The 72,089-nt window shown below is 42.2% G+C and overlaps 2 long non-coding RNA genes and 2 pseudogenes across 2 annotated transcripts in view; 1 reads left to right on the forward strand and 3 right to left on the reverse strand.

Moving 5' to 3' along the window:
- Positions 1-1,467: 1,467 nt before the first annotated feature.
- On the reverse strand, positions 1,468-1,716 carry LOC118653735 (annotated as a pseudogene).
- Positions 1,717-11,802: 10,086 nt separating this feature from the next.
- Positions 11,803-35,592, reverse strand: LOC118653896. Its single transcript, XR_004966915.1, has 3 exons — positions 35,560-35,592; positions 27,640-27,741; positions 11,803-11,921 (listed from the first exon to the last, which is right to left on the reverse strand). It is a non-coding gene; the product is annotated as an uncharacterized LOC118653896 (long non-coding RNA).
- A 13,834-nt stretch (positions 35,593-49,426) lies between these two features.
- LOC118653295 lies at positions 49,427-49,872 on the forward strand (annotated as a pseudogene).
- A 17,384-nt stretch (positions 49,873-67,256) lies between these two features.
- LOC118653296 overlaps positions 67,257-72,089 on the reverse strand; it is a 7,221-nt gene continuing 2,388 nt past the window's right edge. The window contains exons 2-3 of the long non-coding RNA XR_004966834.1: positions 68,269-68,361; positions 67,257-67,352 (exon numbers count right to left, since the gene is read on the reverse strand). This is a non-coding gene — a long non-coding RNA (uncharacterized LOC118653296). The remainder of the gene's footprint in view (positions 67,353-68,268; positions 68,362-72,089) is intronic.

The following is a 72,089-nucleotide window of genomic DNA, read 5'->3' on the forward strand; positions in this document are numbered from 1 at the left end:
AATGTGCAGCCAAGGTTGAGAACCACTGCCTTATTCCCTTTACCCAAATTCGCCTATTGTTAACACTTGTCCCCATTTGATTATTTGCGTGCTCTATCCATCCATCCATCTTTCTAGTTTGTTTTTCTAAATCATTTGGGTTAGTTACACATAGAATTACCATTTACCCCTAGATACTCAAGTTTCTATTTTCTAAGAAGAAAGATGTTCTATAAAAAATAATTGCAAGGAAATATTTGGTAGGGATTCTATCCACATTGACACAATTGACTTGGGGGAGTTTAAGGCTTAATATAGGACCATTATACATTTTGTCATTGTCTAAAGACATAGAGACAATAGTGCTGATGCCAGAATTTTACACCAGTTTGGAAAAGACTGGAGGGGTTGAGGCATGACCAGCCCTTCTGTGCTTCTTGTGCATATAGTTGGTCTCTAATGACAACAGCTGTTGCCTACCAGGCCTGTCAGTGTTTCTAATCATGATGTTTAGGCTTCTGAAGAATATGATACTTTTTTTCCTCCAACAGAGCTATGTGCTTCTCAGAGGTGCTGCTGAATATTTGACCATTATTTCTCATTTATAGGTATTGACAGTACAAGTCTGCAAAGCATTCTAGAAACAACTTTTCCACTTCGCATAGACTTGCCTTATCAGTGGATCCTATAGCTTCTGGGGATGAAGAAGCAAGAAAAATAACACTTCCTGAGCATCTGCTAAGCACCAGGCTCAGGGCTTCACAGGTTATTCACTTAATCTTCACACCCACACTATGGGGGTCTCTCTTCTTATTCTTATTCTGCAGATATCAAGACAAAGGCTCAGAGAAGTTAAATAATGGTTCCAATGCTATTAACTTGTGGATCTGGAAAACTGACCATAGGAATCGTAGTGTGTGGGCTTTCTATTATAACACGAAAATGCAGTATCATAATCATAATATAGGCCAGTATTTCTCACGTGAGGAATTGCATCAGGATCTCCTGGGGTTAAGGTTGCCTGTTAAAAGTGAAGCTCCAAGATCCTCAGCAGACTTGAGTGACTCAGAACCTCTGTAGAGCCCTGGAGTCTGAATTTTAATGAGTGTCAGGGATGACTCCAATTCCTGTTAAAACTGGGGAAAACCTGATATAAGAAACAAACGAAAAAGCTGAGATACTAAGAACATACTTTTAGAGCTAATGGTTTCTCTATTTACAATTTTTTTCTATTTTTTTATTTTAAAAACTGAAATGAATTTTAACACAGAAAATGAAGACAGCATTTTGCAAATTTATGGCTCAGAGGGATATCTCTATTTGAGGAAATCAGCGTGCTACACTTTGAGAGATGAAATGTTACAGAGTGTACTCCAAAATTTTAAAATTAAATTAAAAAAACAACAATGGTTGCCAAGGTAATGCAGGTCAGGGATCAAAGGTGAAGGGTCACTCATTATTAAGAAGAAATCCAAAAAGCTAGCTGCATCATGATCTCTCATTAGTGTTCCAATGGAGCCTCTTTGGGGCGGGGGGTGGTAAACTTGAACATTTCGGCAGACATTCAAGGGCTTTTTCAGTGAAAAGATTTTTACATGACTACTATTGCTATTCCCATGAACATCTTCTAGAGGAGGCAGTGTTGAAAGCATAGTAGATGCTAGTTCCGCAGAACGTGCTTTGGGAAACACTCTTCTGGCCTGTTTTTGGCAGCCATTTTCCCTCTGTGCATCACATCCTCCTCCTCTGGTGACCTGACCACTGAGTGCATACCTCCTACTGCCACCTTCAGGTTTCTCTATTTTTTATAGCTCGAGATGCTAGCTACCTAAGCTACTCAGATTCTCAGGGCCAGTTTACTCATTTCTAAAATGGAAACCAGTTTCGGTCTCACATTGTTGTACTGAACAGTGCTGCATGGAAAACATTTCATAAATTGGAAATGGCTCTGTGATAGATTTTAAAAATGGCCAGCCCTGGCCGGTGTGGCTCAGTTAGTTAGAGCCTCACCTGTATACCCAAGGGTCATGGGTTCGATGCCTGGTCAGAGCACATACCTGGGTTTTGGGTTCAGTCCTTGGTCAGAGCATGTGCAGGAAGCAACCAATGGATCTCTCTCTCTCTCTCTCTCTCTCTCTCTCTCTCTCTCTCCCCCTCCCTCCCTTCCTCTCTCTAAGATCAGTAACAAAAAGGAAAACAACCAAAAATGCTCCTCCATCCACTACTCCCCACCCTTGCAATATTGATATTGCAGGTCTTCCCATCAGGATGTGGGTAGTACTTTCCTCCATTCCTTGCATCTGGGCCATGTGACTTGCTTTGGCCAATGGGGCAATAGCCAACATGGCCCAGGCAGAAGCTTAAAACAGCCCTTGCATATTGGGGGGGTCTGCCCTATTGCTATGCTTGGGATCCTAAGACAACCATGTGATTAAGTCTCAACTAGCCTTCTGGAAGACCAGACACCATATGAAGAACCACAGTCAGCCAGCTACCAGACAACAGCCAGCCAACTGCCAGCCACATAAGTGAGACTGTTCTGAAGACTCATGAAGGAAACCAGCAGAAATCAGTAGAGCCAGCCTAGAGCAGAAGAACTGCCTAGGCAGCCCACCAAATTGTGAGCTAAATTTTAAATGACCACCGGTTTTGGAAAGGTTTGTTTTTATGTAGCAAAAGCTAACTGATACAGGCTCTATGCACATGCTACTGGTTGTGTTGTTTAGTGTTTTGAGCATGGCTTCTGTGGTTTTCTAAGATGCTACTCAAGAAGGGCAGACCACAGATGAACACACATTATTGTGCAAACTTCCAGTCAAGTACTTTCATCACCTGGGTACAATGTCCACCAGAATTCATTGCAGTTTTTAAAATAAAAATAGACTGGAGTTGGCAAGGGGCTGAGATTAAAGAAACCCTCCCGATCCCCACCTCTCATTGTTTCCAGAAAGGCAGTTCAGCAGCCTTGTGCAGATGAACATACGACCTAAATCTTCTCCAAGCTGATTGTCAATAATAATCTTCTGGCTCCACAAATGCATGTCTAATCCACTGCAGACCTTCCCATGTGCACTCTTTCAATGTCCTGCTGCTGGCACCAAGATAAATGGCTTCATCAAAGGCAGTCATGGAGGCTTGCAACCTGTTGAGGCAGAAAAGCTTCCTGGGGGATCAGAAACATCCTAATGCCCAAATCAAGCACCCTCACTGCCATATGAAGCGTTACTGCGCACAATACATGAAATAAAACTGCAATGGTGAACAGGGCAGGATTGTGCTACCCAGGCTCACCCCAGGAGCCTTTACACTGTGATTAAATTCCTTTGATAGGCATTTTCAAAGCGTGCTGTTCCTCTTGCTAAACATGTTTGGCAAAAGAAGACTCATCATCTGAAACATTATCTGAGGAGCCCTCATTTAGTGGCACATGATATGAGGGTTCTCTATCAAATCCATATTCTCCAACCTGAAAAGTGAGTATAAAACCAAATTTTTTTTTAATCCTTACCCGTGGATGTTTTTTCCATTGATTTTTAGAGAATGGAAGAGAGAGGGAGAGACAGACAGAAACACTCATGTGAGAGAGACACATCGATTGGTTGCCTCCCTGATGCCCCTGACCAGGGCCGGGAGCCTGCAATTGAGGTACTCGAGGTACATGCTCTTGACTGGAATCGAACCCGGGACCCTTCGGTTCGCAGGCTGACACTCTATTCACTGAGCCAAACTGGCTAGGGCTAAAACCGAGAATTTTTTAAAACTTCCTTTTCTTGCCCCCAAGAGATTTCAAGACTGTGCAATGAATGAATACAGCCATTTTACCATTCATTTGACATACAGCAAATTGCAATTCGCTCTAGGAGTGACTATTTGCAGGGCTGTTGCACTATATTCAAATCACATTCTTCTTCTGCACCCCTCCACACACACACATGTTATGAAGTGGTGATGGTGGTGCTATTATTGGTGGAGGATGACCACATCACCCATTTTCTTAAATCTGTCTCCAAGCTGTAACGAATCAGGGGCACACCTCCGAATGCTACTGGCTAACCCAAAGTAAGTCTCAGGCACCTTCTTATTATTACACACGGGCTCAAATGTAGTCATTCAAACTGAAGAATTTCAAATGTCTTTTTGAAAGCCAAACAGACTGTCTGGATATAATTTACAATGTTAAGCCTCATTCAAGAAATCAAAATTAGACCATTTAAGAGCACCATTAACTCAATTAATATGAGTTCTAGAGCCAGGATCTTACTGGAAATGTTCTCATACTAGATCAACTGCCACTGAACTGTAGTTAACCAACAATAAGCTTTTATTTGGCCCAGAGATAATAAAAACTAAATGATGTGGTGCTAGGAATGTTTAGGTGCTGGATACAGTCCTTGGTTGAGAGTGGCCCAGGCACCAAATAATGGAGGAACTGACTCAAGAAAAAAAAATTTTTACTGTGATTTCTTTATTCCCCATACTGGGGATTGAGCCTGCAACCCCAGTAGAGAATAAAGAAAAAGGAAACCATCAAATGGAGAGGGGGGGGGAGAGAGGGAGAGAGAGAGAGAGAGAGAGAGAAATAATTGAAGACATAAGCATGGATGAGCTCACCCAAGGACATTTATAGAATAACTATAGAACATTGCCAAGGACACAAATAACTTCAAGGACCACTAATATTAAAGGTACAGGCTGGCCCTGGCCTGTGTGGTTTTGTTGGTTGAAGCGTCATCCCATGCACCGAAGGGTTCGATTCCCGGTCAGGGCACATGCCCGGATTGCAGGTTCCATTCCCAATTGGGGTGCGTATGGGAGGCAATCAATCAATGTTTCTGTCTCTCTCCCTCTCCCTTCATTTTTCTCTCTCAAATCAATAAAAGCATATCCTCGGGTGAGGATTTTTAAAAAAAAATACAGTTTGGGCAGGAGACTGAGAAGGAGTGGCCAGAAAAACAGGAGGAAAAACTGGAGATGTCTATATCAGCAAACCAAAGGAAAAGAGTCTTTTAACACAAAGAGGATACCAAGAGAGCAAGTAAGACATGAAGGGAAGGGACTTAATGGGATTTAACAATAAGAAAAATTATTGGTGCCTGACCAGCATGGCTCAGTGGTTGAGCATTGACCTATGAACCAGGAGGTCACGGTTCGATTCTCAGTCATGGCACATGCCCGGGTTGCGGGCTTGATCCCCAGTGAGGCAACCGATCAATGATTCTCTCTCATCATTGATGTTTCTATCTCTCTCTCTCTCCCTTCCTCTCTAAAATAAAATTTTAGAATAATATATATTATAGAGAAAAATATATATTATAGAGAAAAATATATTTAAAAAAATAAAAAATAAATTATTGGTGACTTTGGCCAGGGCAGTTTTCATGGTGTGATGAGGACGGATGTGAGGCCACAGTGGGTCAAGGAGTTCATAGCAGGTAGTGAGTGGAGAATGGTGTGGAAGAAACATGAAGAGCCAGGTGAGGGCATGCCCCAGCTTCCAACCTGCTACTCTGCGAGTGAGAGATGGATCACCTCCAGCTGACAGACCCACAAGGAACAGGGACAGGAGTTGCAAATGGTCCAATAGAAATGGTGCAGTATGAGTGGAGAGGAAAGAAAACTGGAAGGATTCATACATCATAGCGGACAGGGACCAGAGAAAACTGGCATGGAGGGTTGGGCTGGCTACAAAGTTTTCAACAGAATTTACTCCAGTTTTCTTCTGGCGGCTGGGAGGGGTTTAGAGCCAGCTGCCCTGGCACCTAGACATCTAGCAGATGAGGTCTGTTACCTGCATTTAGTTTGAAGCGCATGAAATTGCTACTATTCCCTATATTTTAAAAAAGATTTTTAAATTGATTTTTTAGAGAGAGAGGAAGGGAGAGAAACATCGATGTGAGAGTGGAACATCGGTCAGCTGCCTCCTGCATGACTCCCCTTACCCCCCACCCCCCACTGGGGATGGAGCCCACAACCTGGGAATGTGCCCTGACCTGGCAACCTTTCAGTGCACAGGGTGATGCCCAACCGAGTCACACTGGCCAGGGCTCGTCACTGTTTTTGTCCTACAAAAATGGCAATGTCATATGGTTCAACCTAAGAGTATCTGCATACTAAGGGAATGCTTTTCTCTTAACAGTGTTCTGGGATTAAGGGGCGACCACTTTCTGCTAATTTAAGATCTCAATAGATGAAGCCCCAAGTGGAGATGGTAGCCCCGGTGTCCTTCATTACCACAGCAGGGAGCGCTCATCACTAGCATCATACCAGGTTCTGGTACCCATGGTGTTAAACAGCAGGCTCACGGGAGAGGAATGCATGCTAAGGTCCCAAGGACAGACATCAAGTTGGAGCCCAGAGGTGAGAGAATGAATGATCCAGCTGGGGCTGTTGGGACCAAAACAAAAGGGCTGTATGCGACTTGAGAACAGAGATGGGGAACGAATGAGTGCAGGTCTGAGTAGGAGCAAAGAAACAGGTGACAGGAAGCTGCAGAGAAGGAGATCAAAAGAAGAAAAGCAAAAGAGAAACAAAGGTAAAACCTCAGCAAGTGCCTCTTATCAGAAACAGCATCTTCTTTTCCCTAGGAAAGGAAGTGCTGCCTCCCCCAAAACCAATTATAGTGGCAGGAGAGGGAAGGCATGGCACACAATCAGGAGAGAAAAATGACTGTAAAGCACTTTGCAAAAAGAAAGAGTTATATAAAGTCCCAATAATAATAAATCACCTTGCCTGAGGTATGAAAACCTTAAAATAACCTGCAAAATCAAAACGTGGAGGAGAAGCAGAAGGCCTTGATGAGCTTCCAGAAGGTTTGTACGCTTGCTTTAACTTCCTCCCCCTCAACATTGCCAGCCACATTCTTTAAGAGCAGACCTCAGTCAAGTGCTCAGATGGAAGTGGGGCCTAGCCTCTGTTTAAACCTGCCTCCCCCAACCCCCTCCCTCAGAGGAATGCACACACATGGGGAATTTCTTCCCTGAATCTGGCATCTGCCTTCTTGAATACCGATGCACCTGTTTTGTGACGGCTTCCTTTTCTTCTTTTTGTTCTATAAAAAGAGAGAGATTGAAAAAAAAGAATCTTCATTCCTGGGAAAAAAAAAAAGAAAGAAAGAAAAATAGGTCTTTCTGGATTCTCAGTATTGGAGCTCTGTTCTTTATATATCTACTTGTTCCATTGTTAAATAAACCCACATATTTAAGGCTGACACATTCTCTTAACTAATGCCTTGTCAGGCCCATGTGCCTGGCTAAAAAAAGGACCTTGGTGACTGCTGTTTCCATTTTTTCCCAAAAAGAAATAATTTGATTATTTTTATCCTGTTTCTCTCTACCACTCAGAAGAAAATGCTTATCTTTTCACAGAAACCACTTTTAAATTAGCTGAATGCTCAAGCATGGACACGACAGAAAGTTTTCTTTAAAAATATGTATGTCACACACATATACTCACTACTCTGTGAAAATTAGCTTTCCATTTGGTGTAGATGCTCTTCTGCAGTGAAAGTGTTTCCTGTTCAACCTCTTACAAGATCATTGCATCCCTACATCTTACTTTATTCAGATCTGACTATCCCCCAGAAAATGGACAATTTAATAAAAGAGGATGATATGAATCACCCAGGGACAATTTGCATTATCTGTAGATAATTCATTATGGACATATTTCTAGTGAGATCCTGAAATCAGCAGGGCTCCTTAATCAGAGATTTTCAAATTTGGTCTGTAATAACTGAAGACTTGACCCATAAATCAGCAAATAGACCAGCAGGCTTGCCACATGCTTCACATTTCTTCTTGGGAGAAAAAGACAGTTATCCTGAGGCCACAGAAGAAGGGAAAAATGGACATGAAAAGACGCGGGGACTTTATAGCAAAGTATAACAAATTGCAGCATTATCTTAAAAGTGAGCTCGTGAAAAGAAGACAATGAAAACATTTGAAATCAAGTTAGGTGTTGTATACAGAGAGAGACGTTTTAAATGTTTACAGGAACAATTTTGTCAACCAGCCCTGCCTCCCGTTTCTAATAAGATTGTCCTGAACTTGAACATTCCTTTCATGTTACCAGTTTTACAAATTAAATTTCTAATATGGAAGACATGGGTAATGAGGCCAATTGTAAGAATGAAAAGATCTAGTCATAGACTTGGAACAGAAGGTGAAAGGATTAGGTTAGCCAAAGAACATATATGCATAACCCATAGGTACAGACAACAGTGTGGTGTTAGCCAGAGGGAAGGGGAGGGAAGGACTGGGTGGAGGTGGGCAAGGGGGACAGATAAGGACATCTGTAACATTCAAATACAGTTTTTTAAAAAGAACTATGTTATTGCTAGTATATCCTATTTTAAAGTTCACCATATGTATTATTTAATAAAGATCACTAGGTTTTTCTTGTGGTATTTCTTGTGGTAATTTCTTGGGAATTTCATGTGGTTTTTATGAATTTAGTATATAAACTTAGATAACTGATTCCATTTACTTTTTATTTGTAAAGAAAGAAAAGTATTGCCCTAGCTGGTTTGGCTCAGTGGATAGAGCATCGGCCTGAAGGGTCCCAGGTTCGATTCTGGTCAGGGGCACATGCCTGGATTGCTGTCTCCTTTTTCTCATTCAAGGTTTGTTTTCCTTTTCCCAGTTTAAAATAGTCATGCAGGCATACACTGTTTTAAATATCACTCTGTTTTAGCTTCCTGAAAATCCTTTCTCACTCTTTCTTATTTACTTATTGGTTTGTGCGTTATCTGTCTTTCCTACCAGTCTAAGGTCCATGACAGTGAGGATCTTGTTTGTTTTGTTCACAGCTGTATCCCAGAGACCTAAAACAATACCTGATACATAGTAAGTGATCACTAAATATAGTTTTTTTTAATTATTGAGGTATAATTGACATATATTAGTTTCAGGTGTATGACATAATGATTCAATATTTGTATATATTGTGAAATGATCACGACAATAAGTCTAGTTAACATCTGTCACCACACATAGTTATAATGTTTTTCTTGTCAAATACAGTTTTAGATGACTAGAGTAATGGATTAATGAATGAATAAATGGAGCACTGGACCAAAGCTTGGGTTCCAAATAAACTATACCACTTGCTACCTGTGAGACCTGGGGCAAGTTCACTGGCATCTTTGATGGAGCTTGCTAGACTGGCGAAAGAGGTAACTGGGGTTTTAGCCTCCCTGAGTGCAGTGAGGCCTTTAAACCTTCTTCTCCTGGGTCCTTGTCTCATTCTGCAGCACACATGGTAAAAGCTTAACCATGGGGTAAGGTGGCTGTTTCATGCATGTCTCGGCCTATGTAACCAATGTTGTGGTTGGACCAGCCCTTGTGGTTGGACCAGTTCTTGCTATGATTACCAGATACCCTTCAGCAATAATCATCAGGAAACTTTGAAACAAATCAAGGTTTATTACTCACAGGACCTGGAAATTACACAGCACACACACCTGGGGCTACACAGAAAGGTTGTGGGGAAGAGGGGGCCATCTGTTTTAATTGGGGGGGCAGGGACCTAGTGTTTCAAGGGCTCACTCTTTATTGGTGAGTTTAAAACATAAGAGCAGACATTTAAAGTTCTCTCTCTCTCTCTCTCTCTCTCTCTCTCCTTCTCTTCCTTTCCCTTTCCCTCCTTCTTCTCCCACCAAAGGAGCCTCGTGGTGGATATGGGGGCCTGGCCAGTGCTCTCTGGCTTCCTGGCTCTTCTAGTTGCGAGGCTGGCCATGTGTTTATTTGAGATAGCTCTCTTGGAGTGGGTGCCTCTTTGAAATGGATGCCTTGACAATCAAAGCTTAAGTCAGGCACTTGCATTACAAAAAAGAAAAGAAAAACAGCTGCCAGGGCTTACAGGACAGTGACCAATCATTCTTGCGCAGGACTGCGGGTGTCCTGGCACAGGAGACTTTCGTGCTGAAACTAGGTTAGTCCTAGGCAAAGCAGGACAGTTGTCACCCTCCTATGGGGCATGGTGGAACACCTCCAACAATGCAGCTTGGAGCACCAGGGAGGAACCTCAGGAGAAAAGCAGCATTGGAGTGGCAAGAGGGGTTTAGTAGGAGCCAGACAGGGTGTGAAGCTAAATGGAAATGTCCTTGGACAGGCTTTAATCTTGGGCAGCTTTATTGTTACTATTGGTATTATTATTTTACCTTTTCATTTGGAAAAAGTTTCAACCAGAGTTATCAGCAAGAAGAGTACTAAGAAATTCCATTTTTAAACCAGGATTGAACAATTGTTGACATTTTGCCATATGTACTTTATTCTCTCTTGTCTCATTTTTCTTCTGGACCATTTGACAGTGGACTACATGTTTATGCTTCTTAAGCCCTTAATATTTCAGTGTGTATATCCTAAGAACAAGGATATTCTCTTACATGGCCATAACACAATTCTCAAATTTAGGAAATTTAACATTAATGCAATACTTTGATTCAATCAGCAGTGTCTATTCCAAACAAGTCAATTGTCCCAATAGTGTCCTGTGTAGTAAAAAAAAGAAAGAAAGAAAGAAAGAAAGAAAGCTTCCGTTTCAGCATCCAGTCAGCAACATATTATTCAGACATGCATCATGTGTGATTAAGGGGGGAAAAAAACCCTATGAAGCGAATGAGTTAATTATCAATACAAAATCCAGGATACTGGTCACCTGAGGGTTCAGGGACAGGATCTCCAGGGAGCTTCTAAAGTAGTGGTAATGTTCTATTTCTGAAGTTGGGTAGTAGGTCTCTGAGTGTGCATTTTATTATTCTTTAATTTTTGTGTGTACATTTTATACCCTTGTGTGTATAATTTATGTGTATAACATTTCATAATAATTTTTCAAATTAATGGGCATAACCATATATAAATCTTATATGTAACTCCTGTACTACTATATAGTAGTTATACAATACATAACAACAAACATTTTTATAGGATGAGGTAAAAGAAAAGAAATATTCTTTTAATATGGTTCCAAAAAAACACCCTTCAGCTATCTATATATATAAAAGGCTAATATGCAAAGTGTCCCCTCGGCAGTTCAACCGGGAAACCAGGAGTTCAATTGCTCGCTATGACATCTGCTGACCACCAGGGGGTGGTGCAGAATGAAGGAAGGCCCTGGCAAGCAGCTGAAGGGAAGGTCCTGGCCAGCAGCTGGAAGGCTCTGATTGGCCCTGATCACTGGCCAGGCCAAGGGACCCTACCCGTGCATGAATTTTGTGCACCGTGCCTCTAGTTGAATTATGAAAGTTTCCCTGCATGTTTGAACACTTAGCTTTTAATGTCTTGCTAATCATGAGAGTTTCATGTTAGCTAATTTTTCAAGACAAATATACACTTAGTGTGATGCATATTGTTAATGATAGTGGGTTTCTATTAATTTTTCAAGCAGTCTTCTTTAATAATTTCAATGTTTTGTATAACTTCTTGTTATATTTCATAAGATTGTCACTATATTTACTTCATACTATAGCTGGTGAAGACCTAGTTCTAAGTGTAGGAGTGTCAGCTCCTCCATTTACTTGTATTAGGCTTGTGTTGCATAATTAGTATTTTTATCCATTTGAGGATTCTTTGTAAGAATCTCTTGAAGCCCTTATCAGTGTCTCAAGAGTTCATTTAAACTTCTTAATATAATCTGTAAATATTTTCAACTAGGCTTACAAAAACTATAATTGTTTCTATTACCTACTGCTGTATAACTACCCAAACCGTAGGAGCTTAAAATAATTTAGTAGTATTATTAAATATTAAAATTTTGTGAATCAGGAATTTTGACAAGGCACAGTGGGAAAAGCTCATCTTTGCTTCATGAGATTTGGGTCCTCACCTGGGATAACTTGATTGTCTGGGAGTTGGAACAGTAGGGCCAGCCAGGTATTTCTCTCTCCATACAGTCTCTCCATTTGGCTAGCTTGGGCTTCCTCACAGCTTGGTTATCCAAAGGTTCTAAAAATATAATGCAGAAGCTGTTAGTCATTTTTTTGGCTAGATCCATAATTGGCATAGTGTCACTTCCACCACGATATTGGTGAAATAAGTCACTAAGGCCAGCCTACATTCAAGTAGCAGGACAATTAGATTCCACCTCTCAGGAATAGAGAATATTTTGCAGTCATATTTAGTCTTCCATAGAAATATATCACCCAAAGGGGGCCATTACAAACCCTGTAGAACTCCAAATCTTTCCCCAAAGGTGGGATGTGGAGGTCTCATACTGACCCAGGAAAGAAACCAGTGTTGGTTACTTATTATATAATAACAAGCAAAGCTTGTTTCCTTTATTTCTTTTTTTTTTTTTTTGACAAAAAATACAATTAGAAATTCTTGCATCCCTGTGAGACACCCACTCCTTTCTAAGTATAGGCAGGCATTATAGATGCTTGAAAGAGACAATGATCAAGCTGAACTGAAAGATGCAAATTGGTGATTTGCTATGGCTCCACAACCCATGCAGCTGGGTTGCAGAAATTTGAACATTTAAAGTAAATGCTTTCAATTGGCTTCCAAATGCCAGTCTCTTGTTTTCATCACTCAGTGGCCTGGCTTAGAGTGCTGGCCTGGCTGCTAGGTGCAGCTTTAGCAGTCCTGCTGCACACTCTGACAGGTGGATGGGTTACTTTCATGGAGCCAGAGGCCCCACAGCTGCTAACAGTAATTATACTTGTCAGCAATGCATTACCCTCAGGAAACTCCTGCTGCTTCATTAGGGCTAATTGCCAATAGGCAGTGCAATTTCCTAGAAGAGGAGGGGACATAAACCCGCAGGGAGTTGACAGAACAGCTGTGTGAGTTCAGAGAAGCCAGATGTGGCCATGTGCCATTAAAGTGTAGCTGAGGGCTGCTGAATTCATTCAACCCAGTCCTGGGAACAGAAGAACATAAAGAATTTGGTGAAGTAGGCCAAACTCCTCTCCATCTTATGCTCCTATCAGCTTTTGTGAAAAAATATGAATACACTTTGCTGGACTTCCAACTAAAAAAATAATCCTCTATTCTGAAAATATATTTCTTAACCTATATAGGACTTGCATTTAAAGAATTTCCCTATAGCGAGCTCCTTTCATTTATCCAGTCAGGAAATATAAACCTACTATATGTCTGGATCTGTGCCTGGTGGGAGCCAGGTCATATAAAGGCAGTGGTTCTCAACCGTGGTTGCACATTAGAATCACCTGGGAATCTTTTTAAAATCCTGATTTCTGGGCCGCATCCTCCGGAAAGTCTGTTTCTTTGTTACTAATGTTGTGGCCCCACCCCACCCCATAACAAAGAAACAGAATTTCCGGAGGATGAGGCCCAGAAATCAGGATTTTAAAAGATTCCCAGGTGATTCTAATGTGCAGCCACGGTTGAGAACCACTGATATAAAGAGTCTTGTGAGTCAAAGTAAGGACTTTGGCTTTTAATATGAAATGAAAACCACTGAAGCAGAGAATTACCCTGATCTTACATTTCAAAGCATCAGTGTGTTTACTATGTTGACAACAGACTAAAAGGGAGCGAAGGTAGAAGCAAGAACACCCATAGGGAGGCCACTGCAATAAGCCAGGTGAGAAATGATGGGGGCTCAACCAAGGTGGTCATGGGGAGGTGATGGGAAGTGAGAGGAGTATGTATATATTTGGAAGGTAGAATCAGCAGAATTTCCTGATGGACTGAATGTAGAGTATAAAAGAGAGGAATAGGGATGACTCCAAGGTTTGGGGCCTAAGTAACTTTCCAATGGATCAAGTTGCCATCAACTAAGATGAAAAAAGCCAGGAGCAATAGAATGGGAGGAAATCAGGAGTCCTGTTTGGAAGGGTGACTTTAAGATGTTATTTGCCATCCAAATGGAGATGTCAAATAAGCAGTTAGATGTATGTGCCCAGAGTAAACAGGAGTTGAAGAGAGTCCTAAACTACAGATAAATTTTGGAGTCATTGATATATGGATAGTATTTAAAGTATTTAAAACCCACATGAGCTCATCAAGGGAGTGAATGTAGATAGAGGACAGAAAATGATGGGGCACTTCACTGCTGAGAGAGCAGAGAGAAGAGGAGAGTGAGAAGGAACAGCCAGGAGCTAGGAGGAAGCTCAAGAATTCAGACTCTTTGGCCTGGCAGGCGTAGCTCAGTGGTTGGGTATTGACCTATGAACCAGGAGGTCATGGTTCGATTCCAGGTCAGGCCACATGCCCAGGTTGTGGGCTCAATCCCCAGTTGGGGTGTGCAGGAGGCAGCAGATCAATGATTCTCTCTCATCATTGATGTTTCTATCTCTCCCTCTCCCTTCCTCTCTGAAATCAATAAAACATTTTTTTAAAAAAAAATTCAGAGTCTCAGAAGCCACATGAAGGATGTGTGATTAATGGATGATGGGTACTCAACTCTGTCTCATAATGCTGACAGGTAGGGTAGCATGAGAACTGAGAGTTGACCATTGGATTGGTGTACAAGAAACTGTCAATATTTACAATTACATTTTAGCAGTTCTCTCTCAATCTTCAATATCAGTAAAAATAATTTTACCATATTGATTTGGGAAAAGGTATGCTTTTCCCTTACAGAGTAATCTAGTTTTAATATTCTTTTAAAAATAATAAATAATGAGAGTAGAAAGCAAAAGCCCCTTTTAATTAGGGTGGGGGTTAAGGTATAGTAGAGATGAGAGATGTGTTAGATAAGTTAGTTGAATAAGAATGGCCCACTTGCCCAGCTTCTGATATAAATTTGATAATAGCTCCTTATAATAAACTTCTTGCTATAGCCTCTACCTCTTCACATTTACAGAATGTCTCTCTTAGCACTTCCCCGATACTCCCAGTTTGTCTCAGAACCTTCAAGGCCTTCTCAATCCAAAGTTGAAATACTGCTTCTGGGTGAAATGTATAGCAGAGTGGCTACGAGCTTGGATTCTCAAACTACACTGCCTGGGTTCAAATCTTAGCTCTACCTCTGTATTAGCTGGCTGTCACTAGGTTATGCTGCCTAACGAACAAATGTGAATTACAACAATGAATCCGTATTCCCCCTTCATTTAACGTGGGTGGCTATAGATAAACCGCTTTGACTATGCTCCCAACTCTGGGTTATGGTAGGATCTAGTTTATGTGTCTTCTTGACTAAAGGAGCAATCTTGACCTGAGAAATGCCTGTTTTATTGGAAGACAAAAAAGACTAAGACATACTCTGCAAACACTCTTACGGCTTCTGCTTAGATGTCATGTCCATTCATATCCCTCTGGCTAAAGTTAGTCACATGGTATGGTTTCTGCTGTCAATTCCTCCCTTTCCTGTATGTACCAGTATGTGCTGCTCCACCCATCAAAAATCAGGGCTTACTTCCTGCCGTAGACCAATTCCAGCATGTCATAATTTCAAGAGTTTCATCAAAAGGTTGATGAGACTTGGGGACTCAACAGGGTTGAGTCACACATGTAGTCATCTGTTGGGAATGGCTAAAGGCATTTCCCCAAACCTGACCAGGAAACTTATTGTGGCTGCCAGACAGTTAAAGGGCATCTTAATCTACATGTTATTGCCTCCTACTGGCCAAATACCTGAACAGCCATAGGCTAATTCCCCAAACTGACAATGCTTCTGTACCCTTTGAAGCCTTACCCTTTGAAGTGTATTATCTCCACCTTGCCTTAGGACAAATTGTGTTAATAAAAGCAAGGGTCCTAGACAAGGAGGAACACACTCTTCAGTTCCTTTAGCTGAAGGTCTTCTGACCCCCAATGCCTTTCAAAATTATATCTCGTCTCTGGATTCTTTATTAGTCTCTGGATTCCTATGTCATCTACGCGCAGCCCCTTTTCCAGATTCCTGAACCCTTCTTGATGCTGGGACATGAACCCCAGCAACTTCCAATCCTCTTTCATCTGCACTGGCCTTGTGAACTTGCCTTAATCAACAGAATGTGTCAGGCCTTTCAAGCCCAGGTCTTAAGAAGGCTGGCAGCTTCCACCTCCTCTGTCTTAGGAGGCAGCTGGCATGCTGAAAGGAATCCCAGATGGACTACAAAATGAATAGAATCCATGGGAAGGGAATTCCTGAGGACATTCCAGCCTTAGCTAGGTCCCAGTTGATGTGGCTAGAAGACCCCCAAGTTAAACCAGCAGAATAACCTCCCACTGAGCCCCAGCAAAACCATAGAATCATGAGAAATAATAAAGTGATGTTTTAAGCCAATAACTTTTGGGGTAGCGAGTTTTGCAACAATGGATACATGAAGTGTATTGGTCAAGCCTCAAATAAGTGTAGCAGGGAAGTACCCTTCTCCCACGAGAGGTAATTCAATATTTTTGAGCAATGGTACAATTTATTTTAATTTAATTTAATTGTTTAAAGTATTACAAATAGTAGCACATATGTCTCCTTTTTTTCCCCATTGGCCTTCCCCCGGCCTCCCCCACCTCCCGGCACATGCTCTCACTCCCCGCCCCCCAGTGTCTTGTGTCCATTGGTTATGCTTATATGCATGCATACAGTCCTTCGGTTGATCTCTTACCTCCCCCCCAACCCACCCCAGCCTTCCCGCTGCAGTTTGACAGTCTGTTCGATGTTTCTCTGCTTCTGTATCTATTTTTGTTCATAAGTTTATAATGTTCTTTATATTCCATAAATGAGTGAGATCATGTGGTATTTTTCTTTCACTGGCTAATTTCACCCCAGAGCCTGCAGAGCTTATTCAAACTAACCAATTCTTTTATTGACCAGGTCCATCCACGCTGTTGCAAATGGTAAGAATTCCTTCTTTTTTATAGCAGTGTAACATTCCATTGTGTAGATGTACCATAGTTTTCTAATCCACTCATCTGCTGATGGGCATTTAGGCTATTGCCAAATCTTAGCTATTGAGCAATGGTACAATTTAGCGCACTCTTTCAGATACACTGTGAACTACTTCAGTGCTCTGTGTCGCTCCTGCTTATCTGTAAATGCCAATGATTTTAAATTGTAACCATCTCATTAGATTGTTGTGCGGGTTAAGTAAGTAAACAGGGTTAAAGAAATAAATGCATGTGATGCATTCAGACTTGGAACAAAATGTTAGCTATGTTTTGTTCCATCCCTAATAGGTCTGTTTCTTGCTGCTATTGCCTTAGTGGCGCCCATCAACTGCCATTTGGAAGCTGTGACCCTTGCCCTAGTCCAGATCTCTGCAGGCCACAGCTATTTCTCAAGGAAGGCCAATACCACTGACAGTAGCTGACTATTTAACTCTAACCACGTTTTACATTCACATACTTAGTTATTATCCCCAAAGCACATTTTTGTGTGTGAGAAATTAGTTCTTTTTAAAAAATATATATTTTTATTGATTTCAGAGAGGAAGGGAGAGGGAGAGAGAGATAAAAACATCAATGGTGACAGAGAATCATTGATTGGCTGCCTCCTGCATGCCCCACACTGGGGATCGAGCCCCAACCCAGGCATGTGCCCTGACTTGGAATCGAACCGTGACCTTCTGGTTCATAGGATGACACTCAACCACTGAGCCACGCCGGCCGGGCACCAGAGCACCTTTTGTCAGGACAGATCTCTAGCCTGGACCACACACTGTTATCAGGAAAAAACTCTCATCTACCCACATGTAGGGCCTAGCAGTGGACCCCTATCAGCTATCCAGGCTTCTTCTCTTGTGGTGAGTCCCTTTGGGGCTTTTAATGTCTGTCCCACTGACAAACCTTCATCGGGACCATTTCAAACCATTAAAGAAGTGTGCTAGAGGTCACAGTTTCTTTTCTCCCAAGAGGTTCTTTGGCCCCTAGGAACCCATCTACCCCAGAAACAGCTCTGTGTTTCAATTTTTTACTATAAGAATGTGTGATTTATAACTAGGAAACAATAAATCAAAGGAGAAAACCTGTGGGCTTTCTTTTAAAAATCTCCAAGTGATGATTTTTTCAAACTTAACTTTTTTGTTTTTATATTTTTATTGATTTCAGAGAGAAAGGGAGAGGGAGAGAGAGACAGAAACATCAATGATGAGAGGGAATCATTGATCGGCTGCCTCCTGCATGCCCCACACTGGGGATGGAGCCCACAACCCAGGCATGAGCCCTTGACTGAAACCGAACCAGGGACCCCCGAGTCCACAGGCCAACGGTCTATCCACTGAGCAAAACTGGCCAGGGCAAAGTTGGGGGTTTTTTTTGTTTTTTTTTTTGTTTTAAATCAAATTCCCTGTAATTCATGACATGTTAAGTTGACATTGGAGTCCCAACTTACTGAATTAGAAGAAAGCCCATTTTTTTTGCCAAGTATTTTTAAGAATCTTTAGAAAATGCTTATCAGCATCTTTGAATCCATCTTCATAGTCCCTGTATTTTACCTGAAGAACAAATCTTCCCTTCGCATGCTTAGGCCCTGAGCAGAACAGAGCCACAGGTTCCCATCCTCTGTGCAAACTTGCTCTTAACTATAGCAAGCTGTTTGCAAATGCAGGCTTTATTATCATTCAGGCACTACATAGTGAAGCCCATAGATCAGAGCCCAAACTATCTGAAAAGATAGTTTGTAACTCACAGATCCCAAGAATAGGGGACATGCCTCACCATGCAGGGTCACACTGAGAAGAAGCAGGCTTGATCAGGAGGCAGAGGGAGCCAGGTGGAAAAGGTGGGCAGAGACTTTATTATGACTTCCATGGGAAGAAACAGGTGAGACAGAAAAAGCAGGCTTAGAATTGGCTAGTTTCGCCCAGCCAGTGTGGCTCAGTGGTTGAGCATTGACCTATGAACCAGGAGTTCACGGTTTGATTCCCGGTCAGGGCACATGCCCGGGTTGTGGGCTCAATCCCCAGCGGGGGAGGTGCAGGAGGCAGCTGATCAGTGATTCTCTCTCATCATTGATGTTTCTATCTCTCCCTCTCCCTTCCTCTCTGAAATCAATAAAGAAAAAAAATGAACAAAAACAGAACCAGAGACATAGAAGCATGAAACAGACTGTACAACCTATGAGGGAAGGCAGGGGGTGAGGGGGTAAGAGATCAACCAAAGGATTTGTATGCATGCATATGAGCAAAACCAATGGACACAGACAGCAGGGGGGTGGCGAGGGCTTGTGCTTGGGGGAGGGGGTGCTGGGATAGATGTCAATGGGGGAAAAAGGAGACTCATGTAATACTTTAAACAATGAAGAATTGAAAAATAATAAAAAATAAAAGAATTAGTTAGTTTGAATAAGCTCTACAGGCTCTGGGGTGAAGAGGCTGTCCTGAGGTGTCTACTATCTGGCCCTGGGGTGATTAGAGCAGAGGAATATTGGCCTGGTGTGTAAGAAGGGGGGGGAGGGCCCCTGGATGCTTCATTTGCATATGAGAGGCACACTCTAGGTCTAGGGTGAGTTGCTTGTTATCTCTAGGAATCAGCTAACCCTGGCAGGGGCAGTCCCTTCCTAATCAGCTCTCCTCCAGGACCTACTTGCCAGAACATCAAGAACAGAGTCCTGGCCAGTGTGGCCCAGTTGGTTCGTCGTGTGCATGGAAAGGTCTCAGGTTCGATTCTGGTCAGGGCATATCCCTGGGTTTCCAGTTGTGGCCTCGATACCTAGTAGGGGGTGTGCAGTGTGCAGGAGGCAGCTGATCCAGGTGAGATGTTTCTCTCTCTCTCCCTCTCTCCTTTCTCTCTCTAAAATCAATAAAAACATATTTTTTAAAATGAGTTAAAATTCTTAAAAAGAAAGAATAGAGAAAATAAGAAGATATAGTTAGGGACCATCCTGATGCATTAGACATGTTTCTACGTCCCTGAACCTCAATGGTGGGGGATGGGGAGTAGGGGAGGTGTGGGTGGGCAGTGGCACACACGGGGACACACTGTCCAATTCTGCCCACCATGGGGAGTGGGGGTAGGGCACGTGGGTGGGGGCGGGGGTGGAGATGTGGGAAGAGTGGCACAGGGATACACACTGTCCAATTCTGCCCACTAAAAGTACAGGCCCTCAAGGCAGAGTGCCCCATTGTTTCTTTTTCTGAACTAAGAATTGAACTTATACTATTATGGCATTTCTGAGCCTCTTTGTAATTTATTGTCCCTTTTTCTGTTTCCATGAGGCGGGAACAGTGACTTCCTATTCACCTTTGCATCTCCAGATACACACAATACTAATTAATACTTAAATATTTGTTAAATAATTTAGCTAATGAATTAATTAGGGAAATAGGACATCTGGAGAAAATATTATATGAGTAAAGGTGTATAATTCTCTCTCCACTGCTTATGATCCTTGGAATTTTACCAGCCAAATTTTAAATAGAAGAAAAGCTGTTTCCTAAAATTAGTGGTACCTCCCTTCCTTGGGCCATGGCTAATTTTTCACAGCTTTATTCATAGATAACTTACACACTACGATAAAGTTCACTGATTTAAAGTGCACTAAGTCAATGATTTTTAGTATATTCGCAGAGTTGTGCACCAATCACCATAACCATCCCTAGAAATACTCAGAGTATTTGGTAAAAAAAAAACAAACAAACAAAACACACAACAAAAACAAACAAACAAAAAGAATACCCTCAGGCTTTCTTCCAATTTAGTAGGTGGGGACTCCAACATCAACTTAGCATGTCATAAATTACAGGGAATTTGATAAGCAATCTTAAGTTGGCATAATTAAGTAAGATTGCATGTTTAAATATCAAGACACCACTGGGAGGATTTTGTTAAAGCCCTCACATTTTTCTCCCTTGATTCACTGTTTTCTAGTTATAAATAATACCTTCTTACAGTAATAAAAGTTAAAAGCTACTCATAATATTCTGAGAGGGAGGAAGAAAGAGAGAGGAGGAAAAAAACATGTGAAACTTCCTATCAAATTATAACTAATTATCACTTCAGGTCCTAGCAAAGCTCTCTCCCCCCATACTTGGTACAACATAGAGCTGTTTCTGGGGAGGAGATGAGCAATGTCCCCAGGGATCAAAGAATCTCATGGGAGAAAAGAAACTGATCTCTGTCCCACTTCCTTCATGGTTTGAAATGGTCCCAAGGGAGATTTGTCAGTGGGAAGGACTGCATTTTAGGAAAAATAGATGGGAAGGAAGGTGCATTAGGAAAGCTAGTAAGAGAAATGTAGAACAGAGGAAGTAAAGGAGAAATGAGTCAGAATATATATATTCCCCATAAATGTCGAGAGAAAGCTTGAGGAAGGAATAGGTTTTTTTTAAAAAGGCAATGTATAAATGGAAATGTGCATACATTACTGGTGGGAATGAAAAATGGTGCAACCACTATGGAAAACAGTCTGGTGGTACCTCAAAAGGTTAAACGCAGAATTACCAATTGACTCAACAACCAAAGGACTCAACAATTGCACATCTACAGGTATATGCCGCTAAAGAACTGAAAACAGATATTCAAACAAAAGCTTGTACATCAAGTATGTCAAACTCATGGCCCACAGGTCGCATGTGGCCCACAATAAATATTTTTGCAACCCAGCCAATATAATGGTATTTAAGAAACATTTTAATAAAAATTTCAAATGTTGCCCTAGCCAGCTTGGCTCAGTGGATAAAGCGTCAGCCTGCAGACTGGAGGGTCCCAGGTTCAGTTCCGGTCAAAGGCACGTGCCTGGGTTGCAAGCTCGGTCCCCAGCGGGGGGTGTGCAGGAGGCAGCCAATCAGTGATTCTCTCTCATCATCGATGTTTCTGTCTCTCTCTCCTTCTCCCTTCCTCTCTGAAATCAATAAAGAAATATATTTAAAAAATTTCGTAACTTAAATTTTACATTATCCTGTTATACATAAGTAGATGCCGGATGCAAGCAATTCATGCACTTGGCGGGGGGGGGGCGGGGCGGTCAGCCTATCCTGTACCCTCTCGCAGTCTGGGAGACCTCAGGGGATGTCTGACTGATGGCTTAGGCCTGTAAGCCAGTAGTCGGATATCCTTAGCGCTGCTGCGGAGGCTCCTGCCACCACTGCTGCACTCCCCAGCCATGAGCCTGGCTTCTGGCTGAGTGGTTCATCCCCTGTGGGAGTGCACTGACCACCAGGGAACAGCTCCTGCATTGAGCGTCTGCCCCCTGATGGTCAGTGTGCATCATAGCGACCAGTCAGTCCACTGTTCAGTCAATTTGCATATTAGTTTTTTATTATATAGGATTATTAATAACAAACTACGTTCGCTAATGACTAATTACTATAATTGTGTTGCATTCATTTCCGTTATGCGCCTTATGCGCAGGCGCGCCATTTCTCTCCACTAATACTAGCAGCAAATATTTTAGCAGCCGATTGCCATGTCATTAGTCTTGTACTGACTTGTTTGGAGTGCACAACAGGAACTATTTCGCTTTTGGAGAACAAGAAAAATAGGCTTATTTGTGTTACACTTATTAATTTGTGCAGTTATTCAATGTCTGACAAGTTAATGTTCAAGAAAAAATATTAATTTTTATTAAAATGTTCTATTATTTTATGTTAACGATTACTCATTTATTTCAGCCCTTTATATTCAGCATGTCTCTATCAAAATAAACCTATGTTTCTATGAAAATTGAAGCTTTTATTTTTTTGCGGCCCACACAAACTGAAACCTTGTTTATTTGGCCCATGTTAGCCTTTGAGTTTGACATGCTTGTTGTACACCTAAGTTTACACAACACTATTCCCACTAGCCAAAAGGTGAAAACAACCCAAATAAATGGACATTGCATATAAATGAAGTAACATATTATGTGGTCTTTTTATGACTGGCTTCTTTCATTTATTACAATATTGTAAAGATCTATTCATGTTGTAGCATGTATGGGACCATCATTGCTTTTCACAGCTGGGTAATATTCCATTGTATGTGTATATTACAATTTGTTTATTCATTTATCTTTTGATGGTCCTTTGGGTTGTTTCCATTTTTTGGCTAATTAAAATTTATATGAAATATCCAGAATCTGCAAATCGGTAGAGACAGTAGATTAATGATTTCTAGGGGCTGGGGGTGAAGGAACCAGGGACAAGTGGAGGGATGGAAGAGTGATTAACTACTGATAAGTATGAGGTTTTCTTTGGGGTGATGAAAATGTTCTAAAATTAGATTATGGTGCTTTTATGGGGAATATATATATATAAAACCATCTCTCCTTTACTCCTTTTGTCCTAGATTTCTCTTACTAATCCTCCTTTAAATAATTTTCCTTCCCTTCTATTTTCCTAAAATGTAGTCATAGAACCTGGCCGGTGTTGCTCCAACCTATGAACCAGGAGTTCATGGTTCAATTCCCGGTCAGGTCACATGCCCGGGTTTCCGGTTTGATCCCCAGTAGGTGGTGCGCAGGAGGGAACCGATCAATGATTCTCTCATCACTGATGTATCCCTCTTTCCCTCTCACTCTCTCTGAACTCAATAAAAAAATTAAAATTATATATATATATATACTGTTGAAATGAGAGGGGAGAGAAAAAGGAATAAGGAAGCAGAGGAATGCTGGAGTAAGGACTATAGCATCTTCCTCCCCTGTCCACTGTGTTGCCTTTCTCAGTTTTGGATTCTCTAAAAGCAAAGCTTGAGATGGGGGTGCAGGTCGTTAATTTGAGAGGGGACCCCAAAGTGCATGAGTGAAAGTTAAATAAGTATAAGATATGGAAGAATAAATAACCAGTGTAAGGGAGCTTTATTCAGCTTGCAGGGACTAGATTGCATGCAGACCACTGAGCAGCCTATAGAAGACCTTCCGGAACTTTCCACCTGACGGTTTGGAGTTTTTATCTGTGAACTCTTGTTCCCCATTGCTTAAGGGTGGCTCCCTGAGATGATCACTCACAGGTAGTGCCTTAGTGTGGGTTCAGCGTGTTCATGGCCTTGGAGAAGGCCTGAGACAGAAGAGAGAAGCAGTGAGAGGTGAGTCAGTACTGTCCCCACAGCTGCAGCTGAAGTAGGGAGCATATCCCAGATGACGGAGCCATGTGCTACATGCCCCCTCTCACAAAACTATGGGATTCTTTTCAAATTATTTTTGTTGAAGTATAATGTATATGCAATAAAAGTCACAGATCATAAGAGACAATGATGAATTTTGACAAATGTATATGCCCATGAAAACATTTGAAATAGGAACATTTCCATTATCATAGGAAGTCCCTTGTGCCCCCTGTAGCCAATCCCTACCCACTCCCCCACCTCTTCTATCTCCATCCCAGTCAAGCATTCTGATCTCTATCAGCATAGATTGGATTAGACTATTTTAGAATTGCACATAAATTAAATCATACAGTATGTACTCTTGATTCTGGCTTCTTTTGCTCAACAAAACATTTTTGAGATTTACTCATAATGTTGCATGATCAGTAGCTTGTTCCCTTTTATTCCTGAGGAGTTTTCCATTGTATGAATACACCACAATTGTTTATCTATTTGCCTCTTGATGGAAATTTGGGTCATTTCCAGTTTGGGACTATTATGAATAAAAATTATAAACATTCTTGTACAAGCTTTTGTGGATATTTTTTAAAGTCTCTGCATGTGTGGAGTTGTCTCATATAGTCTCTCTCTCTGTGTGTCTCATAAATCTTGGTGGAAGTTGGAGAAGGAGCCAGGAAGCAGCAAAGGGAAAAGTCAGGCTTTGTTCTATTCCCCAGAAGGCCCACCACATTCCATTAAGAAGCAGGACATTTACTATAGGGAATGTATTTAATTTGTGAACTTAATGTTGTATAAGAAATAGTCAGGCCCTGACCAGTTTGTCTCAGTGGATGGAGCGTCAGCCTGTGGACTGAAAAGTTCCAGGTTCAATTCCGCTCAAGGGCATGTACCTTGGTTACGGGCAGATCCCCAGTAGGTGTGCAGGAGGCAGCTGATTGATGTTTCTCTCCCATCAATGTTTCTAACTCTCTATCCCTCTCCCTTCCTCTCTGTAAAAAATCAACAAAATATATTTTTTTAAAAGAAATAGGATAATTTTTTTAAAAAATATGCCCTTTGTTATCAGAAAATATGCACAACATATGTCCCTAACTCCTACTATATCTTTAACATACACTGCAGGTATACAGGGCTTTCACTTTCTACTTTCTTTATTTCTGTAAATCGTGAATTTCTTATGAGTATTCATTATTTTACAATCAGAAAAGCAATAAAGATTTTTAAAGTCTGTTCGGTGTGGGTGAATCTTTAAGAACGTGTCTCCTCTCCCGAAAAATCGCCATTATGATAGAACTTAAAGCTCTCAAACTGTATTTATAAACACACATAATATTCATATATGTATATAATATTAGATATATAATGTATATGTATGAATATTGAGAAAAATATTTTAACAGAAAAAAATCTTGAACAGCCTGGAGCTGAGACTAAAGCATCAAATTATGGCCCCATTACCCTCTCCCACAGGAAGTCCCAAAAATATACCCAAATAAGATTAGCATAATAAGGAAATGTACAAATAGCAAAGATTTTTAAATATGAGGATCAAAATATTTTTAAAACCTCTGATTAAATCAGAGAATCTGTGGAACAGGCCATTGAGGATCCAAGTGACTTCTCAGCAGACACTTTGCTCCTGGGTGTTCTTTTAAGCCCAACCCTGCCTTCTAGGTGGTCTGATGGGCCTCTGCATGAATGCCCTCAAAGCCTAGATTTTCCCCAAGATTCTTTTCCTTCACTGCTGCAGTATCCTAGCCTTGCTGCCTCCCTGTAACCCTCTATTCACGTGCCCCAAGCACTGACTTCTCTTCACTGCCAAGTTTATGACTTATTAACCCTCTGGGAGACAGTTAAAGACCCTGTCCCTCCCTGCAAGGAACTGGTAGAGTTCAGCAGTAGTCCTCCAGAGGCATGTCCCCTGCCTCGGTGGTCTAACCTAAAATGCTAGCTTAAATGGTGGGGGTTCTAGATCCTCTGGGAAGAGGGCATTTATGGCAGAGCTATTTAGGGCCGGGCAGGGCTTACAATGACAGCGTGCAAACAACCACCTCCTCTGCTTATGGCTTGTCCTGCCTCCACTATTTACCCACAAGGATAGAGATTCAAAAGCAGAAAATCATGAATAGCAATTTTTTTTTTTTTTGCTGCCGCTGGCACACAGCTGAGAATTGACTCAGTTCTCACTATGGAGCCAGGATGTGTCATGCTTGGAAAAGCAATTGCAGCAGTTGAGCTGCTCTCATTAAAATCATAAAATAAACGAAAGCAATCAACACTGCATCCTTAGAAGTCTCGAATAAGGCGGTAGCTCAGAAATTGCTAGTAGGCAGAAAGCTCCTTTTTCACACGGGGGAGAAAAGATTTCAGCTCCTAGTCTAATGCTTGAGTGTTGGAATGCATGCATACCTATCTAATCATATACCTTACTTCTTTGGCGTTGATGTGCACAGACTCATCAGCCTTGATACATTATAAAGCAGCATCTCCCAGCAATTTTCATCTTTGGTATGTACCCCACAGGGTAGCTTATGCGTTTTCATGAAATGACATGTGAAAGAATTTTCATAGCCGTGCTAGTCATATTAGCCCCAAACAAGAAACCACCAAACAACCATCAATAGGAAAATGAATAAAATATATAGCGATGAGAACGAATGGTCTCCAACTTTACACCCAATATAGTTGGATCTCACAACCATAATACTGAGTGAAAGAAGCCAGGTGCAAGAGTACAAATACTGTAGGATGCCACTTAAATCAAACATACAAATGTTAGTTTAATATGCTGTTAGAAGTCAAGGTAGTGGTTGCCTGTGGAGGCATGTGGTGACTACACAGGAGGCACGAGAGTACTCCTGAGGTACTGGAAATACTGTTTTTTGACCTGGTTGCTGGTTTCATGGGTGCAATCAGTTTTTGAAACCTCACTGAGCTGTAGACTTACGATATGTGTACTTTTTTGCATTTATAATTTAATGAAAATGCATTTGACAGGCATAAAGTTTCAGTCAGGCCAGATGAATAAGCTCTAGAGAGCTGTTGTACAATGTTGTACCTATAGTCAGCAATAATGTATCTTACACTTAAGAATTGGTTAAGGGAGTAGACCTCCTGGTAAGTGTTCTTACCACAATCAAATAAAACTTGTAAAATGTCTTAAATCGTTAGAAAAGATCCTCAGCATCAGACTGTGACAGATGCCTAATGGTTGTAAATTGCAGTGAAGGAAATCTAGAAGAGAGGTGAGCGGTTAAGTAGTATAAAGGTGTGTTTCATGGCTAATATCTCTCGAGGAAAGAACTTAGAAAAGTAGGGGAAAGAAAGTGTATCACATTTCAGTATGTCCCTTCTTGGAGAAACCAAGGCAAAAAGATGCCTCACACCAACAGACTTGACTAGCAAAAAGGTCACATGTCAATGCAAGAGGTAACCATCCCATGGAATGTCTTTTCTTCACTAACAGTTATACAGAGTATCATTTCGTTCTTATTCTAAGAAGCAATGAGGATTTAAAGCATTTTCTTTCCCTTGTTTCTCATGCTGATAACTCCCTGGCTCCAAATCCTCACTTAGAACAGGACAAAATGTCTAAGGACTGTGCATAGGATCCCTAAACCTAAGAGAAACCACCCAGATAAATGATGAAGGTTGAGGAAGATGATGGCTGAGAAGAGCTTTGGTGCTGCCTCCAACTGAGGGCACTGGGCCAAAACATAAAGGAGGGCAAGTAGGGTCAGCAATGAAAGGGGGGGGGGTGGAGCAAGAAAGGGAGTTTTGGGGGGAAATGACTAGGAAGCCAGCAACTTACCAAATTCTCCTGATAGGCAGGCTCTGGGGCCAACTAACTCCTTGTTGGTGCTGTGTCATAAACATTGTGGTTGAGAGGTGCTCAGGTGAAAGTCCTCAAATACTAGAGAAAGAGGAGACAGGGAAAGTGTTTAGAGAGCCACAAATGTCTTTTTCAGACAATTGCACAGCATTTTATAGATACACAAGAGAAAAATCTCTGAGGAATTTGTGACAAGGATAATGAGAGTCCATTAACTTAACTTCTCCAAAGAACAAAGAACTCCTTGGGGACAAATCACGTGCCTTTGTAACTCACTGATCTTGTCACCTCTTAAGGTCCCTTTCTCCTAAAGCACTGTTTCTCACACTTCACTTTAAGTGCTATGAATGCCCTGGAGATCCGGTTAAAACACAGATTCTGATTCATGGGTCTGGGCTGGGGCCTGAGAGTCTGTATTTCTAACCATCTCCCAAGCGAAGCTGATGCTGCCGGCCTATGGACCACGCTTGGAGTGGCAAGGTCTTAAAACAGGGATTTGTTAGTGATCTGAGAGGCCTGATAGGCTCCTCTTATTGGTGTTTGCAAATTTTATTTGCGTATACACTAATTGTCTCTGGAAGACACAAAGACAATATCAACAGTGTTGTGGGGGGTGGACACTGGCTGATGGAGGACAGAGCTGGGAGAAATACCATTTCCTGTATACTATTTGCACTTTGTGATTCATAAGCCACGTGAAGGTATACCCATTCCAGAAATTAAATCAATACATTTACAACAGGGAGGGGGAAAAACAAGAATTCATTTATTGTATCCGGTTTGTTCCGAGGGATTAAAGCAGGCACCAGTATTAATCTGTCTCCACATTTTGATTCATTCCTTAACTTGGTAAGCAAAGCCAGATCCATTGTGTGGAGACTTAATTAGTATCTAGGAAGCACTAGGCTTTATCACAAGGGTCCCTCATCTTGTCCTGCAGGTGTTGATGGTGAGCGCTGTCATGGAGATCTGGGGCATTTCAGTGATGAACAGTGATGGAAGGGTGCATATTTCAACACAGGCGTGTGTCTAAGATGCAATTCATCAGCAAGATAAAGACTGTTAACATTACAGCTCCCTCTGTCATGGCTTTTCCAGCACAATCAAAGCAAAGCTGTTAGAATTAGGAAGGGGACTGACATGTGGCACTACTGGCTGAGCGGGAAATGTTAATTTTGGAAGAAAGGGAATCTGTCCTTTAATTGAACAACTGATTTTCAAATACATTTTCAGATACTGATTTCTTTCTTTTCTTAAAGTATATTTTTTATTGATTTCAGAGAGGAAGGGAGAGAGACATAGAAATGTCAATGGTGAGAATCATTGATCAGCTGCCTCCTGCATGCCCCCTACTGGGGATGGAGCTTGAAACTGGGGCATGCGCCATTGACCAGAATCAAACCCAGGACCCTTCAGTCCACTGGCTGACGCTCTATCCACTGAGCTATACCAGCTAGGACCAGTCACTGATTTCTTTTTTTTAAAAAAATATTTTATTGATTTTTTACAGAGAAGAAGGGAGAGGGATAGCCAGAAACAACGATGAGAAACATCGATCAGCTGCCTCCTGCACACTCCCTACTGGGGATGTGCCCGCAACCTAGGTACATGCCCTTGACCGGAATCGAACCTGGGACCCTTCAGTCCGCAGGCCGACGCTCTATCCACTGAGCTAAACCGGTTCGGCCTGATTTCTTGAACTTACTATTTATTCATAAGCAGAAAACTTGATTGAAAAGAGTGTTTATATTTGGCAGATATTTATTGATAAACTTTGTAATGAAGTGTAGTATACAAAAAGTGCACAAATCATAAGTGTGTATCGATTTCACAAAGTGAAAACAAACAAGTAAAAAAATCAAGAAAGAGAATATTACCAGACACCCAGAAATCACCCATTATATTCCTTGCCAGTCACTAACACAATACCTTTTTTTTAAATTCCAACGTTTTATTATGATAGTTTTCAAACATATTGAAAAGTTGATAGCCCTGCACAATACCTATCTTGACTTCTAACAGCATAGTAGTTTTGTGTGGTTTTGAGCATGACAGAATGGAATCATACACTATCGTGCTTTTAAGATTTTAATTAGCAACCTCGTGCTCCCCTTTTCTAATCAGAAAATTGTACATCTTTGTCTCTCCACTTAGAGAGGGTGACCACAAGTGTCTGGCTGATTAAGTCATTGATCGAAGTACATCCCGGAAACCACAGTGATCTCTTTCAAGCGAGTTGCATGAGAGAACATCACCCCCAAATTACAATGCCTCTCTATAAAAGGACACATCCCAGGACAGCGTCTTTATCTCCATCCTCTTTCCAAGTCATCAATTTTAAATTACCAAGTGACCCAGAGGCACTACAGATTCCAGGTCTGCAATTCTCTTCAGAGTCAGGAAAAAGAGTGGAGAAGATAAATCTTCCGCCTGTCAGCGGACCCTGAAACCACAATATCCCTGTTAACCTCGTTAGGAAGAAATTCCATTCTCTTATACTCTGGGGAGGAGAGGAGATGCAGCCCCTGAAATTAGATTCTCTTCTCTGCTGGCGGAAGATGGGGCAAGACCAGGGGCAACTTCATTTTGGATTTAGCGGGTGACTAAATGGGGTGCCTAAGGGATGTCTTTTGGGTGAGGAAACTCTGGGCAGGGAAGATGTATAAAGTGGCACAAAGAAGACTTGAGAATAAAATGCTATAAAAGCAATTGATGAAGTTGTTGACAGAACAGAGACTTGGAAATCTAGTTATGTGGTATGGATATCAGAAATTGGTGCTATTTATGACCATACAGAGGATACTGGAGACCAAAAAAAAAAAAGCAGCGTCGTTACTTTCTCATTTTTCCCCTCACAAAATCTCTCTAACTGAAGTCTACCTCACTCCATGTCAAACCCAGCAAAACTGAGGGGGTAATAATAGCCATGGGGAAGGATTTAAAGAACAAGAGCCCATTTTTATCACAACAGGAGAGGTGAAAGCTTTGTTTTTTTCAGAATAAAATCATGATGGCTGTAGAATGTAAAGATTTAATACCAAATGTTTACCCAATGCAAAGTCCTTCTATAACATCCATATGTACATTACAGAGCCTGACATCTTGACAAAGTGACATTTCCCATCTTATTTTAGGTCCTCAGAACCCACTGGTGGTGTCATGGGCCGTACAAGGAAGTTGTAGCAACTGGGAAGCTTTCATGGGGTGTCTACTTCACAGTTGGCACAAATTGGGGTATATTCCCTGACCTTAGGGACCTCACCATTGGAATGAGGGTGTAAGCATCACCTGGAAGTTTGTTAGAAATGCAGAATCTCGAGCCCCTCGCCACTCTTGAATCAGAATGTGCATTGGAATAAGATTCCCAGGTGGTTTACACCCATATTTTAAGTCTAAGGAGCTTTGAGCTTAAATGACACTCTAGCTCAGTTACTCTCAGCCCTGTCTGCACATTAGGACATTCTGGAGAACATGAAAAGTCCTAGTTCCCAGTAGAGTCGTAACTCACATGAAGACCTGGGGTTGGAACATTCCAGCCACAGGGAAGAGGCAGGGAAAAGGCCATGAGGTAGGAACAGTCTTGCTGTAGGCCAGGAACAGCAAGTAAGGTGGAGCAACGGAAAGACTGTTGGGAGTTGAGGTAGCAAGAAATGCCATTCCAAAGCAATGGACTATTTAGACTATTGGGACTAGTAAGAATTTTATTCAATGGGAAGTCATTGGTTGGGTCTTGAACAGGGACTAATTTGTAAGCATTCAGTATAAAATACTTAAGCCCTGAGTGAAATTGTGATGTTTTCTAATTGTTGGGTTGGTTTTTTTACTCCCTTGTTCCCTTACCCCATTAAAAAGCAAAACATAACCCATACAGTATTAACTGAGAGTAGTCTATTTGATCCTCTTCCAGGATTCTTCTTGGGCTGCTCCCTCTCCCTCCTCCAACAATAACTCTATAAAGTCCTTTTTGACCAAACCCTCACTAATGTTCCCCTAGGAGAAGTCACTTAACATTCAGTTAGATGAGCTCTGAGTAGAGTCTGTGTGCACGGCTCTTGTCCTCATCCTGAAAAGGACCTGCCTCACTTCTCCCTCAGAAACATAACTCTGGGTGATGGGATGACAGTGCAAAGTCAAAAGAAATGAGGGATGGAGCGTGGCTGGCGTGGCTGAATTGTTGAGCATTGACTTATAAACCAGGAGATCACGGTTCGATTCCCAGTCAGGGCTCATGCCTGGGTTGCAGGCTCAATTCCCAGTGTGGGGAGTGCAGGAGGCAGCCGATCAATAATTCTCTCTTGTCATTGATGTTTCTATCTCCCTCTTCCTCTCTGAAATCTAACAAAAATATTTTTTTAAAAAAAGAAATGAGGGATGGAGAAGGATGGGGTGCAAAGTCTGGGAGATAATTCTCAAAGACTGCCGAATCCGGCAAAGACAGTAAATACCATCCAACACAATTTTTCCCACTTCATAGATTTGGAAAGTGAGACCTGGAAAAGTGAGGTTATTTTATTTGCCACGGATGTAGAGATAACTTGTGGCCAAATGCAATCTAGAACCCAGGCCCTCAATGAAATTGCCTGTCCTCTGAGGAGTGCTAAACCTGCTCTTTATGAATATAGTTTGCCTCCAGACAGCTTGACACCATCCCACCCCCTGAGCCTATAGTGTGGATGTCTGGCCCTGTCCCTGTCCTTGGAGCTTCTGTGACTATCCCAAAGATTCTCACTAGAGTCAGGACAAATCCAGGAATGTAAATGCCAGAAGACCTTAGAGGCGGTGGAGTAAAAAGAACTCAACTGGTGGGGTATTTCCAGGGTCTTCCCCAATTTCATACACCTGAATCATTCCAGCAGACCAGCAAGAAACCCAAAAGAATCACAATTTATAAGAACCTTCGGAGAGGTGGCTGCCAGCCCAAGAAGGTCTCCTAAAACTTTTCCTTATCCCATGTTTCCTAGGGTAACCCTGGACCTCATAAACAAGCCCCAGTAATCAGCATGTAGCCCAGCAACCTTCATTGGACTTGGATGTAATGGTCTTCACCATCAGGCAAATTCTGGGCAAGAGCAGTATGAGTGGATCCCCAATGTAGGAACCACTCAGGGTCCACTACCATGGCACCTCCTGATTTTTCTGGATAACAAGTCACTCCAAAATTTAGTAGCTTAAAACAATAAGCATGTATTAATTCTCTTGTTTCTGTGGGTCAGCTGAAAGTTTCTTCTGGTCTGAGCTACCTACCCACGTGTCTGGTAGCTGGCAGGGTAGCTGGTGTAAGGGGGGGCCACAGATGGGAAGGTTCATCTCTGCTTTATAGAATCCAGTAGGCTAGCCTGGGCTTCTTCACGTGGTGGACTCAGAGTTGCAAAGAGCACCAAGAGAGGGCAGATTACAAAGGGCAGGGGCTATTCAAGATTCTGCTTGTGTCATGTGTGCTACTATCCCATGGCTAAGTCCAGATTCAAAGGGTGGGAAAACAGACTCCACCTCTTGATGGGAGGGGCAGCACAGTCAATATGCAAATGACTGATAAAGAACAAAATTCAACCGAGTAAATCTGAAGCTCTAATTTGCAGCAATTTATGAATGGGCAGCATCCCATAGAAGGGCACTCCTAGGGGTGGTACAAATGGAAAGTTTTTATAGAAGAGTAGATCAAGGGAACTATTGGTGGGGGGAAGAAAGGATTATTTTTAGACCAGAACATCTTCATGTGGGGGGCAGGGAGGGGGAAGAGAACAGCAAGGGTTTTTATCATGCAGATTGCCTATTCTTTCTATGGAGGATGGAGAGAGCCCACATGACAGATTACCTGTTAGCCACAAAATTCCAGACTGGTTGATTAAGATTAGGTTTCTGGGAGAGGTTGAAATAGCAGTTAGATCAGGTATTAAATACTAGAGGCCAGGTGCACAAAAATTTGTGCACTCAGGGGGGTCCCTCGGCCCAGCCTGTGCCCTCTCGCAGTCTGGGACCCCTCGGGGGTGACCACTTGCTGGCTTAGGCCTGCTCCCTGGGGGATCGGGCCTAAGCTGGCAATCAGACATCCCTCTGGCAGCCCAGCAGCCCCCGGGGGATGTCCATTTGCCAGCGGGGAGCAGACCTAAGCTGCAGTCAGACATCCTTAGCGCTGCTGAGGAGGCAGGAGAGGCTCCCACCACCACTGCTGTACTGGCAGCCATCAGGCTGGCTTGTGGCTGAGCAGAGCTTCCCCCTGCGAGAGCACACTGATCACCAGAGGACAGCTCCTACATTGAGCATCTGACCCCTGGTGGTCAGTGTGTGTCATAGTGACCAGTCATTCCCAGTCTTTCTGCTGTTAGGGTCAGTTTGCATATTACCCTTTTACTATATAGGATAGAGGCCTGGTGCATGGGTGGGGGCTGGCTGGTTTGCCCTGAAGGGTGTCCCGGATCAGGGTGGGGGTCCCGCTTGGGTGCCTGGCCAGCTGGGATGAGGGGCTGATGGCTGTTTGCAGCTGGTCACACCCCCTTCAGGGTGGGGGTCCCCACTGGGGTGCCTGGCCAGCCTGGGTGAGGGGCTGAGGGCTGTTTTCAGGCTGGTGGGCGACCGAAGCTCCCAGCCTCTTTTTTTTTCTTTTTTTTAATTCTGGGATTTATTTACCTTCTATAGCTGTCACTGGAGCTGAGAGCCAGCTCCAACTCTGAGGCACGTCTCCAGCTCTGAGGCTATGGCTGGCTGAAAGCAGGTATCTGGGTTTGTTTGGCTTCTATAATTGAAACATTGTTGCTTCCAGAGCTCAGAGCTGGGCCATGGCAGGCAGGGAACCTTGGCTTCCTCCATCACTGGAGCAAGCAAGCCTCATGTTAGCTTCAGCTGCGTGGCTGCTGGCCGCCATCTTTGTTGGCAGTTAATTTGCATATCCTGCTGATTAGCCAATGGGAAGCATAGCGGAGGTATGGTCAATTACCATGTTTGTCTATTATTAGACAGGACTAGAGGTCTGGTGTATGAAATTCATACACTGAGAGGGAGGGGTCCCCTCAGCCTGGCCTGTAGCCTCTCACAGTCCAGAACCTCTTGGGGGATGTCCGACTGCCGGCTTAAGCCTGCCAGCAGTCGGACATCCCTCTTGCTGTCCAGGACCCCTCGCTCCTTACCGCCCGCCTGCTCACTGCTCCTTACTGCTCAGCTCGCTGTTCCTTAGCATTGCTGCAGAAGTGGGAGAGGCTCCCGCCACCATCACTGTGCTTGCCAGTCCTGAGCCCAGCTTCTGGCTGAGTGGCACTCTCACTGTGGGAGCCCACTGACCACCAGGGGGCAGCTCCTGCATTAAGTGTCTGCCCCTTGGTAGTCAGTGCGCATCATAGCAACCGGTCATTCTGGTTGTTCTGCTGTAACGGTCACTTAGACTTTTATTATATAGATATGTTTGGTATCTTAAGCCTTAGCACAAGTGACGCCATTTTGGACCTGTGGTTTTCTCTTTAACAGGGCATACATATGAAGATGGGAGCAATTTGTGACTTTTTGTTTTTTTTCAATCAACCACAGTGTCTGTGGCAGAAGAAATGCTCTCTAGGAGCACTTTGTCCAGAGCCCTACAGGCATAAACTTCCTTCCTCACCCCATGAACAACAGAGTGTTTCTCTTCCTTCTTTCCCATGGTCACTTGCTTTGCCTCTTAAGTAATTGGGTCCCACAGAGACATCACAATATTCAAACATGATAAAATTCCAATAAAAATAGCTAGTATTCCATATTATCCACTGATTTATATATTATACTAGAGGCCCAGTGCACGAAATTTGTGCATGGTTAGGTTCCCTAGCAGCTGCTGGCTGCCAGCCAGGGCCTTCCTTCCCCAGCTGCCTGCCACCGCTGCCGGCCGGGGCCTCCCTTCACACCCTCCTTGGCCTGGTGCCACCCGCTCACCTGCTCCATCATCCGACAGTGGTCCCACTCTCATCAGGGCCCATCAGGACTGGCAGCACCTCCACTGCCGCCCGCTGCCAGCGCCACGTCACTGACACCCGCCATGTTCCATGCCGTCCCCTGGTGGTCAGCGCATGTCTAACTCCTGGTAGGTCGAACTCCCACCTGTGGGGACAATTTGCATATTAGCCTTTTATTATATAGGATAACACTAGTTGTTTTTATTCTTAGGATCATTCATGCATTCAACAAGTAAAATTTTTTAAAATGTATTTGTTTCTCTGTGAAAGAGATTTTACAGGACAGTTTTACTCAGCCTGCTTGTTGGCAGTGGCTTTCTGCACAGTAGCAATGCTACAAATTATATTTAGCAAATCAACATGCTATAAGACAGAAGTAAACTAAATTAGAAATATAATGCTTGGCTGGTTGTTTATTGCTTTTTTATATATTTTTCACACATCATCGTGTGGATGTTTAAAGGTCAGGATTGCATTTACACTTGAGTTGTCTAAAATAAGAATGGCATAACCAGGAAATTCAACACTGTACTTTCCTATGCGTGCTCTATTTTCTCTCTGGCCAAGTCCTCAAGTATTCAGAAAACATACAACCTAGCATGTATTCTGGGATACGGGAGTGAGATGGTGTCAAGGAGACTGCAATGTTTTGTTAATGTTGCAAGTTTCTAAGAATAAGTAGGCTCTCATTAGTACTGGTGGCATTCAATATATTTAAATTTGGAAAGACTTAACCTTGGCTCTTCTTGTTGTTGTATAGGTCTAGAATGTTGTGAAGTAGCTCAGTCAAATGCAGCCCATCTATTCCAATCATAAAGAAAACAAACAAAATCCACCAGGAGTCTGTTTCAAAGGCTAACCTCCTCTCATAAGTAGCTCTCCAGGTAATATGTGAATTTACTCTTCTAGCAAAAGCATCCATGAGCTGTATTAGCTGCCCTTACAGGTCATCTGTATGCACCATATGTGTGTGCATGGAGGTAAGTGCATCTTCGTATCTCCATAGGAGTTTGTTTGTTTTTCAGATGTAAAGTTACATGAAGTTCCAGCCTCTATCTAAACCAGGGGTGGGCAAACTTTTTGACTCGAGAGCCACAATGGGTTCTTAAACTGGACGGGAGGGCCGGAACAAAAGCATGGATGGAGTGTTTGTGTGAACTAATATAAATTCAAAGTAAACATCATTACATAAAAGGGTACGGTCTTTTTTTTTTTTTTTTAGTTTTATTCATTTCAAACGGGCCGGATCCGGCCCGCGAGCCGTAGTTTGCTCATGGCTGATCTAAACATATCCTCTTTCTGGGTTTAAATACATATGTCAGCCCTAGCTGGTTTGGCTCAGTGGATAGAGCGTCGGCCTGTGGACTGAAGGGTCCCGGGTTCGATTCAGGTCAAGGGAACATGCCTGGGTTGCAGGCTCAATCCCCAGTAGGGGGCGTGCAGGAGGCAGCCAATCAATGATTTTCTCTCATCATTGATGTTTCTATCTCTCCCTCCCTCTCCCTTCCTCTCTGAAATCAATAAAAATATATTTTAAAAATAAATAAATACATATGTCATTAACAATACAATACAGGGGTTACTGAACTTTTCCCATAAAGGGCCAGATAATAAATGTTTTAGGCTTTGCAGGCCATATGGTCTCCCACAACTACTCAATTCTGCCATGATAGTGTGAAAGAGGTCACGGACAATCTGTAAGCACATGGATGTGCTGGGTTCCAATAAATCTTTATTTATGGACACCAAATGCAGTGTGTGCATGTATCTCATTGGATTGAATGTTTCTGTCTGATACAGAGAAAGCTGGATGCTTCCACGTCCAGATAAAAGCTCATCTCATTGTGGATGGATTAAGCAAGTCTAGTGAATCTTTTGATGTTATTTTGCCACCCAATGCCTTGTGATTTTTTTTTTTTTTTTTGGATAGAAATATTTTGTTGGATTTTTTTCAGTAGCAGCTGTAACTTTTAAAGTGGCTGTTTGAATAGTAAACCTATTTTGATTTTCTTTCCCGTTTTTTAAGGTGATACGACATCAATCTATTCTGAGTGGTTAAAGGCCCCCCTGAGGTTCTTTTGAGGTACTGTCGCTAAGGTATTATTTACACCCTCCTTCATGCCTGTGTTATATAAATACTTACCACCTAAAAAATAGCTGCATGAATCTATACTTTTCAGTGTAAGCCTTTTCCTTCTTCAGGTTAACCATGAATTCATGTTGGGGACTTACTGGGCACTGGATTTGGTACCAGATATTGTAAAAGGTACAGATATGAGTGGGACATGCCCAATCTCAAAGCGTTTACACTAGTCCTGAGGAAGAAGAGCCTAAACAGCAATAACTACTAAATGGAATAGAAGATGCACACTGAGGTTTAGATGGAGGGTTTTAGATAATGGAGAAATTACTTACTGCAGGCCTCAGAGCATCAATATTAGTCTCCTTTGATGTCCATAGTAAAGTACTGGCTGCTATTTTCCACTTAACCTGATAAAATGAGGCAGCCTCTTTCTGCTTTGGGGTCAAACTATGAAGTTTTAAACTATGAAATTAAAACTAAGCCCTGGCTGGTGTGGTTCAGTTGGTTGAGCATCATCCCATACACCAAGAGGTCACCAGTTAGATCCCCGGTAAGGGCACATGCCCGGGTTGGGCTCAATCCCCAGTATGGGGTTGCAGTAGGCAGCCAATCCATGGTACTTTCTCATTGATGATCTCTCTCTCTCTCTCTCTCTCTCTCTCCAATAAAAACCTTTTTCCAAATGTTTATTCCAACCCTGGCCAGTGTGGCTCAGTTGGTTAGAGTGTTGTCCCATGAACCAGGAGGTGGTGGGTTCAATCTCTGGTTGGGGAGTGTGTGGGAGGTAACTGATGGATGTTTCTCTCTCACATCAGTTTCTCTCTCTCCCCGTTCCTCTCTCTAAATTCATTTTTAAGAAATTTCAATGTGTATTCCCTACCCCTATCAAATTGACTCAATATCCTTTTTTAAAAAATCTTCACTCAAGGGGTGAGGATATTTTTTCCAATGTTTTTTAGAGAGCAGAAGGGAGGGGGAGGGGTAGAGAGAGAAACATCAATGCGATAGAGACGCATCAATTGATTGCCTCACACTTGCACCCTGACCGAGACTGTGATTGAACCTGCAACCAAGGTACATTCCCTTGACTGGGAATTGAGCCAGTGGTCCTTCAGTCTGTAGGCCAATGCTCTAACCATTTGGCAAACCAACCAGGGCATGACTCAGTATTCTTACAGGGGAATAAAAGGCTAAAAAACAAGATGTTATTGGAAACATGGCCAGTTTTCTGTTTTGACTTGATTACTTATCACATAAAAAATTCACTCATTAATTATGAAAAAAATAAATCCATTGAATTGAAGAATTAGTGTGACTGATTTGGGGAATGTAAATTGAATTGATTGTTTGGTCGAATCGACTGCTCAGTTCAAACTGGCAGAGCTAGTTAAGTTCAGCCTGGGCACAGATGGCTGCAGGTTAAAGTTATGGTGCAGTTATTAAGGATCCGAGATGAGAGGAGGTAATAGGGTTAAGAACTGAATAAGCAGTTAAGATTTGGAAGATCTGAGATGTGGTCAGGGCAAGCAGTGGGGTCAAACCAAAAATCTAAACCGGAGATCCCATAGGAAGACATTCGAAGGGACTAAAAGGAAAGATGCAACTTGGCAGAGAATCAAATCAAAGGTGAGGAAAAACCTTGACACAAAGAAGCAAAGGCTTGTCTTCACCTACGACTTTTTACTCTTCTCCAGCAAAACCCTGGACCAAACCCCTGGGCTGTTCCAAGCGTTAATGTTTATGAACACCTGACTCCACCCAGTAAAGAGAAAACTGTAGTTCCCTGAAGTAGAAGCTGAAGAAAATATTCTTTTATGTGGCTTCTTTAAGCCTATCACCAGAAAGTCATTTTTTAAAAAGACAGACACCAAAATTAAATGAGCATTTAATTTAGCAAAGTATGAGCTTTAACTATTTGGATTAAACTCCAGCTAAAGATGGATCCTGAGACACCTGTGAATGGCCCGGAGAATATAGTATAAATCAAGAATTTCAAACTTTTAGTTCTAACTCTACAATTACTTAAATGACCTATAAAGAACTCGAAATAGGTACATTTCTGTCTTTCCAAGCTGGCACTGTTTCTCTTCCTTATAAAGGACTTTATGTGTGAGTCCTCTGATAAAAGGTATTGCTCTGATATGTGCATATGCTGTTGGAACATAGCTCATCACCAGCAGTTCAGCCATGAAGAGTTGTATCTACAGAAGATCACAGTGAAATTGAAAAGAGTAGGAGCTGGCCCATGGAGGGATCTAATGGACCGGCGGCTGTCAGCTCATTGTTTAAACACTTGCTTTTCCTCAACAGTGATTCCCCCCCACCCCTGAAACTGGCTCAAACCAACCTCTGACCCTTTTGTGATTATTTATATGGACTGTTGGTTTACTGCAGAGCACTTGAAATTGAAAAGACAAAAGCTTTCTTCCAGTGTTAAAACAAAGCAGCTTCTGACTTGCTCTGAAAATGCACATTGTGGAGATTCTTATCTGGATGAGCCTTTGATTTCCAGCCAAGTTTAGAGGATGGTCTAATAATAAACCAGCAAAGCAGCTTGAGTAGTAAATTTACCTAGAGTTTTTCCGAGAATGTGGAGATAAAATCCAAAAGAGAAATTCTCAAAACAATCCCCAAACCAATAAATTCCACTCCTCCACCTCCCCCATGATGAAAAGGAAAGCACAAAAGAACAAGCCTCTTTGTATTAGTAAGAATGGGTTATTTTATCTCTCTCCCTCTCTCTTTTTTAAATAACACTTATGGGCTGTTCTAATCATTAAAAAATACATACTGATTGTAGAAAGTTGGAAATACTCATAATCCCACCAGTCTAAATAACCCATTTTTTTTTCTGTAGATATCTCTACTGTTTTTTTACTTAATGAAAGTTTTATCACGCTGTGTGTACAATTCCCAGAGTAAGATATTCCCAAAAAGGTAGTGAAGGTCAGTTGAATCTTCAAGAAACATCAATTGTGAAGGTTAGTTGATGACAACACTTCTCTTTTACAATTTTTCCCGTGGTTTTTGCCAAATGTAATACATCTTGCAGGATCAAAAGAGACAGTGACACTTTATCAAAGAGAAAAACAGTCAAGTTTGACACACACAGAATTGGGGTGGAATCAAATGCTGGTCTTAGCCTTTTGACAGGTCTTCTATGTTAATCAGCAAAAAAAAATGTGAGCTTCTCATTTCATTCTATTCTACCCCTAAACCAATTTAACTTCCACTCATCTGGGCCCCAATGATCATGAATGCAAATAGAAGATGTGCTTCAGAAGGAGCTGGCGGAATCCAAATAAAATGTCTATGGCATGTGAGTATGTGTGTATGAGTGCATACGTACCTGTGTATACACACTCATTTGTAATAAGCACCCCAGAGTAAAGGCATTTTAGCTTCCTGAAGGACAACACCAAGTCTTCATGATCTACGTATGATACAAGCTACCATTTACTAAGTACTAACTACGCTCTGTGCTAGCGATTCTGCTTGCATTATTGAATTGAGTCAAATTTTTTCTTGATCACACCATTGAAACTGCAATCTACCCCACCACTCCCTGTCCAGCACTCTTGATTTCCTTTAACCATACTCTAATGTGCACTGCTTTCCATAACATATCACCTTTTAACATACTTTATAATTTACTTATTCATTGTGTTGATGATATTATTATTGTCTGTCTTTCTCCCAATGTTGCCAGTTTTGTTCATTGAGGGAACTCAAGATTCTAGAACAACTTCTGGCACAGAGTGGGGTTCAATCATATTTTTGAATGAACAAATGCATGAATGTATTATTTCATCTTTACCACAACACCTTGAGATTGACATTATTATCTCCATTTTAGAGAAGAGGAAGCTGCAAAGAGGTTGCAGAATTTGCCCATGGTCACATAGCTGGTGGGTAATACAATTTAGTTTTGAAGTTGGAGCTCTCTAGGCTCCAAATCCTGTACTTTAAAAAGTAAGCCCCAGACCAGTGTTGTTCCATGAACTGTTTTTTATGGTTGAGATAAGTGAAATTGAGAGTAGGCATTTGAAAACATTTATAACAATTTGACATTGCTGCAACATTCAAGAAAGAGCACACAATGGACTTGGCTCATTGAACAGGACGTGGACCAGCTTGGATGTTGTCACACTCGCCTGGTGAGTTACATGTGCTAAAAGCTTCACACAATACATACACAGTAAGACCACATGACAATAAAACGTCAACAGAAGCAGATATTCAGTTTTTCACACATAAACATTAGTGCTGTGCAGGCTTCTAATAAAGTAGCCCTTCAGTTTGCTAAGATTAAAAAGCCATATACAACTGCCAAGGCATTACAGAAAGACACAACAAAGGTATTTGCTTGGAAATGTTGGATGAATTGCTGGCCCCAGTATCTCTTTGCAACAACAGAAACAGGCTAGTTTATGGAAGACCAACTCATAGAAAATATAAAGCAAGCAAAGTGTTCTCCATTGCAACTTGTTATTATTAGAAGATATTAATATAGCAATTTTTAGCATATGTACAACTTCAATACGTTGGCAATATAATGGAAGGCTTGTTTTTTCAACCTTGTTGCTGAAAATACTATTAGCACTGTGTTGTATAAAACTATGGAGACAAATGTTCTGTATAAAACATTGTCAACAAATGTGGTTTAAAGTTTAAGTTTTATATAAAAGTAATCTGATGGCTCAGCTGCAATTACAAGACAACCTAAGTAGGTACTAAGATTAAGGTGTCCCTGGAATGTAAATTACTGCACTTTCCTGCATTGAGATACTTTTGCTTGGAAAATAATGTCAACTGAACTAAACAGTGTGCTGACTGATGTGCTAAAATCAGAATTACATAACAGCTTATGCATTACATTTCAGATTATTCTCTATATTTTGTGATAACATAGAAGCTGAACATAAACAATGATTATTGCATGCTGGGTATGATGATCATCAAGAGGAAAGTCCTGCCAAAACTGAATGGCGGAATAAACTCAGTGTTTCTGCAGAATAAGAAGCCAGCTTAACACAACTTTTTAAAGATTTGAATTAGCTTGTTTGATTCTTTTGTTATATTTTCAGTATATTTGTTTTTAGCTAAGCCTTGTACTTATCCCATGCAAGGACATAGTACATGTTTTTCAGTGGCCTATAAGATCTAAAAACCAAAGCAAAAATTAGAGCCTTGGAAGAACAAAGTTTTTATAGATTGTTAAGGTATAGTCCATAATTTTGCAATTATCATCAATAGGTAAGATATTAATATTGCACATCTGCAAATAGTTTTCTCTGAATACCTTACAAATTTGATACAACACTTTTTATCATAGTTTGAAAAAATTCACACACATGAAATTCATGAATCTTAAGCCTTCTCTTTCATAAAAAGATAATTTAAGAGAATAATTCTTGGATTTCTGGTCAAGATGGTGGCATAGGTAAATGAGGTATTCACATCATCCCACAACCATGTCAAAATTACAACTACAGAGAAACCATCATTTGGAACAACCTGAAATCTAGCTGAATAAAAGTCCTACAATTAAGGTTATAAAGAAACAGCCACATTGAGACTGGTAGGAGAAGCAAAATGGGCTAGTTCCACAGTTATGTGTGCAAGATAAAAATCAGGAGGGATATCTCGGCTACAGAAGTCCCCCTGAAGAGCCAGGGATCTCAGATCACACCAGACTCCCAAGCCCAGAGCTGAGAAGAGTAGTCCCCATAACTTCTGGCTGTAAATATCAGTGGGTATTGAGGCTGAATAAGATGGAGGGCTACTAGAGTCCCAGGCAGTTCCTCTTAAAGTGTCCATGCATGGACTTACTCTGACTGGCTACCTCTGAGTTCAGCACTGAGATAGAAGCTTGAAAGGCACCAGAGACATACAGGGAGGAACTGAGGTGTCTGGCATCAGGACAAGAGCTGGAGGGGAGCTTTCTCCCAGACAAAAGTGCTGGCAGAGGTCATTATTCCTTTGATGAGCCCTTTCCCCACAAAGCCAGTAGACAGGAGCCATATATGAGTCTCCATCAACCTGGTCCACACTGTTTGTCCTGCCCTAGTGATTCCCTGAGACCCCATACCACCAAACCTACAGGCCCATCCAAGCTCTTTCCAGTGCTTTTCCTGTACCAATGGCCTGTCGTGGCTCATGCTTCAGACATTCCTAAAATCTCTCAAACAAGCAGCATGTGGCCTCAGTGTATCCCATACCTCTCGCTAAATAGCCCCAGGCCCAGCACCAGCAGCAGCTGGCCATCGTTTGCAGCTTAGCCTCTCTTGGGCACCTCCAAGCCCATCCCAAGTAGCATCCAGCTGTAAACAGTTTGGTAGCTCAAATTGTGTGACCCTGGACAGAACACAGATGGTGGCTGACCTTGGTCTGCACCTTCCAGGAGGCCCTAGAGCCAGCATACCCAGTGGATCACTTCAGACCATGTCAAAATACCACCCAATCACCCAACACATTCAAGAAGCAGACTCAGTGGGCAGCATAGCTCCACTGAAGTAAGTCCTGCTGGTGGGAAGAGCTCAGGAGATTTATCTCAGTGCAGTGGCAGATGCAATGGCATGAGCACACTCCGCCTATACAAGCTTCCTCGGCACACCGGGAAGTGGCAGCGCCCGCCTGAGCAAGCCCCCTAGAGCCCCTACATAGTACCCTGATCTTTCCTACTATTGGTTGCCCTAAGGATAGTGTAAACTTCTGATTGGTCTGGAATGTTATATATGTTGCTGCACTTACACAATAAACTTAGATCTGCATCACTGAACCTGGTCTCTGGAGTTGGGCATGCTTCATTAGGACTCCATTGGCCTCAACCCCGCAGGACCCCCTGCTTCATTCTGGCGCCGTGAACAGGGACCCTGGCAAGCTTCAGGTGGGGTGAGTGCCCCTCTGTAACTATGGGAAACCTTCCCCCCTCAGCCCGAGTCCCTCAGGCTTGGGCACTCCATGCGTTGTTACAGAGCAGGCGAGTAAAGGTAACAGAAAAGGAGCTACAAAAGCTCTGGGATGTTCTAATAGCATTTAACCCCTGGCTCTCAGCCACCAGTGGTGCGGGTGGGGGAACAGAAGACCCTTTACCTCCCTATTCCCCTCCAGAGCCCTCTGCCCCCGCAGATTCCTGGGCTGTTTTCAACAAGCCAAAAGTAGTTTCTCAAAGCTCAAGGAAGGCTGAAACTGAGACAGAAAAAACCTCAAGCGAGGTGAAAGCAGGGGAGTCTCACCAGGAGGCTTCCTGCCGGAGTCACTCCCTTGCTCCCCTTGCAGAGTGAACAAAAAGTTTAACTGCCCAGCGGCCCCCAAGTAACCCTTTCGTGGGAGACATGGATGATAATCCATGGATGGTGATATATCAATCCTTGTGTAGCCAGAAGGATAGAGCAAAGAAGTCCTTAGGGCTAGAGACCCCTGGACTCTTTCCTGTGAATATTAACCCCACAGCTGCAGCAAATGCCACAGGATCTGCAACAATATTCCTGATATCCAAATGGTTAATGCAGAGAAAGAAAGAAAGAAAAAAAAAAGAGGCTGTTGCCATGGAGAGCAGGGAGAGAGAGTTCTTTGTTGGTTTTTGCTTATCTAAGGTATGCGGGTCTTGAGGATCCTAGCTGCTAGCAAGCAAACTTATCTCTGTCCAGTTTTCTTCTCTTTAACCCTTCCAATACTAAAATAGACTAATACAATATACTTAAGATTACACCAGAAAGGAAGCACCTACTCTTATTAATCTAAAGAAATGCTGAATGTTTAACTTGTCAGCTAAGAGTTTAAAGTTCTAGCTAAATTAAATTGGGAAAAATTATAATTGTGGTAACTAAATGCCTAAAGTATAAAAAGGAAATCTTGTCAGTTTTAATTTAATTGATATCTCTTAATAATTATAAAAAGTACTATAACCAAGGAATGACTTTGAGACATTTCATGGGCCCTGAAATGTTTTCAAAAGTTTATTCTCTCTTCTTAAAGGATTTTTTAATAAAGCCAATTTAATGTGCTTGAAATCACATGGAAAGCTTTATCAAATAAAAATTAATAAATATATATCTTGAGTTTTTGCCTCTAAGAAAGGGCAAAGCAAGTTATTTTATTTAATATTTCTTAAAATACAGCAGTAAAATTTTAAGATATAATTTAAAATAACAGAAGCTCATTAATAATTTTTAATATTTTATAACAGCATATTATACATTTATTCCAAACAAGCTTACAAACTAATTCTTTAAATGTTTGGAAACTAGGATTGTTAGCAATTTAATAAAAACATGAAAGGATTTAATCCCTTCCACTGTGTGGAAGGCCCCCTGGGAAGGCACTTAAGCATTCTATATTGACCTCTCTTGCCCAATGGCGTGAGCTGGGCCCTCTCTGAAGAAAGAAACTTGGTCCAGCTGAAATCGGTACCCAGAAAACAGAAACTTGGCTAACAATGGCTACCCTATATCTAAATCCAGCCTAACACCAGGAATGCTCAAGGCCTTCTCAAAGGATGCAAAATAATCCTTTCCATTAATATTAACAGTGTAAACTAAGATTGTTGTTAGAGTATTAAATTTGACAGTAAAATAGTAGTCAAGTTTTCAGATTAATTAAAAGTGGCTCAAGAAGTATTAACCAAAATTTTCATTTCATGGAAAAATTGCTTAACATGCAATGAACCTAAAGCAATCATATTTTTATGCAAAAAATTAAAATTTAAAGTTATCTAGACTACATTATAAATTTTCCAAAAATTCTCCTAATAATTAAATCAAAAAAGGGAGGATAGTGGAAAAATACCATGTAAGGAAAAATATCCTGCCAAAACCGGTTTGGCTCAGTGGATAGAGCGTCGGCTTGTGGACTGAAAGGTCCCAGGTTCAATTCCGGTCAAGGGCATGTACCTGGGTTGCGGGCACATCCCCACTAGGAGGTGTGCAGGAGGCAGCTGATCGATGTTTCTCTCTCATCGATGTTTCTAACTCTCTATCTCTCTCCCTTCCTCTCTGTAAAAAATCAATAAAATATTTTTAAAAAATATCCTGTAATTTACATCTAGAAAAATTTTTCATTTATAATGCTAACAGCAAGACACCCATGAAAAACCTATGTGGTGTCAACATAAGCCAAAGGAAATTCATTTAAGCAAAAATAAATAGAACTCCAAGTAAAGTTTCCTTTATTAACCTTTGGTCGAGAATACGTTTGTATATTTTCAGAAAACAACTCCAAGACCATGTGGATTCCTGCAACAGAGAGGAATTATCAGGAATGCTCTATCCATGAAGACAAGAGGAAAAACAATCCAGAGATAGAGACAGCTAGCTTGTACAAGCTATATCCTCATTTAGCCCTCTCTAGCTCCAAGCATCTCATACGGGCATGCAAAACCTGTGGCCCCCTATTGCCTTTAGGCCCCCTCCAGCCACAAGGGGTCAACCCTCGGGTGCTCCAACCCAATGCCTTATGGCAAGCAGATGTGACCCATATTCCAAGCTTCGGTAGACTCAAACATGTACATGTAATCATTGACACTTGCTCTGGGGCCACGTATGCTCAGGCTCACACAGGTAAAAAGACTCACCACGCAATAGCAACCCTCAAGGGAGCATTTTTAACATTAGGCTTCCCCTGGGAAGTTAAAACAGATAATGGCCCCTACTACACTAGTGAAGCTTTTCAGCAATTCCTCACGAAACATAACATCAAGCACGTTACTGGCATACCATACAACCCACAGGGAAAAGCCATAGTAGAACGACAGAACAAAGAACTAAAAACCCAAATTCAAAAAGAAAAAGAAGGGGGAAATACAGGCACGCCCCAACAACTATTACAACAGGCCTTATTAACTCTCAATTATTTTCATTTCCCCCCCCACGGTCTTCCTCCCATTTTCAAACATTGGGGAGGTCTCAGAGACGTACCAACATCTCTCCCCTTGGTCTGGTGGAGAGATCCACTAACCGGGGCTTGAGAGGGCCCCGACCCACTCTTAACCCAAGGGAGAGGGTTTGCTTGTGTTTTTCCAGAAGGTGAGAAAAATCCCGCATGGATTCCTGCCCGTAACATCAAACCCTGCACCACCAGCGATGAGCTGTAGACCACCATCACCATCACCCCTGGTAGAGGAAATGGAGGACCTGACCATAGAGGACAACCAGCCCCGACAGCGGAGGCAACCAAGGCACTGACGGGCCCTCAAGAACCTACAGGACCAAGCTGCACGCATGGCACCAGAAGGCAATCCGTCAGAAGGGACATTATTCCTATTAATGTGTGCCATCATAATAGCAAACTCTCAGGCGCGAGCACAACATGTATGGTCAGCCATACCTCATCCAGGGGTGCTCATGCCTGTCAGTGCTGACAGCCTACAATTCCTCGCTGTCCAAGTGTCTAACTGCTCTGTGAGCTTACCCTGTGACGGAGCGGAACCGGTCTCATTGCCATAGAACGGGATGGTATGGGCTGAGAGTAGTAGCCCTAACCTCCTTAAATGGACTCTAGATAATGGGACTGCCCCAAGACAAGGGTGGATATACCTAGCACCTCATGCAATAATACCCTAGTGAAACCCGTTGAGTTTGGTTTCTTAAGTTATGCCCTCAGCCGTCTAACCTCCTGATTAAACCCAGCCAACCTCCTCATTTGGGGAGTCATGATAGTAGGATTCTTCATAGGAATAGTATTATTTCACTGTTTATACAACATGTTCCTTAAGCTAAGTGCTCAGAAAGCCATGATCATACACATCCAGCAGGCGCTAATAAGAAAAGAAGGGGGAGATGTGGGAAGAGCTCAGGAGATTTATCTCAGTGCAGTGGCAGATGCAATGGCGTGAGCACACTCCGCCTATATAAGCTTTCTCGGCACACCAGGAAGTGGCAGCGCCCGCCTGAGCAAGCCCCCTAGAGCCCCTACATAGTACTCTGATCTTTCCTACTATTGGCTGCCCTAAGGATAGTGTAAACTTCTGATTGGTCCAAAATGTTATATATACTGCTGCACTTACACAATAAACTAAGATCTGGGTCACTGAACCTGGTCTCCGGAGTCAGGCATGCTTCATTAGGACTCCGTCGGCCTCACCCCCGCGGGACCCCCTCCTTCACTGCTCTTGTAGGGTGGGTGCTGGCACAGCTGATCCTCCACAGTGGTCAGTGGTCAAAGCCAGTCCTTGCAGCTGATCGGCCTGGGGGTAAATCCCTCCCGTTAATATGCGAACAACAACTAATTTTACCATAGGTTAATTGAAATAAACAAGAGTTAAGTTCCTACGGCATCTCATCAACGTTATAATGAAATGATGTTGAACAAAGCTATGCTATTCAAGGACTTGCTGTAGTTGGGAATATTAGAGTGAACAAGGCATCACCTGCTCTCAGAGTTTAGTGCAGGAAACAGAAAATAAAAAGACAATCTACATGTTCTTGTTTTCTACTGACACATAACAAACAACCCCAAACTTAGTGGCATGTAGTGACTGTCCCGGGGGGGGGGGGGCAAGTTCAAGCTGCCTTTTGGGCATCCCCTCACCTAGAAGCACACAGAGCAATGCTGCTGTCTGCCCTCAGAAGAATGTATCTTGGGGAAAGGTCTGTAAGAGAGGTAAGGGACCTTTTGAGTAAGGGAGTCTTGAGTCCCAGATATCCTGAACAAGACTGGCTACATACATTGTGTGGCCCAATGCAAGATGAAAAGGAAAATCCCCTTGCTCTGAAAGTAGGAAAAAAAGCACTGTTAAGGTTACTAAAATAATAGTCTGGGGCCTGTTTCCCTGGAGCAGCTCCCTATTGCTGGAGAAGAAAAGGGACCCGGATCCTTTCAGGATTAATTTATTCAAAAAGGAAATAATAGAAAAATAATCAACATGCAAAAGTCTTGTGAAGAAAATGAAGGAAAACCACAGAACATGCCAAAGGCCGAGGAAGACCACCCTTCAGAAGATGTACCACCCTTCAGAAGGAAATCCTCTGCCTTCAAAGAAGGTGTAAGCCAGGAAGCAGAAGGAAACCTTAGAAGCGGGCTGACTCAACCTGTGCAGGCATTCAAAGAGGACACTCCGTTAGGCATTTGGACCCTGAAGAAAGGCTAAGAGTAGATGAGGTGGAAAGGCTTAGGGAAGAAATAAGAAGAGTAAGAAACAAGTTTGTGATGCTGCATTGGAAGCAAAGACATTCATGCAGATGACCTTATCCTGTTTGCTTTAGGCCTTGAATTCTTTTTTTTATCTGATAGTAAAATCTGGCCCCTGCTTTCTATTAGCATATTCTGATGTATCTTATACCTTTGTTTTACTTTTAATCATCTGGTAGAATTTTGTTTTAGTTTCCTTGTTAACCAGCATCTTATTGGATTTTGTATTTTGACCTATTCTCCAGGTCTATTTTTCAATTGGAAAGTTTCACACAAATGCATGAAAACATGTTCATTTCATATTGTAAAGTAACATAAGTTGCAAAGCATATTTAGTATCAGCTCACATATGTACAATAAAAATCCCAAATTGTGTGTGTGTATACATACATACATACATACATCAAAAAATTTTTTAAAAAGGTTACTAAAATATAAAGTTTACTAGAGGCCCTATGCATGAAGATTCATGCAAGAATGGGCCTTCCTTCCCCTGGCTGCTGGCACTGCCTTCGTTTGGCTCGGAGCTGCCTTTCCACCTTCCCATGCTGCCCAGAGGCCCAGAGCAGCTGGGGCGGTGCAGAATGCCTGCGTTGTCACCATGGTGATGATGCAAGCATCCTGCCCTGTCCCCGGCCGCTTGGCACCTGCATATGCAAATTAACCCACCATCTTTGTCGGGCTAATTTGCATACTCACTCCTGATTGGCTGGTGGGCGGTGCAAAGGTACAGTTAATTTGCATCTTTCTCTTTTATTAGTGTACATTTCTTTCTTCCATGGTCTGCCTCGACTTGTCATAGTGCTGTTTATTGACTATTTAATGCCATTCTGAGTAAAGAAAAAAATTTAAAATTTAAATTATTAGCATGAATTTTACTGTTCATCTTTATAGTGTACAATGCCAGTTTTAAATGGAAACATAAGAGCTTTTAACTCATATGAAGAATCACCAAAATTATACAATTTACATAACAATGGGAAGCCTGCACAAAATTAACAATTGTTTTTATTTCACTTCCTGATATGTGCACATTCCAGCAATACTCTCTACTTTCAATGTACTGATGAGTAAGACAGAACTGAAAGAAACAGGAATCCTGTGTTAGCCTATTTTTTCCTTTACCTTCTGTATCTTCATTTTTCAACAAAAGTGGTTAGTTAATGCAGACAAGTAAATGAGTAAGAAAGGATATGATAGGGTTCCTTGCTCATTTGTGCTTTCTTAGAATTACCTTCTTTTTGCACTCAAAGCAAGTTCTAGTTCAAGTAGGAAGCAGTTTGCACCCTCACTTCCTCAATCATAGATATAACAAACATAGCTCGTACTTGCTTTGAGTCTCACTAAACTCCCACACATGTGAGTCCACCAGCAATCTGTGCTCATGGGGCACTGTAACCCTATATGCTAAAGGGGTGGCATGAACAGCAGAGATGTAGCATATAGAAGATATACTGTGTCTCCTCTGCTCACATGCATCTCCATTGTCACATCAGACTTCATTCACAAAACACAAGTTTAAAGCTAAAATTATTAAGACTTTCAAGACAATAACAACAGAGCCTTAAATAAAGGGTGGATCTTCCTGAGCACAGGGCCCTGTATGACTGCACAGGTGGCATGCCCTTGGCCTAGAAGGGTGGACAAATAGTCTCTTGATGGACACAAGCTCTCAGTGGGATATCTTTGTGCCATGGACTCCTTCCTTACCCTCTGGCAAGGACTGTGACCAAAAGAGGACCCAAGAAGGACCCTCATAGGGCAGGTCCCAGGCCAGCAACCCTGTTCCTTGGGCCCGGGGCTTATAGGCCAGACAGATGGTGACTTCTACCCCAAAAGGAAAGATGGTGGGAGTGACAGATTTGAGGACAGAAAAGATTTATTGTGTCCTCAACCAAGCACATTGTACAGACTCAATACATATTGATGAATAAATGAATACACATAAAGCAAACATGTGGTTATACAATGGAACAGGTGAGGGCATGTGTTTTGATGAAATACCTGACTTAGATGGGGAATGCAGGCCTAAGTTCAAAGTCAACTCTCTCTCCTGTTCATTACAATGCAATTTTGCATATGCTCCAATTGTGTACCACTTATCCTGGGCTATCACATCCACACAAAGAACCACCAAAGTACCATGTTCCGTCTTCCTTTTTATATATGATTTTTAAAATTACCCCAGCTAACAAAATACTGAGCTATGTACTTTCTTGACTCAATTATGTTTTTCATCATTATATTCCCTCTTCAACCTTGAGACTTATTTTTCTTAAATTGCATTCCCCACATCTGGGATACGAACCATTCTGTTGATACAGCAAATGCATATGATAAGGGAAATGTGCATCTGTTTTAATTCTCTAAAACCCAGGCAAGATTTGACCAAACAAATCACTAGGCCATTCAAAATCTCACTTTTTTTTTCATTGAGTGTATTCACACAGAACTGGTAAGAAGTCAACACTAAAGAAAAAAAATGCTGCTCACCTATTTTTTTTTCTTAAAATATTTGGACCCTAATTGTATGCATTTTTTCAGTTTGGTTAAGAAAATGAATCTGCTGAAAATGTCCCACCACCAAAGAAAAATATTCATACATTTACTGAAAGCAAATAACCCACCAATAAACCTTGAACTTTGAGAAGAATGAGACTTTACTTACCATTGCCACCCTCTCTGTTCACTTTCATAGGTCTAATGGGTTGAATATAAATATTGCCTCTAGTTTCCCTTTTTGTTTTGATTAGTGTATCTTAACAGGCTACCTGTACTTGGTCCCCAAAATCTCAACACATGCCTATGAGTACCTAACCTTTATAGAGAAAAAATAATGTTTTCCTACTACACTTTGAAACCATCAGAAATTCTCATTTCACTTTCATGAATGAATCTCAACCCTGGGCTTTTTTTCTTCAAAAAGGAGGGTCTTGGTTGGAAGTCCTAACTCCTGTCTAGTATGTAATTTCCATTACCTTCAACAATTTTAAAGCTATCTAATCAATAGAGATAATCCCAGATTTTAAAAGGCTATGCTAATTACTCTGATTCCTTTTATTCACTAAATCCTCCTTTATTTCACCCTTCCTTAAAAGAGAATGGTACTTTTTTTCTTTAGGAATCAATAAACTCTCCCAGAGCCATTGAAGCTTCCAGATAAGGCAGACAGATAAAAATTTTTATTTTATCTTAACTTCTTTCCATATTCATTGATCCCAAATGCTCAAAGACACAAAAACAAGACTGTAGCTTTTAAAAAATTACAGCCACCAGAGCTCGAAGTCATTAGTTAGCCACCTCTAGTATAAATGGTTGGCCTGTTTTTGATGCATAGGAAGTGCTACATCATGATATGTTGATTGTTTGATTGATGTTGAAAAGGCAAGTGCCTGAGGGTAAATGTGAATTTTTTCTTATCATTGTATCCTTTACAACTGCATGAAATACATAATTTTCTATAAATCACTCTCAAAATGGGTTGTATCATTTTCATGTTTCTGAGAAAGACAATTTGGACCAGTTCTCTAGCAATTTGAAATGGAAATTTGACTGATGACAAGGCAGTACAACAGCAAATAGCCTTCACAAACATTTAGTGAGAAGTAGCTATGGGCCAGCCACCTTACCAGATACCAGACATCGAAGGACACCTAAAATTGAGTCCTTGATTTCTGAAAGTTCACAGTGAAGTGGGAAAATAGTAGTAGAAATAATCATCATGAAATGTACAGAATTGTAACACAGGTAGTATGTGCAGAGTAATACAGTGACACAGAGGCCCAGTAACAATGGGTGGGGATTCAGTAGAGTGGTTAAGATCATATTTAAATTTCAGATCTGTGATTCACTGTCTCGCCTTGCAAGTTATTTGCCTCTCTGTGTCTCAGTTTCCTCCTATGTAATAGTTATAATGATAATACCTATCTCATAAGGTTATTGTGAAGAGTGAGTAACTCAGAACAGTGTCTGGAAAATATCACTCAACAAACATTAGTCATTATTAGTACTATCAGATTATACATAAAAGGGAGTCTGATATTTAACCTACAACAGTAGATGGAGAAGTGCAGTCTTCATGTAACAAACATGTGTGGGAAATCCCACTCTGTGGCTGGAGAACAGACTAAAAGGATGGAAATCTACACTAATAAAAGACAAAGATGCTAATTGACCATACCTTTGCTACACCCACCAGCCAATCAGAAGAGTATGCAAATTAACCCAACAAAGATGGTGGTTAATTTGCATACACAGGCACCCAGTGAAGACTGAAGACAGTGTAGAAGGAAGCCAAGCACTGCAGAAGGGAGCCAAGCAGCAGAGAAGGAAACGGATCGGAGGTAGCAGAGATGGGAGTGGAGCTGAGGCAGCAGACACGGGAGGGAGCGAAGTGGCAGAGAAGGGAGGGAGCGAGGCGGTGAACATGGGAGGGAGGTGAAGCAGAGGACATGGGAGGGAGCCGAGGCGGTGGGGAAGGGAGGGAGCCAAGGCATCGGGGAAGGGAGGGAGCCGAGGTGGTGGGGAAGGGAGGGAGCCAAGGTGGCGGGGAAGGGAGGGAGCTGAAGTGGTGGGGAAGGGAGGGAGCCGAGATGGTGGGGAAGGGAGGGAGTGAAGCCTGCCTCCAACTTCACTCCCTTCTCTGCTTCGCTCTGGCCTCAGGAATCCCTGTTCTTGCAGGAATAGGCCCAAGGAAGCCCTATTCTTGCAGGAATCTTCCTGCAACGGGCCTCTAGTCCTATATAATAATAGCCTAATATGCAAATTGTCCCCTCGACCAGGAGTTCGACCAGGGGGCGGGGCTGGCTGGCCAACCATGGGAAGGGTGGCCCCAGCCAGTGGCAACAGCAGGCAGCTGGGGGAAGGGAGGTCCCGGCTGGCAGCTGGCAGCCAGCAATTGCTAGGGACCCTACCCATGCATGAATTTTGTGTACTGGGCCTCTAGTGTGATAATAACACACACTGCTCTGCAATGTGACATATGTGAATCTTAGTTCTGCTACACACTCACTAGCTAGTTATCCTGGCATGAAAACAGTAGGTGCTCAATACACGAGAACAAAGATTACTCTAGGTGTGTGGGCGAAAATGGCTTGGGATTGGCACTAAAAGTCTCGGAGAGTATACATTGCAGAGAGCTTGTATATTCAATGTACTACTCAATCATTGCTATGTAACAAATACCCCACCCCCCACCCCAAATGTTAGTGGCTTACCACAGCATTTATTTTCTAACCCATAGGTGACTCAACTGAGGTTTGACTTATTTTGGTTGATTTTTGCTGGGCCTGCTTGGGTTCACCTTGGCTTGGCTCCAGGCTGCAGTTCAAGTTCTGCTCCACATATCTCTCATCCTCAGAACTGTGGCTATCTTTACGGAGTATACATTTCCAGGCATGCATTTATCTTGACAATAGCTGAAGCCAAAGAGAAGGATCCAAACTATATAAGTACATTTAAAATCTGCTCACATCGCATCAGCCAAAATTCCATTGATCAATGTAAGTTGTACAAGATGAGGAAATATACCATGTTCACATTACAAGAATTACAAAGTCACATGGCAAAGTCTATTGATGTATAAGTCCATTATAAGGATCGTGAAGAATTACAAATAATAATCCAATGTACACGTTTGGGAGTTTTATTCATTCTATAGATTAAAAAGATCCATGAAAGACATTATATTAAGAAAATGACATGGTTGGATTGATTTAAATTTTGGAAAGTGCATCCTGGAGGCTATGTGAAAGATGAACATGGTGGGGAGGGACCAGTGCTTCTAGTCCATGGACAAGACAAGACATGGTTAGGATACAGAATTGCATGAAGAGGATAAATGTGAAAAAAAGTTGATGAGTTAGGTTTGGCAAGACTTTGTGACTAACTGGATGTGGCATGAGTGGGAGAGAGCAGGGTTGGTAAGAGAAAAAACGTGGAGGTAACTCAGAAATTCCAAGGTTAGACAATTTGGGTGATGGTAATAGTATATCCTGAAATAAGGAGGGTTGTAGGAAGAGATCTTTTCTGAGGAATAGGACATAGGAAATTAATGAATCTAATTTTGAATAGTGTAGTGGCTTTGTAATGTGTCAACTTGCCTAGGCTAATCTCTATTTCCCAGAATTTCTTTCTCTAAATACTTCTGATTAGGGTTGATAACATTTTTTGTCAAATGCAGGTGGTTTTGTTATGCTTGGAAGGTCAGTTCAGGGGCACCCCGGGTGATGTTGCAGTTTGTGCACATTGTTGTCTCACCTGCTTGGTGGAGGGCAACAGCTGGGCCCGCAGCTGCTCCACCTTCCACCTTATCTGCCTTCTGTTTCTCTGACTCCTGGGTCACGTACATGATTAGCTCCATAACGGAGAATGTCAGCTCCTGCTGTAGGACACCCACATCATCAAAGTTGTAGTCTTAGTCCATGAGCAACTGACAAGGGCTCTAGTCCTTTCTCACAAGTTCCTATTTGTTCTTTATCCACCCCATTTTACAGCTATCTTCCCTTACCAATTGCCTGTGCTGCTGACTTTAAGCTAGAGAATCCAATGTAAAGATTACGGCCTTACAGACATGGTTTACCAACTTCTACAAGTGCAAAATGTCACATCACAACAGCAATGAGAACACCTAGCACAAAATCTTTGTTTCTAAATACCATTTCCCACTGAAAGGAATCAAGGATCCTTGCATAAATGGCTGATTCCAGAGCCAGGATATAGAAATTATAAGATGAGCCAAAAACATTATTGTGTGTGTTTCAGAAAGTAAGAAAGTGTGCAGAAATTTATGATGTACATAAAAAATACACAGGAGTTTCCTGGCTGCTGTGTCTCAGCGGTTGAGCATTGACTCATGAACTAGGTTTTAGGCTGGATCCCCAGTGAAGGGCTTTCAGGAGGCAGCCCATCAATGATTCTCATCATTGATGTTTCTTTCTCTCCCTCTCCCTTCCTCTCTCTGAAATCCATAAAAAATATATATGTATTTTAAAAACGACACAGAAGTCACCTTGAAGAGGATTCCATTGGCCACATCTGAGATAATTTAACATCAAAATATATCATATAGTGCCCTAGCTGCTTTGGCTCAGTGGATAGAGTATCAGTCTGCAGACTGAAGGATCCTGAGTTCGATTCCAGTCAAGGGCACATACCTCGGTTGCAGGCTCCTGGCCCTGGTTGGAGGAATGCTTGAGGCAACCAATTGATGGGTCTCTCTCACATCAGTGTTTCTCTCTGTCTCTCTCTCTCCATTCTACTCTCTCTAAAAATCAATGGAAAAAATATCCTCAGGTGAGGATAAATATATATATATATTATAGCAATGAATTATAAGCCACTGAATAAAAATCAAAATCTATGGATCCATATTGATTGATAGATCGATAGATGAAAGAAAGAGTTCTTTCTTACATACTAACCAATGCCAACTAATAAATCTAGATGGAATGATAACTTAGAAAATCACCATTTTGCATCAAGAAGCACCAATATCACTTAGGCAGTATTCTTGTCAAAAATGCAAAAGCTGAATTTAATCATAAGGAAACATCAGAGTAAACCCAAATTGAGGGATATTCTACAAAATATCTGTCTGGCCTCTATTTTTAAAAAGTCAAAGTGATGATAGTCAAAGAAAGGCCGAGGAACTATTCCAGAATAAAGGAGACTAAAGAAACATGAAAATGAAATGTAAGACATAATCCTGGATTGGATTTTACATATATATATATATGTAAATATATATATATATCTACACTAATAGAAGAGAAACATGGTAATTGGCGTACGACCGCTACCCTTTTCATTGGCTAATCAGCGAGATATGCAAATTAACTGTCAGGCAAGATGGCGGCCGGCAGCCAGGCAGCTTGAAACTAACATGAGGCTTGGGAGCCTCAGTGACGGAGGAAACCAACGTTCCCCGCCTGCGGCTGCAGGCCTCTGAGCCGGCAGTTTAAGAAACATTGTAACAAATACCGCAGGACTTCAGCCAGCAGATTCGCAACATTGTATGCAAAGGCCAGAAACCTACTTTCAGGAGCGACAGCCTAAGAGCTGGAGCCAAGCCTCAAGCTAAAGCTGGCCCAGAATAAAAAATTAAAAAAAAGGAAAAAAGGAGCGGTTGGGAGTTCAGTCACCCCCAGCCTGAAAACAGCCCTCAGCCCCTCACCCAGACTGGCCAGGCACCCCAGTGGGGACCCCCACCCTGAAGGGTGTGTGACCAGCTGCAAACAGCCATCATCCCCTCACCCAAGCTGGCCAGGCACCCCAGTAGGGACCCCCGCCCTGATCCAGGACACCCTTCAGGCCAAACCAGCCAGCCCCACCCATGCACCAGGCCTCTCTTCTATATAGTAAAAGGGTAATATGCCTCCCAGCACCGGGATCAGCGGAGCCATGAGGCCTCCTGGCACCGGGATCAGTGTGACAGGGGGCAGCGCCCAAACCCCCTGATCGGCCCTGCTCTGTGTGTGACAGGGTGTGGCACCCCAACCACCCCCCCCAGGCCCTGCTCTGTGTGTGATGGGGTAGAGCCATAACCTCCCAATCAGCCCTGCCCTGAGTGTGAGAGTGGCGGCGCCCCAACCCCCTGATCGGCCCTGCTCTGTGGGTGATCGAGGGTGGCGCCCCAACCCCCCCTACCCCCCCACAGGCCCTGCTCTGTGTGTGATGGGGTAGAGCCATAACCTCCCCATCAGCCCTGCCCTGAGTGTGACAGTGGCGGCGCCCCAACCCCCTGATCAGCCCTGCTCTGTGGGTGATAGAGGGCGGCGCCCCAACCCAGTGTTCCACCCTGCTCTGTGTGTGACAGGAGACAGTGCCCCAACTCCCCTATCGGACCTACTCTGTGAGTGACAGGGGGGAGCTCCTCAACCCCCTGATGGGCCCTGCTCTGTTTGTGACAGGAGGGAGCTCCCCAACCCCCTGATGGGCCCTGCTCTGTGCATGACAGGGTACGGAGCCCCAACCACCCTGATGGGCCCTGCTCTGTGTGTGACAGGGGGTCGCGCCGCAACCTCCCCATCGACCCTGCCTTGAGTGTGACAGGGGGTGGTGCCCCAACTCCCCAATCGGCGCTGCTCTGAGCCCGACCAGGGGCTGCACCTAGGGATTGGGCCTGCCCTCTGCCACCCGGGAGCAGGCTTAAGCCAGCAGGTCGCTCCCGAGGGGTCCCAGACTGCTAGAGGGCACAGGCCGGGCTGAGGGACCCCCCCCGAGTGCACAAAAATTTGTGCACCGGGCCTCTAGTATATAATAAAAATCATTATTGGGGCAATTGGCAGCATTTGAATAAGGTATGTTGATTATCCTATATAATAAAAGCCTAATATGCTAATGATATGCTAAGACCACTCAACTGCTCACTATGACGTGCACTGACCAGAAGGGGGCAGACAGTCAACCAGTCGGCCGGTCGGCCAGTCGCTATGACATGCACTGACACTCTGACCAGTAGATTAGCTTACTGCTGGTGTCTGGCTGATTAGGCCTGAGCGAGACAGGCCGGACATGCCTTGGAGCCCCCCTGTGGTTCCTCCCCAGCTGGCCAACCTCCCATGTCCCTCTCCAGCCCTGATCGTGCACCGGTGGGGTCCTTCGACCTGGCTTGTGCCCTCTCACAATCCAGGCTGAGGGACCCCGTCCCCCCCCCCCAAGTGCACAAATTTCATACACCAGGCCTCTAGTGTAATAGAATTGTATTAATATAATTTTGAATCATTATAACATGGCTATGTGAGGGAATGTCTTTGTCCTTAGGAATTACACACCACTGAAGTATTTAGGGGAAAAGGGATATGATGTCTACCACCTACTCTCTATTGACTGAAGATATATATTATAAGACAAGAGGTGGTGTAGAGAGAGATAAGGGCAGGAAACAAGAGGGGAGAGAAAATGAGAATGCCGAAGCCAACGTAGTAAACTGTTAGCAATTGGTAAACTGAATGAAGAATATGTGGGAAGTTTTCATTCTACTCTTTCAACTTTTCCATAAGTTGAAAAATTATTTTAAAATGAAAGTTGAAAGACAAAAAAGAGATACCAACTATGCTATAAGCTGCTTGAGAATTGACCTTTGGATTAAACAAGATGGAGGTCATGAGCAACCATGACAGGAGAGGTTGGGGAAGAGTGCTAGGGAAGAAAATGTTATTGGGATCTGTTGACAAGAAAGAGAATAGGACATAAAGAAAGTAGAATCCCCATGACTATAGGAAATATAGTCAATAATATTGTAATAACCATGTATGGTGCCAATTGGCTACTGGAAATAACAGGGGGACCATTTTGTAAAGTATATGATTGTCTAACCACTATGCTGTACACTTGAAACTAATACAAAATAATATTGAATGTATACTGTAATTGAAAAGAAAAGAAAAAAAAGGAAAGGAAAGAAAGAGCCCTGGCCTGTGTTGCTTAGTTGATTGAACATTGTCCCATGCACCAAAAGGCTACTGGTTCAATTCCTGGTCAGGGCACATCCCCAGGTTGCAGGCTGGATCTCAGGTTGGGGTGCATGCGGGAGGCAGCCAATCAATGTTTCTCTCTCACATAGATGTTTCTATCTCTCTTTCACGCTCTCTCTTTCTCTCTCTTTAAAATACTTTTTTTTAAAAGTTGCCCTAGCCCCAAACTGCGAATTAATCTGTCCCTTCCCTTCATTTGTTTGTCCTTTGATTCTACCACCTTCTGTTCCATATTACTTGTGTATTATACTGCCTGCTATTTTGTGAATCTAGAGAGGGCAGACAGCCGGTCTTGTCCATCTTTGTGCTCTCTGCATCGTTGACCTTGCTCCCTGCACTGAATAGGTGCCCCTAAATGTTTGTGACTTGAACTGTGACAGCTGGGTAAATGTTGAAGCTAAGTTGAAAGCTAGAGATCCTCTCTTCCAGTTTTCATTTCTAATCAAATAATGTTCCCTGGTTTTACCCAACTTTGAAAAAGTTACTTTCAAGGTCAGGAATGAGGCAATATTCTGCCCGTTTTATTTTATGAGCAGACACAAAGATTAGGTTTGCTTTTTTTCTTTTTAGTTCTCCTAACACTGAGCTGATTGATGGAAGGTAGAGGAAAGTAATAAACCTTTATTCACAGAACTACAAAACCCTCTCTGGCTGCTGCCTCCTTCCCTCTCTGGAGATAGATGGGGCCATTGCTATTATGAAATATACAACAGAGGGGTGCTTTTCCAGTAATCCCTCTGGTACTCATCTACATCTTGACTACTTTGTGATGAAGATATCACCCTTGAGACAGAACCTGTCATCAAAACAAGCAGGCCACATATACATTTAACTGTTTGATTTCTTAAAGAGAATAGCAGTTTAATAATGAAAAATTGACTACTCCTTTCAAGGCATTAATTTTCCAGCCTTAGAGAGGAAGCATACGAGGTCAGACCAAGTAGAAATTTCAGAAATAAATTAGTCATAACATTGCATGCCACAGCACTCGCCTGTTCTTTTTTTTGACTAGTGACAACTGGCTAGGGAACCAGCTCACCAAGAGGGAAGCCAGAGGAAGCCAAACATCCAAGTAAGCAAGGCAGTCTGTGCAACTTTGATGCTGAAGTAATAGCCCAAGAGTCCAAAAACAGCACTCATGCTGGCTGGGGACAGGCCCTGGGTGGGGACAGGCCTTCTTGCAGTTACTTTTCACTGCAAACCAATCCTTTATAGAAATGAGTGGATTAAAACAACAAATGGGGTATTCCTTCTCCCTCGTCTCTGGGCTGGTGGGGCACTTCTTCTTGCCTGGGCCACTTTACTGACCTCTATGGAACTCATACTGTGTCTGGGGGCAGCTGGGGGCTCAGCAGGGCATGAATAGACTAGGATGGCCTCATTCCCATGTCTCAAAACTGGCTCAGCATCAGCCAGGGCAATGGGGATGACTTTGCCATGCATGTGTTTCCCATCACCAAGCAGGCTAGCTCAGGCTCATTCCAAGTGCCTCTGCTGGGGACAGGTTGCTGGGTCACAAGGCCAGCCCAGAAGGTAGAGAAACAAAGGCCACTTCTGAGTGGGAGGATCTGCAAGGCCACATTGAACAGGGGTGGGAAGAATCTGTGGCAGTTTTTGCAATATACTACAGGCCCTAGGCTCCACCACCTTTTCCTTTTCCTTTCTTTGTCACTCTCCTAGGAGGTAACAGCAGAAAAACAAGTGACTCAAAAAAGAAGGTCGTACTGACTGCCTTTCATGGAGCCTTTTCACCTTGACCCCTTGTTGGGTTCGCTGTGTGCTGCCGTGGAAGACAAGCAATGTAAAGACTTGGAAAGAAGAGTTAAAGCACATGCTGGGAGCAAGAAAGCTCCAGCCAGGTCTACTTGTCTGAAGATAGGATGGGGGAGGACAGGTGGTCCATTTTCTGAGGCATGAACTGCTGAGTGGGCGAGAAAGGAGACATGGAAGGTCCGGGCTGCCTCCATACCTGCCTTCCCTCCATCTATCAGCTCAGGGCTGTCAGGGTCCTCAGAAGCCACAATTCCTCAAAAAGTGGGCAGTGTGGTATAAAAAATAGATGACTGCATACAAAAACTTCACTTAAAAAGAGTAGTTTTAACATTTAATATTTTATTTGGAGGTAGTTTCAAGCATACAGAAGAGTTGCAAGTATGAATAGTACATAGAACAGCTGACCCTTTATCCAGAGTCAGTTATTGGTCACTTATTGTTAACATCTTGCCTCATTTGCTTTAATCATTTGTTCTCTCTCTCTCTCTCTCTCTCTCTCTCTCTTTCTCTCTCCATATATGTGTATGTATGCATATAGACACACAAACACACACAGAGCAGGTCCTCAAATAACATCAATTTATTCATTCAACATCATTTTGTTATAACGTTGATGAAATGCCACAGAAATCTTGTTTATATCAATTAGCTTATGCTAAAATTGGTTTTGTTATACCTTGTTTCTCTTAACATCACAGAATCTATTGATGACATTGAGGACATAGTGTGTGTGTGTGTGTGTGTGTGTGTGTGTGTGTGTGTGTATTATCTCTATTACTCTCAAATAATTCAGTATATATAAATATACTAGAGGCCCAATGCACAAAATTCGTGCAAAGGGCTCAGCCCTCGCAGCCACGGTGGCTTGCCTCGGCCCTCACAGCCCTGGCTTTGTCTGGAAGTTTGTCAGGAAGGACGCCCAGACGGTTGTTCGGTTGTCTGGTCTAATTAGCATATTACGCTTTTATTATTATAGATATACATACATATATGTGTACTATATGTATAAATATATGTACACTGAGCCATTTGAGAGTGATTGGCTACATTGTGACTCTGTAACCTAAATACTTCAGTATATACTTTCTAAGTCTCTTTCCCAAAGAGAATATCCTTTGAAATTTAGAGAACAAGCATTGAAGAGGGGCCACTCCGTCTAGTGTAGGGCTCCCAGAGCAGTACACACAGAGCTCAGCTGGGAAAAGCCATCTCCCATAGTCTCTCCAGTCTTCTCTAAGGCCACAAGAATCTCCCACCATTCCCCTTCTAGAAGTGCAGCCCAGAGAGAAGAGAGGACCAAGCACCAGAAAGAGATAGGGAGAGACAGGGCATTTAGCATCAAGAGAAGTGAAGAAGGAGTAAGACATTCATTATTGTTTCTAAGAAATCAAACAATTGGGGGCTGGGGGAAGAACACTTAAAGTTGTTGTTTTTTTTATTTCAAATAGGGATGGGTAGGAAGGAAAGCATTGTGCTAAAAGGGAACACATGGGGCTTTTAGAGGACATGGACAGATACCCCAAAGACACATATTCTCTACTTAATTAATTTGCTTAAGACTGACATTTGGAAGTCTTAAAAACCAGAGTCATCTCTGTGGTACATATTAAAACTATACTAGTATGTCTTTTCCCCTAAAAACATTCTAGCATCATTTCCTCATTTTGAATGAACTGGGCTCATAATGTAAGAAGCAGCATGCTCCAGCTCAGAGGTTCTTGACTTTGGCTGGCTGGTTGGTTCTAGTGGCCAGGAACCCCCCAGCTCCTGGCTCTACCTGGCTTTATTGTCAGTGTGGCAGGCGGGAGGGGGAGGCTGAGGATAGTAGTTTGTGCTAAGTGTCTTAGTTACTAACCATGTGAAGGGTATCTGGGAAATATTACACAGACTATCTGCTTCTCTATCTAAACCACCATTTACCTGGATAAGAAAGTTTATTTGGCCCAGAACAAATTATGGAGGTAACATTTAGGCCCAAACTCAAATCCCTTATTTCTAGGATGTGGATGTTCTAAAGATAATGCTTTCCAGGTAATAAAGAGACAGACCTTAGTCTTGGCTGTGGATACTGCACGGCCCATGAACCAGCTCCAGCCCCTCTCAGCCATGGTCTGGGAGGCCCTGGAGAACAGTCTTACACTGTGAATAAGCAAGCCTTTGTGGAAGTACAAGTTTCCAACAGAGAAGTTCCAGCATACTGCTGGAAATTATATATATATATAATTTGGTTAATTAGAGAGGGTAAGAAGAACAGTTTGATTTTACCTACATCACCCCTTCCACAGCTTATCACCAAGAGAGGCCTTTCTGGCCCATGATTTCTCCTGCGGCGACTGTGTAAGTGAGCACCTAGGTACCCCAACTATGCAGGATGCTGCCAGAAAGACCTATTTCTCTCACTCACCCCATCCAGAATGCTGAGTCATGAGATGCAGAGACTGTGGAACAAACATGACTGGGAGAGCAGCAGGCAGAACACTCATAAGAGCATTAAAAGGATGTAGATCCTACTAACTGTCAAGGTCTCCATCAAGAAGCCCTCCCAAATGGGGCCATGGGTACACCCAGCACTTTGTGCTTGCCCCCCCCCAACACACACACACACACACACACACACACACACACACACACACACACACACACTGTGGCTGGCTTCACATTATATGCGCCTGATTGGCAAGAGCAAGCTTTAGCTGAATGCTAGTGAACATGTGCAGAAAACCTACCCAAATCTTCTGGCAAAGGGCAGACCATAAACCTGAGCTTTATCTCTGCCCTTGGAAAGCAAACGGGAGGCTGTCAGCACAGCCTGATGCAATGCAGGATCAATAGAAGGCATACAAGCTTAAGAATTTTGCCACAAGAGGGAGCAAGCAGCATGGAGCAGGTGTATCAACAAAAGGTCTGGAATCCATAGTAAGACTGATAGAAGGGATTTCCTCACTAATGCATTTAGTAAAGACTGGAGGAAATTACGGCTACTTCAAATGGGATGACAGCAATGCAAGACTTCAAGGAACATGGTTAATCAAGGAATCATGACACCACAAAATGATCACAATAATTTTCCAGTAACTGACCTCAAGGACGTGGACCCAATAAAAACTAAAATAATTAATAAGATGGCATTGGTGAGTCCTTATTTATCAATAATCACTCTAAAGGTAAGTGGATTACATTATCCCATCAAAAAGCACAGAGTGGCAGGCTGGATTTTTTTTTTAAAGACACAACCATATACTGCCTTCAAGAAACTCACTTCAGCTTTAAGGACGTACATGAGCTTTAAAGTGAAGGAATGAAAAAAGACATTCCATGCAAGTGGAAACCAAAATAGAGCAAGGGTAGCAATACTTATACAAAAGAGACTTTAAGCCAAAACTGGTAACAGGAGACAAAGAAAGTCATTATATAATGATAAAGAAGTCAATTTATCAAGAAGGTATAACAATCATAAATATATATGAACCCAACATCTGAGCACCTAAATAAATTCAGATCTGAAGAGAGAAACAGACAAAAATACAATTACAGTAGAGGATTTCAATCCCCCGCTTTCAACAATGGGTAGATTATCCAGACAAAAATCATTTAAAAAAACATTGGACTTGAACTATATGTTAGATGAAATGTAGCTAACAGACATATACAAAATATTCCATCTAACAGCAGCAGAATATACATTCTTCTCAAGTGCGTACAGAACATTCTCTGGGACATATCATATGTTAGGCCACAAAACAATTCTTAGCAAATTTAAGAAGATGGAAATCATCCCAAGTATATTTTTTGACCATAATGGTATGAAACTAGAAATCAATAAGAAGAAAACTGGAAGATTCACAAGTATGTGGAAATTAATACACTACTGAACAAACAATGGGTCAAAGAAGAAATCAAAAGAGAAATAAAAAATATCTTGAAACAAACGAAAATAGACACAAAACATACCAAACCTTATGGGATGTAGTAAAAGCAGTTCTAAGAGGGAAGTTTATAGTGATAAATGCCTACTTTAAGATAAAAAAAGATCTCAAACAACCTAACTTTACACATGAAGGAACTAGAAAAAAAGAACAAACTAAGCCCAGAGTTAGCAGAAGGAAAAAAATAAAAAAATCAGAGTGTAAATAAATGAAATAGAGACCAGAAACATTTTTTAAGAAATCAATGAAACTAAAAACTGGTTTTTCAAAAACATAAAATCGATAAAACTTTAGCTAGTCTAAGGAAAAAAAGAGAAGAATTGAAACCAGAAATGAAAGAGATATTACAACTGAAAAAAGAATCATAAAGGACTACTATGAACAATTATGTGCCAACAAATTAGATAACTTAGAAGAAATGAATAAATTCCTAGAAACATATAACCTACCAAGATTGAATAATGAAGAAATAGAAAATCTGAACAGACCAATAATGAGTAAGGAGATTACTGATTAAATTAAAAATCTCCCAACACAGAAAACCTCAGGATCAGATAGATTCACTGGCAAACTGTACCAAGACTTAAAAAAAATACCAAGTCGTCTCAAACTCTTTTCCAAAAACTGAAGAAGAATGAACACTTCCGATCTAATTTTACCAGGCCAGAATTACCCTAATATCAAAGTCAGATAAAGACACTAGAAGAAAACTAGACACCAATATCCCTGATAAATATAGATGCAAAAATTCTCAACAAAATATTAGCAAATGGAATTTCAATAGCACATAAAAAATATTATACAACACGACCAAGTTAGATTTATCCCTGGGTTGCAAGGATGATTCAGCTTATATAAAACAATAATACGCTGTTTTGGCCAAGTGGCTCAGTTGGTTGGAGTGTCATCTGGTATACTAAAAGGTTGCAGGTTCGATACCTGGTCAGGCATGTATGAGAGGTGAACGATTGATGTTTCTCTCTCACATTGATGTTTCCCTCTCTCTCTCCCTTCCTGTCTCTAAACATATCCTCAGGTAGAATTAAAATACTACTACTAATAATGATGATAATATGCTATACCACACTAATAGAGTGAAAGATAAAAATAATTATCTCAATAAATAAAACATTTGATAAAATACAACATCATTTTATGATATATAAAAAAAAAACACTCAACAAATTGGGCATAGAATTTTGTACCTCAAAGCAGTAAAGGACATATATAACAAACCCACAGTTAACATCACACTCACTGGTGAAAGGTTGAAAGATTTTCTTCTGAAATCAGGAACAAGAAAAGTGTGTCCATTCTCCCTTCTATTCAACATATTACTAGAATTCTTGGCCAAAGCAATTAGGCAAGAAGAAGAAATAACAGGTATCTAAATTGGAAAGGAAGAAATAAAATTGCTTCTGTTTGCAGATGACATAATTTTATATATAGAAAATCCTAAAGACTCCACCAAAATACTGATAGAACTAATATTAGAACTATATATGTATAATGTGTGCATATATATCTGTGTTTATATATATAAAACCTGTCTTACAGCAGCTTAAATAAGGGGGTGGGGAGATGTCAGTCAAAGGGTACAAACTTACAGTTATAAGATGCATAAGTTCTGGGGATCTACTAGTAATATACAGCATGGTGACTGTAGTTAACAATACCATATTGCATACTGTATTGTATTGAAAGTAGCTAAGAGAGTAGTATGTCTTAAATGTTCTCACCACCACAAAAAAAGAAAGAAAAGGTAATTATGTGAGGTAAACTAACCCTACTGTGGTAATCATATTATAATATGCAAGTGTATCAAATCATCACATTTTATGCCTTACACTTACACAATATTATGTCAATTATATCTCAACAGAGCTGGGAAAAAACCATAAGGAGTCAAATATGAGGAAAAGCTCAAATGATTATAAAGATCCTGGCTCTAAAGTACCTGAGTTGCTGGGATCAATGCCAGCAGCCACCTACATTCAGACTTTCTGTTATGAGAGAAAAATGAGCCCTGTTTTTATTTAAGCTGCTGTAAGACAGGTTTTATGGTACAGCTAAGAGTACTCATGATGGACCCCCCTTTCCCCACAAAAGCCACAGCTCTTGTTTAGCTGCTAATATGAAGAGTTTTGAGCAACCATATCATAGAGGTCCTGTGTGGTCAGGAAAAAACATGTTTCACATGAAATTTCGGGAACTACATGGCTCTTTGCTCTATGTGCTTCTAAGATCAGGGGGAAGGGAGGAAGGAAGGGAAGGGGTATTTTAGACCACAGTTTAGGACTCACCTTTAAAGAGTGTGAGACTAGGAATCCCCGGTTCTATCGAAAATCTTTTAAAGTGACACTAGATTGACAAAGATACGCCTCAACACAGAAGCCCTGAGGAGTAGGGAGAAAGAGAAATCTGAGGGAGGAAGGTAAATATAAGGGGATGTGAAATTTACTTTCAAGTTGAGTGGCTTGACTGGTGTGGGTGCCAACGAGTGTTGAGATAATGAGGAGCTATGTGATGACGCAGGTCAGAAATAGGAGGGGGAGAGTGTGGTTAGCCAGACAAGCGGGTTTCCCATGGGCCTGAGACTTAGGAAGCCTCCTTAATCATTTGCATATATGAGGTGTATCTATGTGCATTTCCACATTACGTCGAGGAGTGACTGCACCTGGAACTGTTATGGATTCTCAAAGAGATCTGGGACCCACAAAGTAACGGAGACTCTCCTGATCTGGTCGACCTGAAAGGTTTCAGAAAACGGGTAAGCAGTCATTTTAGCCACAAGGTGATGCTGCACAGACACTTTCTCACAGGTGGAAAAAAAAACCCCAAAACAATCAAGGCTCCATTATGGGCTGTGAGGGTCTAAGGGAGGGGAGTGGGGTAGAAGGGGTCAATGGAGGGGGGAGAGGAGACATCTGTAATACTTTCAACAATAAAGATAAACTTTTAAAAATGGCTCAATTAAGAAAGATGCAAATTAAAACAACAATGAGGTACCATCTCACACTTGTCAGAATGGCTACTATCAACAAATCAACAAATGGCAAGTGCTGGCAAGGTTGCTGAGAAAAGGAAACCCTAGTGCACTGCTGGTGGGAATGCAGACTGGTGCAGCCACTATGGAAAACAGTATGGAGTTTTCTCAAAAAATTAAATATGGAACTGCCATTTGACCCAGTGGTCCCACTTCTGGGAATATATCCTAAGAAACCTGAAACACCAATCAGAAAGAATATATGCATCCCTATGTTCATAGCAGTGCAATTTACAGTAGCTAAGATCTGGAAACAGCCCAAGTGCCCATCAGTAGATGAGTGAATAAAAAAGCTGTGCTACATTTATACCATGGAATACTATGCAGCAGTTAAAAAGAAGGATCTCTTACCCTTTGCAATAGCATGGAGGGAACTGGAAAGTATTATGCTAAGTGAAATAAGCCAGTCAGAGAAAGACAAGTATCACATGATCTCACCCACATGTGGAATCTAGTGAATAAAATAAATGGAAGAACAAAATAGATCCAGAGACATGGAAGCATGGAACAGACTGTCGATTCTCAGAGGGAAGGGGGGGGCGTGTGGGAAGAAGTCAACCAAAGAACTTGTATGCATATATGCATAAAAAACAATAGGGTGGTGAAGGCCTGGGGCAGGGAGGGGAGAGGGTAGGCTAGAAGGGGTCAATCCTATCTAATAATAGACAAACATGGTAATTAACCATACCTCTGCTATGCTTCCCGTTGGCTAATCAGGGTGATATGCAAATTAACTGCCAACCAAGATGGCAGCCGTCAGCCAGGCAGCTGAAGCGAACATGAGGTTTGCTTGCTCCAGTGATGGAGAAAGCCAAGGTTCCCCGCCTGCGCCTGCCGAGGCTGGGCTCTGAGCTCCAATGTTGCAATTATAGGAGCTAAACAAACCCCAGATACCTGCTTTCAGCCAGCCAGCCTCGGAGCTGGAGCCGCAACAAAGTTTCAATTACAGAAGGTAAATAAATCCCAGAATTAAAAAAAAGAAAAGAGAAAAAAAAGACTGGGAGCTTCAGTTGCAGGCTTGGCCCGCCTGAAAACAGCCATCAGCCCTTCATCCAGGCTTGCCAGGCACCCCAGTGGGGACCCCCACCCTGAGGGGGTGCGGGCAGCCTGAAAACAGCCCTTAGCCCCTCATCCAGGCTGGCCAGGCACTGCAGTGGGGACCCCCACCCTGAGGGGGTGTGGGCATCCTGAAAACATCCATCAGCCCCTCATCCAGGCTGGCCAAGCACCCAAGTGGGGACCACTACCCTAAAGGGGGTGAGGGCAGCCTGAAAACAGCCATCAGCCCCTCATCCAGGCTGGCCAGTCACCCAAGCGGGACCCCCATCCTGATCCGGGACACCATTCAGGGCAAACCAGCCAGCCCCCACCCGTGCACCAGGCCTCTATCCTATATAGTAAAAGGGTAATATGCAAACTGACCCTAACAGCAGAAAGGCTGGGAATGACTGGTCACTATGACACACACTGACCACCAGGGGGTAGACACTCAATGCAGGAGCTGCCCTCTGGTGGTCAGTGAGCTCCCACATGGAGGAGCTCTGCTCAGCCACAAGCCAGCCTGATGGCTGCCAGTACAGCGGTGGTGGTGGGAGCCTCTCCTGCCTCCTCAGCAGCGCTAAGGATGTCCAGCTGCAGCTTAGGTATGCTCCCCGCTGGCAAGTGGACATCCCCCGAGGGCTGCCGGACTGCCAGAGGGATGTCTGATTGCCAGCTTGGGACCAATCCCCTGGGGAACAGGCCTCAGCCAGCAGATGGTCATCCCCCGAGGGGTCCCAGACTGTGAGAGGGCACAGGCCAGGCTGAGGGACTTCCCCCACCCTCCCACCCCCACCGAGTGCACAGATTTTTGTGCACTGGGCCTCTAGTATGTAATAAAGATTTAAAGCTCATAAAAGTGCTCAATTATAAAACGAACATTAGTCATGAACTGTAACCTTTTGGTATACATAACGTTTTGGATTCTATCCTGCTATTATTATACTGTGTCACTTGAACTTTGGATCTGTGTCTGCAGAATGGTAAGTATATTAATTAGATTGTAATTGCTCCAAAATTGGGGGTGTTCAGGGCCCCTGCCTCCATTTCTATGGTTAATAGAGTGCCAATTCTATTGCACCAGGAGAGCTCACTGGGACTCAGAGAGCCACAAGTAGAGAAAAAAAAACCTTAAAGACACTCTTCTATTTTCCAGATGAATAAACTGAATTGTTTTAAAGCTCATTTGAGTGAGGATCAACATTATGTCTTTCTGCAATGCTATGCTTATATCCCATTCCACCTCTCCCGGCAGGAAAGAATCACTGTTCCGTGTTTCCTGAAAAGCCCCTTACAGGTCAATGGTTGTAGGAAGCTTTAATGTCATATGGAAGTTCAATAGTCCACTCAGGCCCTGGTGAGTGTGGCTTGGTTGGTTGGAGCATCATCCCATAAACCAAAGGGTGGCAGGTTCAATTCCTGGTCAGGGCACATACCCAGGTTTCGGGTTTAGTCCCCAGTTGGGGCATGCGAATGGATGTTTCCTTCTCACATCCAAGTTTGTTTGTTTGTTTGTTTCTTTCTTTCTCTCTCTCTCTCTCTCTCTCTCTCTCTCTCTCTCTCTCTCTCTCTCTCTCTTCCTTCCTTCCTCCGTCCCTCTCTCCCTACCTCTAAGATCAATTTTTTTAAAAATACTCCACTCAATACAAGTGACCTACTTGGGAGGCAGCAATGACAAAGATCAGTCAATTTGCTGAAAGAAGGTGGATTAATAATGCAGTCAATTGGAAAACCATTTAATTTCATTTGCTGCCAATTTCAGATAAGAAACATAGACACAATCATCTAAGAGGAGTGCCACTTAATATTTTTCTAAGTTTTTAAATATTACCACTTTTTGCTGATTATGTCTTTGCATATTTGTAAGAAAACAAATAAAATGAAATGTATTACTGGGCTATTAAGCCACATTTTGTTATAAGGGACTTAAATAAATTTCACATTTTAGTTTGCCAATTATATTATTTCTCTCCAGTTTCTGAAAATAACTAATTAAAACAGTAATGGATCTGTGGGCTAAGTTTATATTAATATTTTGAT

Source organism: Myotis myotis, unplaced genomic scaffold (genome assembly GCF_014108235.1).
Source record: "Myotis myotis isolate mMyoMyo1 unplaced genomic scaffold, mMyoMyo1.p scaffold_m19_p_4, whole genome shotgun sequence".
NCBI classification, from domain to species: Eukaryota; Metazoa; Chordata; class Mammalia; order Chiroptera; family Vespertilionidae; genus Myotis; species Myotis myotis.